Source organism: Myxine glutinosa, chromosome 8, assembly GCF_964187855.1.
Source record: "Myxine glutinosa chromosome 8, kmMyxGlut1.1, whole genome shotgun sequence".
Classification (NCBI taxonomy): domain Eukaryota; kingdom Metazoa; phylum Chordata; class Myxini; order Myxiniformes; family Myxinidae; genus Myxine; species Myxine glutinosa.
Window position 1 is genome coordinate 64609399 of NC_136268.1, and position 70091 is coordinate 64679489.

Genomic DNA, 70091 nt, shown 5'->3' on the forward strand with positions numbered 1-70091 from the left:
AAAAATTGTGGACGGATTTGGATGAAACTTGGTGGATCGGTTGGGTGTCTGACAAGGACAAATAGATTCGATTTTGGTGAAGATCTGAATATGAATTCGGATATGAGGATTACTTAATTTCTATAAGTGAAATCTTCACCATTGGGAGATGGGACCAAAAACTATACATTGCGGGATATCTCAAAACGTTGTGGATGGATTTGGACGAAACTTGGTGGACCGGTTGTGTGTTTGACAAGGAAGAATCGATTAAATTTTGGTGAAGACCTGAATATGGATTCGGATATGAGAGTTATTTAATTTTTTAAGTGATTCTTCACCATTGAGTGATATGGCCAACCAGGCGGAGGTACGCTCTCTACTGAGTGCCGTTCTAGTTCCCTGCTGTCCCATCTATCTCTGGAACTACCTTCCAGAGCCTGTTCTTTCTCACTCTTCACGCTAGGAATTCAAGCAGGCAGTGCCCAACCACCTCGTGTCATCCCCATCCTGACCTTTGATCTTTATTAACCCTTACGAAGTAACGCAACCCACTTATTTGATTATTTCAGTTTTTATTCCCCATACCTTTTCTGTTCATTTATTCCCTCGTCATGGTTGTGCCCAATTTTGCCCCGCTACCCCGCTGACAATTTAACCTTCCTCTTCCATTATCCTTGCTCCTGTTGAGAGAAAAAAGAAGGAGACGAAACCCTTCTACACCAATCACAATGCCCTTCGACATGTCTGGATGTGTCTACTTGGTTTCAGCAGCTTTCAGGTAGCGCGCTCGATCAAATGTGCAGACAACATCATCAATGTTCACTTTTTTCCTGAAGGCCTCGGATCGACGCGATATATCAAACCCTGGACATGCTTGTCGCGGGAGCATCTACTGTTGGCAGCTGTCCAATGCTGCAACTCTGGATCGGTGTATTCACTCTGCGGCTGATATCCAATCTTGTCCAACTCGGCACCACCTGCATGCTAGAGTTACTGAACCGGGCAATCACCCGCACGAGGTCAAGCTTCCTCGATTCTGTTTGTCCACTAGGCTGACTGTCCATGTGCAATTATTCCCGAGCTTACAGGGAGCTTTCCTCTTCTTCATATTGTATGCTTCAGGTTGCAGCACAGTGTGCTTGGAAATGACCTGCATTTCTCCTCAACAACTATTTGTGCTTGTTCATCTCCGGGCTGGGCTTTCAGGCTGCACCACATTTTAACGATTCAACAAGGTGGAACAAGCTGTTCCGTTCAAGCTGTTCATCCGCAGCGTGATGGAATGCTGTTCTCCCCTCTGGGCTGGTGCTCCTGCCTCACACCTAGCTCGGCTTCACGCTGTAGAAACCAAAGCTTTCAGAATCATTGGAATCTCCCGCAATGAAGCTGATTCTGAGGGCCTTTCACTCACTCACCGCAGGCAGGTTCGTGGTCTTTCTGTCCTCTACCGACTCCTCTCCGGCCTTGCTCCCCCAGCTCTCTCTGGGCTCTGTCCCCCAAATACTCCTACAGGTCGCACAAGAGCTGCCTGCAACCCTCTTATGGTTAAACTGCCAAAATCAAGACTCTCTGCTCACCTTCACTCCTTCATTCCTCTTTTCTCCCACCTCTGGAACAAACTCCCTCACTCTCTTCAATCCCACTCCACCCTCCAGGTCTTTAAAACAGCTGTTCGCCACCATCTCTTATCTTCCCCCATCCAAAACCTTGATCTTTTCTACCCCCGTTAATACACCCCAAATCCCTAGTAGTGTTAATTTGTTTTATAGCGTGTACCCTTCCCTCCTCCCCTCCACCCCCCCCCAAGCCCTCTCCCTCCCACAGATCTCCCGACGTCCCTGTTCTCCACTGTTGTGCTTGTGTGCTTCCCTCTCTCCCCCCCATCTCGTCTCCCCCTCCCTTTATTATGTTTTATGTCTCCGTTTATGGTTTTTATGTGCTAATATGTGTTTAATGTGCTAGCTCTTACACGAGCCTCGATGTTGTATACCAAACAAACCCCACAAAAAACAAAGGCACAAATACGATGTATCGTAATTCATATCTTGAAAAAGAGGCGAGACATCACAAGATCTGTGAAATGAGGACGACGTCAAATTAATGTGGATGCGCCGCCATTTTTGTCACGTGGCAATGGGTGAAAGCTACTCATTTTGGACAAGTATTGATCATACCTCCCGAGGCTATCCCTGAGGGAATATCCTATCAATCTACATAGGTATAAGAGAGGATGTGGTCCTTGGGTGATCATTACTCGAACAGGAGGCAGATGGCTGGGAAATTGACTGAAGATTAAGAGGAATGAAGAGTTGGAAGAACGGCAGGAACGATTACTGCCGTTTACTTGAGTTCTATCTGAGTGTTTTTAAAATGTTTTTTTTTTTTAATTCAAACTGTAACTTGAGATGAACGGTATTCCCAGTCCAAAATGTGCTCCACGTGTCTCTCTCTATAAGCACATCCTCGTGGATAACTGTCCGTAAGATTCACAGCTCCTCTGGGACTCGCTCGGCACTCGTTCGGAGTTCCCTGGAATAATTAATACCGGGTTATTATTGTTAGCCAATTCAATGAGTAAATATTGAACGTGGGGTTGAAGCTCCTTTACAATGCATTTGCTTCGTTCGAGGCGTTTATCGAAAATGAGGGCCTTGAAGAAAACTCGATGCAACTGGAAATACCAATTAATGCTCAATGATACAATGACATATACGTGTTAAAGAGTTCAATAAATAACTAGAATGGTACTCGGGAGGGAGAATACCTCCCCCAGGCTGAACAGTTTACCTTTTGTATCCCACTCATTGGCCAGATCTGGATTCGGACTTGAATCAAAATCGAATCATCTTGTTCTTGTTGCCAAGCCAACTCATCCACCAAATTTCGGCCAAATACGTCCACAACTCTTTGAAATATCATGCTATATATCGTTTTTGGCCATATCACTCAATGGTGAAGAATCATTTTTTTAAATGACATATGCAAGAAGACTAAAAATATATTTGTAAGTTCTAGTATCCGGATCTTCCCCGAAATTGAATCAATTCTTTCTTGTCACAAACACAACCTGCCCACCAAATTTCGGGCAAATACGTCCACAACTTTTTGAAATATCATGCTATATATCGTTCTTGGCCCTATCACTCAATGGTGAAGAATCATTAAACAATGACATACGCAGGAAGACTAAAAATATTTTGTAAAGTTCTAGTATCTGGAACTTCACCGAAATTGAATCAATTATTTCTTGTCACAAACACAACCTGCCCAACAAGTTTTGGCATAATCTGTCCACAAGTTTTTGAAATATCATGCTATATATCGTTTTTGGCCATCTATCTATAATTCCAGTAATCTCTGTTTGTACGTTTGTCTGTGACCGCTGTTTCTCGACAACCACGGGTCCGATATACTTTTAACTTGCCAGGTATATTGCTGGGGACCCGAGGATGTGCCTTTTCAAGGTTTCATATTAATCGGACAATTACTTACCGAGCTATGTCCAAAAAACGATTCAACCAATCAGAGAGCAGCGAACTATCGCGTGTGCCGAACGTGGCGGGCACACTCTGCCTCGGATGGCACATTTGAGAGCGTATTCATTTATTTCACGTTTGCAAACTATGTTGGCGTTAAACTATGTTTTAAAACTAATAAAAACGAATTTGCGATTCATTCGCTTTCCTGCGCGTTTGTGCACGCGATGGCGATTTCTTTACCAAACTCCGGAAGCCGTTCGCTTTGGACCAAACCATTTCATGTAAATAGAGGGGGGGGGGGATATAATTTTAGATATAGATATAGTACGGGCAATGCCCTAGTATCACTCAATGGTGAAGAATCATTTAAAAAATGACATACACAAGAAGACTAAAAATATTTTGTAAAGTTCTCGTATCCAGATCTTCACCGCAATTGAATCCATTCTTCCTTGTCACAAACACAACCTGCCCAACAAGTTTTGGCATAATCTGTCCACAAGTTTTTGAAATATCATGCTATATATCGTTTTTGGCAATATCACTCAATGGGGAAGAATCATTAAAAAGAAATGACATACGCAAGAAGACTTAATTTTTTTTTTTAAGTTCTAGTGTCCGGATCTTCACCGAAATTGAATCAATTCTTTCTCGTCACAAACACAACCTGCCCACCAAATTTCGGCCAAATATGTCCACAACTCTTTGAAATATCATGCTATATATTGTTTTTGGCCCTATCACTCAATGGTGAAGAATCATTGAAAAATGACATATGCAAGAAGACTAAAATTATTTTAAAAAGTTCTAGTCGCTGGATCTTCACCGAAATTGAATCCATTCTTCCTTGTCACAAACACAACCTGCCCAACAAGTTTTGGCATAATCTGTCCACACCTTTTTGAAATATCATGCCATATATAGTTTTTGGCCATATCACTCAATGGGGAAGAATCATTAAAAAATGACATACGCAAGAAGACTAAAAATATTTTCTGATGTTCTAGTACCCGGATCTTCAACGAAATGGAATCCATTCTACCTTGTCACAAACACAACCTGCCCACCAAGTTTTGGCATAATCTGTCCACAAGTTTTTGAAATATCATGCTATATATCGTTTTTGGCCATATCACTTAATGGTGAAGAATCATTAAAAAATTACATATGCAAGAAGACTAAAAATATTTTTTTAAGTTCTAGTGTCCGGATCTTCACCGAAATTGAATCAATTCTTTCTTGTCACAAACACAATCTGCCCACCAATTTTCGGCCAAATACGTCCACAACTCTTTGAAATATCATGCTATATATAGTTTTTGGCCATATGACTCAATGGTGAAGAATCATTTAAAAATTACATATGCAAGAAGACTAAAAATATTTTGTGAAGTTCTAGTCGCTGGATCTTCACCGAAATTGAATCCATTCTTCCTTGTCACAAACACAACCTGCCCACCAAGTTTTGGCATAATCTGTCCACAACTTTTTGAAATATCATGCTATATATCGTTTTTGGCCATATCACTTAATGGTGAAGAATCATTAAAAAATTACATATGCAAGAAGACTAAAAATATTTTTTTAAGTTCTAGTGTCCGGATCTTCACCGAAATTGAATCAATTCTTTCTTGTCACAAACACAATCTGCCCACCAATTTTCGGCCAAATACGTCCACAACTCTTTGAAATATCATGCTATATATAGTTTTTGGCCATATGACTCAATGGTGAAGAATCATTTAAAAATTACATATGCAAGAAGACTAAAAATATTTTGTGAAGTTCTAGTCGCTGGATCTTCACCGAAATTGAATCCATTCTTCCTTGTCACAAACACAACCTGCCCACTAAGTTTTGGCATAATCTGTCCACAACGTTTTGAGATATCATGTTACATGTCGTTTTTGGCCCTTTCACTCAATGGTGAAGAATCATTAAAAAATGACATACACAAGAAGACTAAGATATTGTTATGTCGTTCGGATAGAGCAATATCTAGAGTGAGGTAGATCTGAATGGGTAACATGCTTCGTCTGTCGCGATAGGGAATCTACCTTGTAATAAGTTCCATGTGTCGTCCGGTTTGTCGGGCAAGAGTATACCTGTGAACATACCAGGATGTTCGGGTGTTAGATCGTGTAGGGATTAAGATAAACCCCTGTGTGTCAAACCTGGTAGCCAAACCTTTGTCCCTTATGGCAATGCATACCCATATAAACACTTAGACAGGCCCTGTAGTGCACACTGTAATTAAATTCCCTTCCCTGACAATGACTTTGGAAGAAAACGGACAGGAAACCAGGCCAGGACACCGCCGATGATGGCTGCCGCCGGGCACATCACGAACTTGCAAAGCAACATGCCCAGGAGGCCTGTGATTGGAGGGAAGGTGCTGGGAGGTTCGGTGGAAGTCGCTGGTTGGTGGCGCGCCAAGGCTGACGTCATAACCCAGGTTATATAAGGGCGTGCCGAACGACATTTTCCTTCTTGCGCAGCTCGAACCCTTGCGCTCTCTGGCTGTCTCGATAGACGTGCTTGAAACTCTTGCGCTTCTTCTTGGTCTTGAGAGGTCCTGGTGGTCGTTGGCTCGCCATCTGCATGGTGCTTGGAGCGGTGCTCGGTGCTTGTGCTTAGAGTGGTGCATGGACCTCGTGCGGTCGATGAGGAGCCTGGAGTGGGCGTTGGCTCGGGCCTTCGCGGTGCTGTGGTGCTGGAGTGAGGGACCTCGTGGTGTGCAGCGGAGCTTGGAGCCGCGTAGGGACAAGACGACGGACAGATAGCACCGCACACCACTTACACACCATAACGAACGTTTACTTTTCCTTAATTCGTATTCCCTTGTCTCGTATCCGAAATCTGTCGTGTGGGGACGTCCCAATTAGGATATGTATTACCGGCATATCCGGTGCTTTTCCTGTCCTTAAAACTTTAAGGAAAAGTAAGCGTGCTTTTCCTGTCCCACCATCCTTGCGAATAAACCCTTATATTATTTTCTGTATATATATCTGAACGCAGTTTCCGTATGGTTGATTTAATAGGTAAGACCGCAGGGCTCTTGCGCCGCCCCCCTCCATCCTGCGCACTTTGGTGTAGCTTTTTGTTTCCAGAGTCCACCATTGAGTTTTCGCCTCGATGGCTAAGGCCTTCGCAATCGGCTTCCGTGACCGTCTGACTTTAATCAAAGGCGGCCACAGGACAATATTTTTTAAAAGTTCTAGTCGCTGGATCTTCACCGAAATTGAAACAATTCTTTCTTACCACAAACACAACCTGCCCAACAAGTTTTGGCATAATCTGTCCACAAGTTTTTGAAATATCATGCTATATATCGTTTTTGGCCATCTATCTATAATTCCAGTAATCTCTGTTTGTACGTTTGTCTGTGACCGCTGTTTCTCGACAACCACGGGTCCGATATACTTTTAACTTGCCAGGTATATTGCTGGGGACCCGAGGATGTGCCTTTTCAAGGTTTCATATTAATCGGACAATTACTTACCGAGCTATGTCCAAAAAACGATTCAACCAATCAGAGAGCAGCGAACTATCGCGTGTGCCGAACGTGGCGGGCACACTCTGCCTCGGATGGCACATTTGAGAGCGTATTCATTTATTTCACGTTTGCAAACTATGTTGGCGTTAAACTATGTTTTAAAACTAATAAAAACGAATTTGCGATTCATTCGCTTTCCTGCGCGTTTGTGCACGCGATGGCGATTTCTTTACCAAACTCCGGAAGCCGTTCGCTTTGGACCAAACCATTTCATGTAAATAGAGGGGGGGGGGGGATATAATTTTAGATATAGATATAGTACGGGCAATGCCCTAGTATCACTCAATGGTGAAGAATCATTTAAAAAATGACATACACAAGAAGACTAAAAATATTTTGAAAAGTTCTCGTATCCAGATCTTCACCGCAATTGAATCCATTCTTCCTTGTCACAAACACAACCTGCCCAACAAGTTTTGGCATAATCTGTCCACAAGTTTTTGAAATATCATGCTATATATCGTTTTTGGCAATATCACTCAATGGGGAAGAATCATTAAAAAGAAATGACATACGCAAGAAGACTTAATTTTTTTTTTTAAGTTCTAGTGTCCGGATCTTCACCGAAATTGAATCAATTCTTTCTCGTCACAAACACAACCTGCCCACCAAATTTCGGCCAAATATGTCCACAACTCTTTGAAATATCATGCTATATATTGTTTTTGGCCCTATCACTCAATGGTGAAGAATCATTGAAAAATGACATATGCAAGAAGACTAAAATTATTTTAAAAAGTTCTAGTCGCTGGATCTTCACCGAAATTGAATCCATTCTTCCTTGTCACAAACACAACCTGCCCAACAAGTTTTGGCATAATCTGTCCACACCTTTTTGAAATATCATGCCATATATAGTTTTTGGCCATATCACTCAATGGGGAAGAATCATTAAAAAATGACATACGCAAGAAGACTAAAAATATTTTCTGATGTTCTAGTACCCGGATCTTCAACGAAATGGAATCCATTCTACCTTGTCACAAACACAACCTGCCCACCAAGTTTTGGCATAATCTGTCCACAAGTTTTTGAAATATCATGCTATATATCGTTTTTGGCCATATCACTTAATGGTGAAGAATCATTAAAAAATTACATATGCAAGAAGACTAAAAATATTTTTTTAAGTTCTAGTGTCCGGATCTTCACCGAAATTGAATCAATTCTTTCTTGTCACAAACACAATCTGCCCACCAATTTTCGGCCAAATACGTCCACAACTCTTTGAAATATCATGCTATATATAGTTTTTGGCCATATGACTCAATGGTGAAGAATCATTTAAAAATTACATATGCAAGAAGACTAAAAATATTTTGTGAAGTTCTAGTCGCTGGATCTTCACCGAAATTGAATCCATTCTTCCTTGTCACAAACACAACCTGCCCACCAAGTTTTGGCATAATCTGTCCACAACTTTTTGAAATATCATGCTATATATCGTTTTTGGCCATATCACTTAATGGTGAAGAATCATTAAAAAATTACATATGCAAGAAGACTAAAAATATTTTTTTAAGTTCTAGTGTCCGGATCTTCACCGAAATTGAATCAATTCTTTCTTGTCACAAACACAATCTGCCCACCAATTTTCGGCCAAATACGTCCACAACTCTTTGAAATATCATGCTATATATAGTTTTTGGCCATATGACTCAATGGTGAAGAATCATTTAAAAATTACATATGCAAGAAGACTAAAAATATTTTGTGAAGTTCTAGTCGCTGGATCTTCACCGAAATTGAATCCATTCTTCCTTGTCACAAACACAACCTGCCCACTAAGTTTTGGCATAATCTGTCCACAACGTTTTGAGATATCATGTTACATGTCGTTTTTGGCCCTTTCACTCAATGGTGAAGAATCATTAAAAAATGACATACACAAGAAGACTAAGATATTGTTATGTCGTTCGGATAGAGCAATATCTAGAGTGAGGTAGATCTGAATGGGTAACATGCTTCGTCTGTCGCGATAGGGAATCTACCTTGTAATAAGTTCCATGTGTCGTCCGGTTTGTCGGGCAAGAGTATACCTGTGAACATACCAGGATGTTCGGGTGTTAGATCGTGTAGGGATTAAGATAAACCCCTGTGTGTCAAACCTGGTAGCCAAACCTTTGTTCCTTATGGCAATGCATACCCATATAAACACTTAGACAGGCCCTGTAGTGCACACAGTAATTAAATTCCCTTCCCTGACAATGACTTTGGAAGAAAACGGACAGGAAACCAGGCCAGGACACCGCCGATGATGGCTGCCGCCGGGCACATCACGAACTTGCAAAGCAACATGCCCAGGAGGCCTGTGATTGGAGGGAAGGTGCTGGGAGGTTCGGTGGAAGTCGCTGGTTGGTGGCGCGCCAAGGCTGACGTCATAACCCAGGTTATATAAGGGCGTGCCGAACGACATTTTCCTTCTTGCGCAGCTCGAACCCTTGCGCTCTCTGGCTGTCTCGATAGACGTGCTTGAAACTCTTGCGCTTCTTCTTGGTCTTGAGAGGTCCTGGTGGTCGTTGGCTCGCCATCTGCATGGTGCTTGGAGCGGTGCTCGGTGCTTGTGCTTAGAGTGGTGCATGGACCTCGTGCGGTCGATGAGGAGCCTGGAGTGGGCGTTGGCTCGGGCCTTCGCGGTGCTGTGGTGCTGGAGTGAGGGACCTCGTGGTGTGCAGCGGAGCTTGGAGCCGCGTAGGGACAAGACGACGGACAGATAGGACCGCACACCACTTACACACCATAACGAACGTTTACTTTTCCTTAATTCGTATTCCCTTGTCTCGTATCCGAAATCTGTCGTGTGGGGACGTCCCAATTAGGATATGTATTACCGGCATATCCGGTGCTTTTCCTGTCCTTAAAACTTTAAGGAAAAGTAAGCGTGCTTTTCCTGTCCCACCATCCTTGCGAATAAACCCTTATATTATTTTCTGTATATATATCTGAACGCAGTTTCCGTATGGTTGATTTAATAGGTAAGACCGCAGGGCTCTTGCGCCGCCCCCCTCCATCCTGCGCACTTTGGTGTAGCTTTTTGTTTCCAGAGTCCACCATTGAGTTTTCGCCTCGATGGCTAAGGCCTTCGCAATCGGCTTCCGTGACCGTCTGACTTTAATCAAAGGCGGCCACAGGACAATATTTTTTAAAAGTTCTAGTCGCTGGATCTTCACCGAAATTGAAACAATTCTTTCTTATCACAAACACAACCTGCCCACCAAATTTCGGCCAAATACCTCCACAACTCTTTGAAATATCATGCTATATATAGTTTTTGGCCATATCACTCAATGGTGAAGAATCATGAAAAAATGACATACGCAAGAAGACTAAAAATATTTTGTAAAGTTCTAATATCCGGATCTTCACCGAAATTGAACCCATTTTTCCTTGTCACAAACACAACCTGCCCACCAAGTTTTGGTATAATCTATCCACAACTGTTTGAAATATCATGCTATATATCTTTTTTGGCCATATCACTCAATGGTGAAGAATCATGAAAAAATGACATATGCAAGAAGACTAAAAATATTTTTAAAAGTTCTAGTCGCTGGATCTTCACCGAAATTGAATCAATTCTTTCTTGTCACAAACACAACCTGCCCACCAATTTTCGGCCAAATACATCCACAACTTTTTGAAATATCATGCTATATATCTTTTTTGGCCATATCACTCAATGGTGAAAAATCATTAAAAAATGACACGCAAAAAGACAAAAAATATTTTTTTATGTTCCAGTATCTGGATCTTCACCGAAATTGAATCAATTCTTTCTTGTTACAAACACAACCTGCCCAACAAATTTCGGCCAAATACGCCCACAACTCTTTGAAATATCATGCTATATATAGTTTTTGGTCATATCACTCAATGGTGAAGAATCATTAAAAAATGACATACGCAAGAAGACTAAAAATATTTTGGAAAGTTCTAATATCCGGATCTTCACCCAAATTGAATCCATTCTTCCTTGTCACAAACACAACCTGCCCACCAAGTTTTGGTATAATCTGTCCACAACTTTTTGACATATTTTAGCGGTTGCCGAAGACGATAAGAAGAGGCCATTTCGTTGGGTACAAAAGGTTGTTTATTGTACAGAAATCTCCAGCAACTGCTCGCGAACAGAAGTCGTAACGGCTTATATAAAACCAAGAACCCTCTTCGGAGGGCGTGGCTCCAACAGCCGCGCGTGCGTCACGACGACACAACCAAAAGCCCGTGTGCGTGGGTTAGTCCAAACCCATCGTAATGGTAACCCTCACATGCGGATAAGTTAACCGCGACAAGTGAATAAGTTAACCGCGACATGTGAACAAGGTAACCACTACATGCGCCCCCCAGAAGGCACGCCACGGGCGTGTACGTAGTTTGCGGGTGGAACAGAGCCGGGCCGCGGGTGGAACAGAGCCGGGCCGCGGGTGGAACAGAGCCGGGCCGCGGGTGGAACAGAGCCGGCCATGGCTGGAACAGAGCCGGGCCGCGGGTGCTGAGCAGCGGTAGCCGTTGTAGTTGCAGCAGTAGGAATTGCGGGAGCGGCGAGCAGCAGTGCGCGCGAAGGTAACGAGGCGCCAGTGCGCGCGAAGGTAACGAAGCAGCCGTGCGTGCACAAGAGATGAGCAGCGGCAGTAGCTGTAGTTGCAGGAGCATCAGCCTCGGGATCCGCCGTATGAGCAGTAGTAGGAGTGGCGAGCAGCAGTACCCGGCCTGTGTGCGCGGAGGCGACGAAGTAGCAGTACTCGGCCTGTGTGCGCGAAGGCGACGAGCAGCAGTACTCGGCCTGTGTGCGTGGAGGCGACGAAGTAGCTGTGCCGCCAACGCCCCGTAACGGCGTTCCTTCGGAGGGTCCCGGAGCTGGTTCGCCCCTCTAGTCGTAGAGGAGGCACCGAGCGCGATGCGCGAACCACATGGTCGCTCGTCGTTGCTAAAACTCCGGCAGTTCGAGTTTAGGTCTTGTGGAAGAAATTGCAGTCGCAATCCTGCCATGTTCATGTGGCCCCCGAATACGTTCGGGGGCAACGGGGTCACCAGTTTAGCGGTTGCCGAAGACGATAAGAAGAGACCATTTCGTTGGGTACAAAAGGTTGTTTATTGTACAGAAATCTCCAGCAACTGCTCGCGAACGGAAGTCGTAACGGCTTATATAAAACCAAGAACCCTCTTCGGAGGGCGTGGCTCCAACAGCCGCGCGTGCGTCACGATGACACAACCAAAAGCCCGTGTGCGTGGGTTAGTCCAAACCTATCGTAATGGTAACCGTCACATGCGGATAAGTTAACCGCGACAAGTGAATAAGGTAACCGTCACATGTGAATAAGGTAACCACTACAATATCATGCTATGTATAGTTTTTGGCCATATCACTCAATGGTGAAGAATCATTAAAAAATGACATACGCAAGAAGATTAAAAATATTTTTTAAAGTTCTAGTATCCGGATCTTCACCAAAGTTGAATCAATTCTTCCTTGTCACAAACACAACCTGCCCACCACATTTCGGCCAAATACGTCCCCAGCTTTTGGAGATATCGTGCTATACTGTAGCCTATATTGGTTTTAGCCCAATCACTGAATGGTAAATATAATCATCTATCTATAATTCCAGTAATCTCTGTGTGTGTGTGTGTTTGTCTGTGTGTCTGTGACCGCTGTTTCTCGACAACCACGGGTCCGATATACTTGAAACTTGCCAGGTATATTGCTGGGGACCTGAGGATGTGCCTTTTCAAGGTTTCATATTAATCGGAGAAGTAGTTACCGAGCTATGGCGATTTCTTTACCAAACTCCGCAAGCCGTTCGCTTTGGACCAAACCATTTCATGTAAATAGAGGGGGGGGGGGGGGGGGGGATTGTCACCGTACTCGCAAGCCGTTCGCTTTGGACCAAACCATTTCATGTAAATAGAGGGGGGGGATATAATTTTAGATATATATATAGTACGGGCATGCCCTAGTTTAAATAAATTGTAGTATCCGGATTCGGATCTTAATGAAAATGGCATAATTTAGTCTTTGTCACACACACAACCTGCCCACCAAATATCGTCTGAATACGTCCAGAACTTTTTGAGATATCGTGATATATATCGGTTTTTTTTTTGTCCTATCTGGCAATGATGAAGAATCACTTTAAACAAAAATTCGGATCCAGATCGGGATCCGGATCTCCACCAAAATCGAATAATTTCGGCCTTGTCACACACTCAACCTCTCCACCAAATTTCGTCCGAATCCATATGTGCATCCACAACTTTATGAGATATCTTGTCCACAAACAAACAGACAGACAAACAGGAGTAAAAACAACCTCCTCCATCTACCTTTTGTTATGTGCTCCACCCCAAACCCCGGTCACGGTGTACCTCCGAGCCCCGAGAGGAGTCACGGCAGAAAGATGTGTTATTCTGTATGTCAAAGATCAATGGTGAAACCACACCAATTGTTACCAACAAACAAGTATTGTATTAAGTTCACACAAGAATAACAGTACAACAACAATAGTAATCAATTGTATAACCAATATATATTTCCTATGATGGTACCATCAGGTTCGTACAATATAACTCACTGTGCTCCAAGATTTTTTTGTGATAAATGTTAGCTCTTTCACGAGCCTCGATTTAGTATACAAAAAAAAAAATAATAATAATAATTCCCCAATGTCTCTATTCCGGCATCAAGCCAAAGTTGATTCCGGCTTCAAGCCAAAGTCGATCCACTCCAGTGATCGTCCATACGATGTCGTATCGAGACCAGAATCCCGTTCGGATGACAGTCACAGTCCCGCTGCCAAAGCTGCGCAAAGGCGCCCTCAGGCGACTGGGAAATCACACCCTCGGGTGTGGACGTTCCACGGCTCCCACTCGGTGAACCGCAGATTTCCCACTCAAAAGCCACGTTGCACACGTACACCAGATTAACGTCTGAATGTGGTGAAAATGGTTGAAGCGAAGTGAAAAACCTTGAGTGAAGCGCAAATCCTGCGCGAGGTAGAAATGGCCGACGGCCCGTTCTCGTGGCGTAATGGCACTCTGATGATTCTCGTCGGAATCAACCGCAAAACCTGTCACGCAGGTTTATCTGTCACCGTGATAACAACTCTGTCGCAGGAATCCCTTTCCCGGGAAACCCTAAAGTTCACTCGTGACTCTCGTTCGCCAACGTTCGCTCCAGACCTCGAAGCAGCTAGGCTTCTTGTCCGACTCGCTCGCTCCGCCTTCTCTTCCTCCTCTTCCTCTTCGTCGTCGTCCGGTTCCGGTTTCATTTAAAACATTAACCTTTTTACCTTTTGAAAATAGTAATCTCTATTTCCCCCAAACGACAACAATAATAGTACATGGAATCAAAAATGTTTACAGTGGATGAAAACCACAACAACGGAAGTGACGAATCCGTAACACTTTGGTGTCGAAGGCAACAAGTTCTCAGAACAGTCCAAACGCTTATTTTTATTAGTGAACTTTCAAATAAGTAAAATGTCATTGTTAAAGCAAATTTGGACGTGTCTTGGACTATTGTGAGTATATCTCGTTCCGAGGATTTTCTGGACGCCCCTGGTTCCCTGGTAACTACTATACTCACTAGTATATGAGAGAGATCATTGCAGAGAGATCAAGAAATTTCACCATGCATCACCCCCTGCTGGCACACTGCTCAGAACGCGCATCTATCCATTTCGTGGGAGCAAAATCCAGAAATCGATCACAATCGTACTCTCGATGAGTATCGATTCGGCCCACTTTGATTATTCCATTTTAAAATGGCACCTTGCTTGAATTGATTGGAATGAAATATTAGATTATTGTGAAATGATTCCCAAAGATAAATTAATAACATGGCCATAACACCACAGTGGATTTTGGTGCAATACTGATCACAGGTAAGACCTTCCCTGGGTGCGGAGCGTACGAGTTGCTGTGAGATCAGAGCCGCTGCACCCGCGGTTTGCTGCAGAGCCCGAGCGAGTCGTCGTGCATGGATCGGGATCGGGAATGCCGATCGAACACCGCAAAGAGAATCGCTCCCCGAGGACGTGCGGATTCGAACCTTTGGCCCCGACCTCATAAACACGCAGCGCACGTTGTCACTGCAGACGCGTCGACGCTGCGATTCGGGTCCGAAGAGCGGGCTGGGAGGGAGGTGGAAACGAGGCACGGGGCCGCGGTCATCGTGTCTGCAGCAACGCACGAGCGGAGCAGCAGCGAGTGGGAGGTGGTTTTGGGGAGAGCGTGGGGGGCGGAGGAGGTTGCGTGCGTATCTCTCTCCATCATCGATTGGCGGGGTCGGGGGATGTGCCGCAACTCGCCCGCATCATCCCTGCTCACAACACTCGGCTGGCCCGGCTGTACCTCGGTGGATATGTGGCTCAGACCGTCGGTCGAGGACCGTTGGGGGAGTTAGCGCCGCCCGGGGGTCTCACGTCGTCCATCCCTTTCACCTCGAACATAGAGGGCTGCAGGTAAGCATAAGGGATCGGAGCAACCAACGAGATGTTTCATTCCCTTCACCGTGTTCTGTGTATTTATTTTCTGCTTTATTTTGGGGTTAGTTCATTGTTCGCGGGGGGAAACATTATCATGTTCACGTCTGCCGGCCGTGTTGATGATGATGTGTCTTGGGGGCGGGGGTAGGGTAGGGGGAGGGCGTGGGGGAGGTGAACAGGCCCTCGAGACGGAAGGGAGCGGAGTCTCGCGGGCGCGATGTGTGTAGAATCATAATCATAATATGCATCGTCATTCGTTCCCCAACCCACAACAATGACCCCTATTATTCACCCTCTCTTGACTCATCTTCATACAACCTGACTCCATCCCGACGAGTCCACGAAGGATGCAACCAGCGTCCACCAAAGCACGTATTTTGATCAGGTCGGATGTAATAAATAAATCTGGTGAATTTGATCATGACTGATGTAATAAAGTAAATATATAAATCCGGTGAATTTGATCACGAGTGTAATTAAATAAATATATATATCTGGTGAATTTGATCACGACAGATGTCATTAAATAAATCTGGTGAATTTGATCACAAAACATGTAATTAAAGAAATAAATCTGGTGAATTTGATCAGGACAGATGTAATTAAATAAATAAATCTGGTGATTTTGATCAGGAAAGATGTAAATAAAAAAATTAATAAATCTGTTGAATTTGATAACAACACATGTAATTAAATAAATAAATCTGGTGAATTTGATCACGACACATGTAATTAAATAAATAAATCTGGTGAATTTGATCACGACAGATCTGATCACGATCATGACAGATCACGACAGATCTGATCACGACAGATCTTAAATTAATCAGGTGAATTTGATCACGACGGATGCAATAAAATAAATATATATATCTGGTGAATTTGATCACGAGTGTAAGTAAATATATAAATTTGGTGAATTTGATCACAACACATGTAATTAAATAAATAAATCTGGTGAATTTGATCACAACACGTGTAATTAAATAAATAAATCTGGTGAATTTGATCAGGAAAGATGTAAATAAAAGTTAATAAAACATAAATTTGATCACGACAAATGTAAATAAATAAATTAATCTGGTGAATTTGATCACAACACATGTAACTAAATAAATTAATCTGGTGAATTTGATCATGACAGATGTAATTAAATTAAGCTGGTGAATTTGATTACGACGGATGTAATAAAATAAATATATAAATCTGGTGAATTTGATCACGAGTATAATTAAATAAATAAATTTGGTGATTTGATCACAACACATGAAATTAAATAAATAAATCTGGTGAATTTAATCACAACACATGTAATTAAATAAGTAAATCTGGTGAATTTGATCATGACGGATGCAATAAAAGAAATAAATAAATCTGGTGAATTTGATCACAACACGTGCAATTAAATAAATAAATCTGGTGAATTTGATCACAGCACATGTAATTAAATAAATAAATCTGGTGAATTTGATCACAACACATGTAACTAAATAAGTAAATCTGGTGAATTTGATCACAACACATGTAACTAAATAAATAAATCTGGTGAATTTGATCACGAGTGTAATTAAATAAATAAATAAATATGGTGAATTTGATCACGAGTGTAATTAAATAAATAAATAAATCTGGTGAATTTGATCACGAGTGTAATTAAATAAATAAATCTGGTGAATTTGATCACGACAGATGTAATTAAATAAATAAATCTGGTGAATTTGATGACGAGTGTAATAAAATAAATAAATCTGGTGAATTTAATCACAATGGATGTAATTAAATAAATAAATCTGGTGAATTTGATCACGACGGATATAAATTAATCTGGTGAATTTGATCACAATGGATGTAAATAAATAAATAAATAAATAAATCTGGTGAATTTGATCAGGGAAGATGTAAATTAATATATTAATCTGGTGAATTTGATCACAATGGATGTAAATAAATAAATAAATAAATAAATCTGGTGAATTTGATCAGGAAAGATGTAAATAAATATATTAATCTGGTGAATTTTATTGGGAAAGATGTAAATAAATAAATAAATCTATTGAATTTGATCACAATGGATGTAGATAAATAAATAAATCTGGTGAATTTGATCATGACGGACATAAAGAAATAAATACATAAATAAATCTTGTGATTTTGATCAGGAAAGATGTAAATAAAAAAATTAATAAAACTGTTGAATTTGATCATGACAGATGTAAATGAATTAATTAATCTGGTGAATTTGATCGCAATGGATGTAGATAAATAAATAAATCTGGTGAATTTGATCACGACGGACATAAATAAATAAATAAATACATCAATAAATCTGGTGATTTTGATCAGGGAAGATGTAAATAAAAGAATTTTAAAAACCTGTTGAATTTGATCACGACAGATGTAAATAAATTAATTAATCTGGTGCATCCTAAACGACTAACACTGCTCTCATTTAATACATCTCCATATTGCATTTCCTATACTGTACTGTATTTCCTTTTCGGTACTTGGCTTTCCCCGGCTACAGTAAAATGTCATCACATGAGCAGTTAACCAGTTATGATATGACGTAAAGCCATAAACAATGACGTTTTCATATTGTACAAGCAAGACAGATGTTGTGTGCATGCCTGGCATATCAATCAAGCCATCGTGCTGATGAGATGAGAGCTCGATCTCGATGTATGTCAGCTCAGCTCAGAGACAATCGTGTAACATTGTTCATTAATCCCTTAATGTCCTACATAACCATAAAAATACTCTTATGGGGTGTCTGTTCAGAGTTATAGCAGAATCAGATCTTTTAAACTCATTATCAAATTATCACTGTTGCAGATTGTTCATCTTTTGTGCCATTTGCCATGTTCGAGTATCTATAAGGTGGATAAGAGAGATCTACAGCAGGGACGGATCAGGAGGGGGGGGGGGGGGGGTTCACTGGGTCTCTTGTTTGTGTGCAGGATATCTCAAAAAGTTATTGACGGATTTAAATGAAAACTGGTGGGCAGGCTGAGTGTGACATGGACGATTTCATTTGAATCTGGTGAAAATCCGAATCCAGTTACGAGAATTATTAATTTTTTAAAGTGATTCTTCGCCATTGAGAGATAGGGCAACAACGATATATCGTACGATATTTCAAAAGTTGTGGATGGATTCGGCCAAAACTTGGTGTGCAGGTTCAGTGTGTGACAAGGAAGAATTGATTCGATTTTGGTGAAGATCCGAATACGGATCCAGATATGAGATTTTAAAAAATTCATTATTCAGCATGGAGCGCAATTGGTCTAAAAACGACAAATAGAATGTTATTTCAAAAAGTTGTGTACGGAGTCGGATGAAACCTAGTGGCCAGGTTGGGTTTGTGAAAGGACAAATCGATTCGATTTTGGTGAAGATCAGGATCAGGATCCAGATGCGATAATTATTCAATTTTATAATTGATATTAGTTGATTAATTGATTATTAAATATAATTGATATTTAATTTTATATATTGATATACGGCAATTTTAGAATTGATTATTCAGTTGGTTAGGCGACAATAAGAAGCCGATTAGATTTTGGTTCACGTCCGAATCCAGATCCGGTTTATCAGTGGGATACAAAACGTAAACTGTTCAACCTGGCAGAGGTATGCTCTCTACCGAGTGCCCCTCTAGTCTGTCACATGATCATTGTGCGAGATATCATTGGACAATGGACAATCGCACACATCTTTTTCTTTCACGTAGCAATTAATCCAAGCTACGTTACTTTTCTCCTCTAGCTCTGTGTTAATTTCTCATACGCAGTGTTTAGATTTGTTGCAAAATATTGTCATTTTACATCTTTTAGCTAAATTTTGTCAAGTGAAAAAAAGAAGAAGATGAATACATTGACTTGAATAAGGCTTGGTGGTAGATAATGCGATTTGTGAGTATTTTAACCTAAAATGAACCCCCCCCCCCCCCTAAAATTTCTGGATCCGCCCCTGTATAGGGTATGCTATTTTTCTCTACAACAATGAAGATTCATGGTAGAAGCTTGAACTTGAATTAGGTCAAAGGCAAACACATTGTACCATGATGATTGTGCATATGGGTTAGGACTCAGAAGGTTGTGCAAGAGTAAGGTGACAGGTGACGGGAGGATGACATGATGATGGTGGGTTGGGTGCGGAAACAACCAGATACAAACAAGTAGATGGATGAATGAGAAGAGAAGAGAAGAGGAGAGAAGGAAAGATAGTATAACCCATCGGTACGAGGGGTGGGTTAAAGAGGGTAGAAAAGATCATGGGTAGGGAGTAAAGATTGTCTGACATGCCGGTGTACCTGTTATGTTGAAGCTTTGGAGGGAAGTGGCATCAGATTGACTCGGGAAGGTGGTTCGATAAACGCAACAGAAAATATGAACAAAGTGGTGGGAGTGAGCATAAGCCTGGGTTTTTAAAGGTCAACATGAAGGTTTAACCAGACTAGTCAGCGTAATAGGTTAGAGCGTCCGCTATGAGTCCGGGAGGTCGGTGGTTCAAAGCCAGATCGAGTCATACCAAAGACTTTAAAATGGTGCGTGCTGCTTCCTCGCTCGATGCGCAGCATATGAAAAGGATAGAGGATGGACAAACAACCATAGATTGGTAATAATAGCGCATGCTTTGATGGGACTAATGGCCTCATCCTGCGTAAAACGTTCCTTGTAAGGGAACTCACATTTAGAGGGTTACAGGATGAACGTGCGGATCCTGGAGAGATGGGAAGGGCTGTATGAACTGTAAGAGCAAAGGTAGAAAGACCATACCAGAGGTAGTCGAAAACTGAGAGGCCACTAACCTGTCTACGGCGAGAGAGTGACAGGCTCATTGCTTCTACTTCTAACTAGGAGATGCCAATGATATTGAAAGTTGTGGATTCCACAACAACCAAGAGTGAGAGGTATGAAGTGGCAACCCCAGCCAATAGGGAAAATTATTACTCGATTGAGCTTTAAAAAACAACTAATAGTGTACATCATTTAGGCTCATGGAAAAGCGAGATGACAAAGGCCTTGTAGACCATGAGAAGCTTCAGATGTATGGAAGAGTGACTTAGCATGATGGAGGATTCCTTGTGTGCAGCTTTTGTTTGGAGGCCAGATTTGACCCTCAAAAGTGGTCATTACCGATGGTGAGGTCCAGAATCTGTTAAGGAAGCATGTAGACGGTAAATAATTCTGCCAGGGAGATTAGGTCAGAATGTGAAAATTCTCTGGATTAACTTATATGCGACCGTACCTATATCGAACCAACATTTGATCTTTTCCAGGTCTTCTGAGAGGGACACGGCTGTTGGTTGTTTGTTGTCAGGATCAGATGTCATACGGCATGATGGAAATGAAAAACGGAACAGAGCTCAAGACCATATGCCTTATAGTTAGGCAGTTAAGAGGAAGCATCGTTCATTTTTTCAGGAAAGCACAAAATTTGGCACAGATGTAGTATGGACCTATACAATTGTTTTCCTGAGGGGCGCCCAAAAATTCAGAAAATTCAAAAAATCCCAAAAAATGTCCTAGATGCCGTGAAAAAGGGGAGAAAACGGGTATTGATTCGAACTGTAGATTCTGATATTGTGGTCTTGGCAATAGCACACTACTTTACCTACCAGTCACTTGGTGTGGAGGAACTCTGGATTGCCATTGGCACTGGTAAAAGCTACCGCTACCTTGCCATCCATAAAATTGCCACCGGCCTTGGCTGCAGGAAGTCCGAGTCTAGAAAGATATGTTGCCATCCTCTATGACCGGACTACCGAGATAAAGACAGTGAATGACATGCGCCGACACTTGTTCACGAAGAAGGCAAGAACAATTGATCACATTCCCACAACAGCAGATGCCTTTGAACAACACCTAAAACGTGCATGTTTTCAGGCTGGACACGTATGGAGTCAGGCACTTGTGCCCTACCCAGAACTTCCATCACCAGCTGATTGGGGCTGGATGAAAACAGGGACTTCTTGGACACAAATTTGGACCACAATACCACTGATACAGGAGGCATGTTCAGAGCTTACAAGCTGCCATTGTAAGTCGGCCTGTAAAGGCAACTTTAAATGCTCCAGGGCAAATCTGCCCTGCACATCACTGTGTGACTGCGATGGACAGTGCTTGTAGTACTACGCGTCTGTGCGAGAGCCTCCACCTTTCAAGTGCCCACAATATTTTAAGTTAAAACTGCAACTGTGTGTAACTTTGATTAATTAATACCATTCCATTGTTATCAGAGACCAATAAAACAATGTGTATCACTTGGAATTGAAATTTTACCTAAAATACTATGAGAGATTCAAGGAAAATGGAAACACCATGGTTATTGGTGGCCATCTTGAAATTAAAGATGATGGATACCAATCTTTATGCAATTGATCCCATTGGATTCAGAGACCATGAAAATATGGGGTAAGACACTGGAACTGTGGTGTTATCGCTCATCGTATAGAAGTTATTGAGGGAAATAGGTCACAGAGGGTGGTCATGTTGAAATTCAATATGGCGGCCACCAGGGGTTCTGAATTTTTGGGCGCCCCTCAGGAAAACAATTGTATAGGTCCATACTACATCTGTGCCAAATTTGGTGCTTTCCTGAAAAAATGAACGATACGCCCTATTTTTCGGTCTTAACTGCCTAAGTATTAGACCTTACGGCATTGCGGGCCGCATTGAGACAGAGGGGATGAAAGGATACCATTGAGAGCAATGTAATTATTGTGGAGGAACTCGAGGAGCCAGTAACGAAGATGGCCCTGGAGACCAGCTTGGCGAGCATAGCAGTGCGCCAGATAACATCAAAGACCCATTATTTGGTCCTAGATACAGCCCTGACATCTGGTTCAGGGCCTTCATCCATTGTTGAGAGTAAAACAGCAACAGGCCCGAGGTTGAATGACTGGGATAAAATCAAAACCGATGAGCACAGATCAGGTCATTCAAGAAGAGGAAAGACGATGTAAGCAACAATGATGGATTCCATCACTTTGCTTGCAAATGTAAGTGTTTTTGCACCTTTCTCATGAATTGGACAGATATTGGTTGACTTCCTAGCACATAGAAAGCAAACTAATGTAACAAATAATTTCAAGATGGAGGAGAAGTGAGGGCAGCAGAACAAGATTTGAGAACACAGGCGTTGATACCATTTGGACCTGCTGCAGAGGTGTTGAAGTTGGTCAGAATTTACTCTACCTTCTTGGATGGAAACTTCTGTATCCAGGAAGCAGTGGGAGCAGGGTGGGGTGGAGGATGATGCGGGCACAGAGTGAGATGGGGAGTGTGCACGAGCTTTGGAGGCAAATGCTCAATTCAGCCATTCTGCCAATCATGAGCAGAGCTTGCAATGAAGACGTTTGTGAAGGCATGGCCTGGAGAGGATAGAGTAGACATCTCCTCTTTAAGGAAGAAAACAGGTTTAAAATCTCGGCCCTATGATTAGCCTGATGTTTCCTGGTTTGGCCAAGGGTGGACACACTAAGCACAAGACTTGCTCAGGTTCACCCCCCATTTTGAGAAACAAGTGCTTGATATCAACTTGCTATCAGCGCCAAGAGGATGTATAGCGTAGCTGCATGTGAGATGGAATAGATTAACGAAATTGAAGCCTGAGTGAAAGAAGTACTTGAGTCACATTTTTGGGCAAAGTGAGTTAGAACCAGGAACTCCATCTACAGTATGGTAACAATCCATGTCTGTAATAATTTTACATAGTTCTTTTGCGACTGAAGTACTTCTTACACTTGGGTCTTTAATTCCAAATAAGGTTCTTTATAAACAAACTCAAGCTTCTTGCACTCCTTCCGTGGGAGCAGGATATGCTTATTGTTGATAGTTGCTTAACTTTTTGGAAATCTTGTGCACATGATTTTGTTTCTCTTTTATTTCTTTTTATTGTTTTGTTGTCTGTAATCCTGTGTCATTGTCCCTTCTTTCCGTATTTTTCCTTTTTTTCTTTGCTGAAACCACGTTTGTCATCTCCACTTAAATTTCTTTAAAGGTTGCCAATTATGGAGAAACACATTACAAATGCCTTCTTGGTTGTTTGCGCTGCACTTTATTCCACATGCTCGATGTTCTCCTCGGCTGTCGAGAGGACAAACACAAGACAAGCTCCATAATGCCGGATAAATAATGCACACAAAAAGTGATATTCCTCAGTTTTGGATCGCCGAATGATCTTTCCTTTTCCTATAACTAATATCTTTCCTTCTTGTATTGCCAGTTGACACAGGAACAGCCTGAAGGTCATGGAGGATGAATTGTGAAAGATGCGACTCCATTTTTGACTGCAACTAGAAATGACCGTTTGAGAAGCGACCAAGCGCATCTGGCTGCTCTTGAACCATGGCGCATCTTCAGGTGGGGCTCCGGCCAGAGACGGTCGAGAAAGCACGCCTCGAACTGAGCGAATCTCCCGAAACCATTCACCAGGCAATTCAGGAGGTGCGGGACCTTATCATCACACGACCAGACGTGGGGTTCCTGCGTACCGACGATGTGTTCATCCTGCGCTTTCTTCGTGCTCGAAAATCTCAACCGGCCGCCGCGTTCCGCCTCCTGGCTCAGTATTTTGACTTTCGGCAGCAGAACCTCGAAATGTTTAAGAACTTCAAAGCGACAGACCATGGCATCAAACAGGCTTTACGGGATGGCTTTCCCGGCGTCTTGTCTCAACTCGACCACCATGGTCGCAAGGTCTTGGTCTTATTTGCTGCCAATTGGGATCAGAGCAGGTACTCTTTAAAAACACGTTTTCTCCCCGATTCTTCTTGGGAATACACAGTGGACTCACACACAGAACGATTACAATAGCCCCTCCCATCCCTTGGAAATTTGTCAGGCTAATTATGTGTGCTAACTTTGCGAAAGATCCAGATTTGATTTAATTTCAAGCTTGTTGATTTATTTTACAACCATATGTGGAATAACACAAGGTTACAGTTGCAATGAGAAAACAATAGGATGATTTGTAAAGGACAGGTCAAATGGTCAGTGGGAATACAAGTGACATGGGAAGAATGAGAAATGGAATTTCCATCAAAGAAAAATAAAGTCGGTACAGCAAGCAAACCCATAAATGCCTTTTGTTATGTGACATCCAAAATGAAGAAGTTTCTTGGCAAGGGTTTTACTGGGTGGTTTTCCATTGCCTTTCCAGCAGTAGTTATGTATGGCAGGAATTTGTAATTTGTTCATGGTGCCGGTGATAGCTATTTAACATTGACTAAGTTCTAATGCCGGCAGACGGGACGTCCAGTTTAAAGTTCATCCAAGCTTGTTGATTGTTACAAGGCCTCTTGACGGCCTCTTGACGCATTGTTGAATCGCTGTTCCTGTGAAACACCGGAATGACGGTTTATAGCTGAGTTGGGATTCAAATCCAGGCTGGACAGCTTGGAGGCGTGTGTGGATACCTCTAGGCCATACTGCCAGCCTCAAGTAATATTACGAGAAGACTAATTCGTATCTCGTCTATTTTTTCTTTTTCAATATACGGAATGTTCAAAAATATCTCGCAGCGAGACAAGAGCATCCAAGACACACCAATGTTTATTTTTCAATAATATAACTACATTATATATAATTAGTAACGCTGGTGTTGTTGGCTTAGCGGTTAGGGTGCCGGATTGGGATCCTAGGATCCTGGGTTCGAATCCCGGTCGATCGCTGAATTAACGCCAGGGGGGTTGACTCAGCCTGTCATCCTTCCGAGGTCGGCAAATTGAGTACCAGCTTGCTGGGATGAATGATCACGGTGTGTACCCCGATTTAGAATAGGTACACCGTATCCCTGCACATCGTAAAAGGCGACCAAGGGTTGGCGTCAGGAAGGGTATTCGGCCATAAAAACATTGCCTCAAACAGGGAACCATAATTGTCATGGGGCCCGCAAGGCTAACCCCCGCTCTAGCGGGGAAAATGGCCTTAAAACGATCATTCATTCATTCATTCATTATATATAATTAGTCGAAAAACAATCGCTGACTAATTTCGATACTTATATTGTACTAAGGCATATTGGAGAAGAAAACAAAAACCTTGGTGCATCTTAATATTGGACTAGTCAGAGTATCTCGCTCGGAACCTTTTGAACACCCTTTCAGTACCTGGGACAGCTATTGCGGAAAGAAAACAGAACAAAGAGAGGACACTTGATCCAAATTTAGATTAAAAAATACTTTCGTCATGTTCGGCTAAATCATCGATGGATTAACAATGGCAAAATACAAATGATGTCAACAAATTTAATATAACACAATTCTTTCTGCCAATTCATCAAGACAAATGGCTTGGAGATCCATGGCAACTAAGCTCCTGGATGAAAATGACACCTGCCCTGATTAATCGAGAAAGCCCCCACGATGACGTCATTGTTAAAAGAGCTGTGCTTTTCATCAATCCTGAAGCTTTTATTGAAAGATCATCATAATTATTTTATCCAAAGATTCTGGAAGATGATATTGGGCCTATTATGCCTGTGTCATCGACACTGCAATGAATCATGACCACAGGTAGGCCGTATCTTTACCTTAAACAAAATTATGATGGGAACCCAAAGCACTCCACACTTTTATCCTTTTATTAATGTTCAATGTGAGGAGAATGCTTCGTTTCCAAATAAAAGTCATGCCAAAGGTACGACAATTGCGCAAATTTAATGAATTAAAAGGCACAGTTTGTTGTGTAGGGTGGGAATGATGAGTTCCGGATACCTATGTACAGAAGTCACGGAAGTGAGAGGCAAAATAGGGGGCGGAGGGGGGCAGGGACGGTGGAGATTAGGAACTAGTAAAGGGTAGGAGAGTGCTGTGATTAACAAGATTCAAGACCTTTTGAGTTACTCATTATCATGCTTCAAACCAATTCATGGTTTTGAACACATGTTTGAGTGTGGTTCGAAAGCCGGAAAGGGTGGAAATGCGAATGGTTCGACGGATGTGCGGAGTATCGTTGAGAGAGAGGAAGACAAATGATGAATTGCGAAAGATGATGGGAATAGAGCCTGTGATGGATGCTGTGAAGAGGAACAGGTTGAGATGGTTTGGTCATGTGTTGAGGAAGGATGAAAGTGACTGGTTGAGAAGAGTGATGGAAATGAATGTAGAAGGAAGTCGAGGACAGGGAAGACCGAGAAAGACTTGGCTAAAGATGGTGGAAGAAGAAATGCGGGCAAGGGGGTTAACAAGGAGAGATGCAAAAAATAGGGCAAAATGGAGAAGATTGTCATGGGGACCGCAAGGCTAACCCCCGCTCTAGCAGGGAAAATGGCCTTAAAATGCCTGTTGTAAACCAATTCATGGTGTGTCGGTCACAACATTGTCAAATTCTCATGTACATTAATTTTCTGATTTATCAACGTAACATTATATGACTAAACCGTTAAGGGACAGAACAAAATTGTGGATATGCGAGGTATATTTCCAGTTTTGAAAACTTAAATAAGGCAATAGGGTTCCTCTCACAGGTGATTTACAGGAGAAGTTAAGTCAATCTAACATCAGACATACAGCTATCAAGGAAAACCCAAGAAATCCGCTATAGTACCCATATCATCATAGTAGCTTCCAATAACGTTTCTGCATCCCTATAAATTTCCTAATCCAGTTGATGTTGGTGGAGATTTGTTAATGAAATATTTTAACTGTTAATTTGCTCTGATGACCTAATTCCATTCGCACAGACATTTCCGAATTGCATCCAAGACTGATCTGAATTGTCTTGGGCAAAATGACGTGTTCCTGCTGATGTCAGAGTCACCAATGATGTCATGCTACAATAACCGATCTCCCATTAGGCCTCGTGCCAAAAACCAATGGCTTAAAGCTTTATTACATGGAAACGTCGATGTATTTCTGGGGAAAAGATGTCTTCTGTTATGCTTAGTGCATTAAAAGGAACTGATGGAACTTGTTTAAAATGCAAGGCAAAGGCATATATTTGTGTATAGTATATATTCAATGTGTGTTTATGAGTGGCTTAGTTTGGTCACAAATAAACGATCAGCAGTATGTTGTTCTGATGAGCCCATAATGAGGGCGAAATCTCCATCGACATCTCTGCCTTTGTCTATTTGTGACCATAGAGCTTTAATCTCAGTCTGCAAAGACTTGAGTACCACGCGGATGCCTCCCAGTTTGGAGATGATGTGTTGGTATAATTTATACACATGACATCAGCGTCATGTCATAGGGTCAGTGTGCTTCTTTGGCTTAATTTAATATTCCTGATGGCAAACCTCCTAACTGGTGATGAGCAGGGCAGAGACAATGTATTTGCATGGCAGGCGACAGTTGTTGATAACATGTCGTGCAGCAATTGCTGGGGTGAGAATCGATCTGTGCCTTGCTTCCTGGTCAAGTAAGGGGGTTCAACATATTATATGTATGTATACCCTGTACAACTGAGCTGCCCTCATTGCCTTTACCATCTCTGCAGGTACACCTTTGTGGACATCCTCAGAGCCATTTTGCTATCTCTCGAGATGATGATTGAAGACCCGGAGCTACAGGTCAATGGTTTTGTGCTTATTATCGATTGGAGCAACTTTTCTTTCAAACAGGCATCCCGGTTGAGTCCTAGCATGCTGCGTCTTGCCATCGAAGGATTGCAGGTCTTATTGCACTCACACACTACAACATCACATGGCAAAGGCCCACTCAGTGCATTGGTTTAATTCTTATGTCATCGATTTTGATCTGATCGTCTGTTGGTGTCTTGCCATTCAATAAACCTTATCGGGTTAGTATAGTGGTTCCAAACCAGGAAGGCTTCTAATGAAGTAAAGTGGGACAATGACATGTTCCACACAGAAAAGGAATTTGTAATGTGACCAGAATGCTGGGCCAAAGGTCTAATTCTAAACATAACTCTTGGAATCTTAACATCATTGTGGTGGTGGGTCGGCATAGGGCAGAGAGAGAGGGAAGGGGTAGGGATTAGCCAAATTAATATTTCTTGTAAAAAACGATGCACTTGCTGCACAATGCAATGCACTTTGTTTGGTCGGTGAATGTGAAATAACTCAAAGATTTTTCATTCTTAGGCAACTTACCACACTTAAATGGTCTTTCTTTTGGATTTGAAACACAAAACCCTTCAAGCATAAAAATATCAGTTGATGTGGTTTCAGCAATTGTGATATTTCTGTCCTGGACTACTTGGTGCTCCAAATCTGAGCCCACAGCTAGTGATGCTGGAATCCTAAGCTCAAATCTCATAAACTGTGTTGATTTATCAATTCCTGATGAATTTTTTTTTCAATTCCTTTTTTTCAATTTATCAATTCCTGATGAATATTCTTATAATTCAGGTAAAAGTACACTGATGTCTTCTAATGTCCCTGTCCTGAATGTGATATACAGTATGTACAATCTCCTCCATGAACTTAAGATGTAGCAAAAAAAAGAATGATTGTTGTGTGTGTGTGTGTGTGTGTGTGTGTGTGTGTGTTTTTTGTATGTATGTATGTGTATGTATATGTATGTGTATGTATATGTATGTGTATGTATATATATATATATATATATATATATATATATATATATATAATGGAGTATGGCAGTATACTTCATATGTCGGGATGGCATGGGAAAAAATGGCCGCCCCAGAAAATGTGTACAAAATTATGCATAATTTACGAAGGAAAAGGGCCCAGAATGTTATGCTGATGCTTTCATTGAGATTTACATGGGGTTGTACCAGTCATCGGAAAGAGCATTTTATATTCACCTTTCCATATACCGTATGCGTATTATTGTTCAAGCAAATCATGCAGTACCTCCTCCTTAAGTAAATAGATGGGATAATTTGACCCCTTTATAAGGCATCTATTTATTACATGTACACAGTGTTTGGGAGGTAGTGGTGGAGATGGAGGAAATAGTTAATGCCAACATTGAGAAAAGGAACAGAAGGGAAGAGGATAGTAGTGGAGGTATCTCATTATTGTGTACTAGCAAAGGTACCTGGCATTGTCGGTCAATGCTGGGTCCCTCCTCCCTCTGATTCTCCTCCCTCCTACCACCCTCTACCCTGCCACCTCGCAACCCACCCTCATCCCTTCAGATTCCCATCCTTCCCTGCGACAGATGGTGGCTCGTGTATTGCGAAATGTGAGAAAATGACAGTTTAAAACTCCTTGTAAGGCACATTGTGGTAAAAAAAAAAGTGATCCTATAAAGTTTTGTCGCAATTAACCTTGGGAGATCAGAGGAGTAGCATCACAAACAAACAAACAAACAGCATTTAAATCACTTTTAATATTGAAGATAACATCGTTCCAAGCTCCTAATGAAACTAGATGGTATTCATAGAATACTTACCCTGCTCAGTCAACTTGTTGAGAGCCAACTCTTCTGTTTTTTAACAATTTTTTTCTTTGATCCAATATGGTTGCCAGACCACGTGAGTGATGACATCACACATTTATATTCTCTAATATAATTGTTGCATAGATCATGCTCAACACATTTCAAACTGATCAAACTAAGCGTTGTCCTTGTCGAATTATGACATCATAATTATGGCACCAATGACGTCATCGTTAACAACACCTATTCCCCATATGGAATTCTTTTCAATGAGCCATGTTTCAATTTTTTCCATTCAGTGGTTTTGGAGATATAGAGGTGCAACATTTTTCGGTTTTTCCAAGATGGCGCCTGTACCAAATGACCGATGACGTCATGATTATCATTCAAATATTCTAAAGGAAGAGGCGCTCCTATGGTGAAAATGTTGTGTCCATCAGACCAACAGTTGCTGAATTTTTTAAAATAATGATTGGATGGTTAAGTGTTGTATTTGTCGAATTATGACGTCATAACGAAGGCACCGATGACGTCATCATTGACATATCTTATTCCACATGGGGAGTAGTTGACAATGAGCCAGGTCTCAATTTTTTCCATTGAGTGGTTTCAGAGATATGGAGGTGCGAAGTTTTTCCAAGATGGCACCTGTACCACGTGACGTATGACGTCATAATAATCATTAAAATATTCTACAGGGAGAGGCCCTCCTATGGTGAAAATTTCATGTCAATCGGACCAACGGTTGCCGGGAAAATGAATTTTTAAAATGCAGACGCAGCACACGGCACACGTATGCAATGAATGCTTAACCCTGCTTTTCGCTTCGCGAGCGCATGGTAATGAAGTAATATCCTAAATGAAAGCAGATCACACAAAAAGGTAAAAAATACGATCTTGCATTAAAAAAATAGATTTTAATCTAGCAAATATGTCCTGTTCCACCCGGCCCGAAAAATCACTGTGTCGCCGAAAAAAAGGACTGTTGTTGATTGTATTGCTTGCAAACGAAGAAACATCAAAGTATAGCACTCAAAGCTGAGCACCAAAGTCATTACAAATATTTAAGCAAAAAGACAAATAAAGCAAATGGAAAGGTAAGAGAATGGTGAAACAGCGACGTGTTATATTACCAAACAGATTGTAGCGTGTTCGCCAAGCAAATTCAGCACTCAAGCAAGCACTCCAACGAAACGGTTGAAAAGGAACAGTTGGCCTGGCAAGCAATTAGCAATTCTAGTTATGAAGATCAGGAATTCAATGTATTCAGTATAGGTATGATGATCAGGCACTCGATGATGAGCACTTTATCGTACAGAAACCGTTGCGGTCTGTTCCAAGGCAAGGCATCGTTGAGCAGGCCAAAATAAATGGTGGCTTAAGACCCCTGTGAGGGAGAGCGATCTGACCATGGATAAGCCTGTTTGTTTTTTCATCATGATATGAGTTAATTATCTTTAAAAGGGGTAACTTAATTTACCCAAACACCCATTCATGCACTCCCTTGGAGTTCCGTTCGTATGCATGCAAGGTTATGGGCAACTCGGTTTCATGGTTTTGGAGTAATGAAGAAGACACACTGACACACACACACACACACACACACACACACACACACACACACACACACACACACACACACACACACACACACACACACACACACACACACATTATTATCGATGTATCGGTATGGGGTAAATTGAGGAAAAGAAGATAATCCAAGAAAGTAGTAGAAGAAAAGGAGGTGAGCAGAGTCTGGGAGAAAGGGGAAGGAAGATTGGGAGGATATAGGAGTATGGGGATAGAATAGAAGGGAAGGAGCAGAGAAAGGAGAGAGGGTAAATAAAAATTCTTCCATGTTGGCCTGCAAAATAAATAGATGACCCCCAAAATTGAAGGAAACATGGTAGCATAATATCTGAGTAGAGACAAGGCATGGGAATATTGGATGGGATATTAAGAGAACTGGAGAAGGGACTTGGATGAGATATGAGACTTGACTAACATTGACTTCCTTGTAAATTATTTGTTCTACTATACATTGTGTTCCAATAATCGTTAAAATTAAATGTAAATCTGGACTGTGACAGCCTCACTATTGGTATCCATAATGGGATACTAAACCTTCACTGGACCAGGTTGGTGAAATAAATCAGTTTTAAAATATACAAGTACTTATTTATTCTGTCAGTTGGCCTTGAAAAAGTCACGACCAAGAGATCTTTCAAAGTCATGGTGGCTTCAAAGCACGGAGGGCTTTGTGGAAATCTTTAAATATCGACTGACCCTGGGGACCAGTAAAAGTGTGGCATTTAAAATTCTTAAAACGACATAAAAAAACTGTACCAGTACCAGACTCCCTTTAAAGAGCGTTGGTGCTGCCGAAGCAGTTTCTTTGCGAGGGTTATACTGGGTGGACTGCCACTGTTTTCAGTGTTGTTTGTCCATGCTCTATCCTTTTAAAATCCTTTGCATGAAGCAAGGAAGCAGAGCGTACATTTTTGGAAAAAAAAAAGTATTTTGTATAGCTCAGTGGGGGTTTGAACCACTGAGCTCTCAGATTTCAAGGAGACACGTTAACCATTACACCACCAAGTCTGGTGAAGAGCAACCTCCTCAAGAAAAGGTTAAGGCTGCTGTATACCTCTTCAGCGGTCTTTACAAATCATACTAATATATGCAATTTGGTATCTGTCTGCATGTCTCTCGGCATGTCTATGAAACCTCCCCGAACGGCATGTCCCATTTGGAGGTGTTCCATAGGTGGGGCTGATGCAAATTCTCTATGCAAATGTGAATCATGTAGTGCCGCTCCCGGTGGTGGTATTACAAGTGACACTTCAGAGGCCTGAATTGTATCACTATCAGATGCCTTCACCTTATTTTTGCACTTACTTGGCCTATGTTGCTTTGGATTTGTCTGCAAAAATTCCAGATGAATTCTGATTCGTTATTGCCTTTTTCTGCTTTGGAAAACACCATGTTAAGGTGTAAACATAGCAGCTTGAGCGTCGTTCCACCTTATTGGGATGTTTTTTCCAAGGCTTTTTACAATAACAAAAGCAATAACAACAACCACAATTATTATTACCACAATTATTTAGTATGCAGCCTGTAGCTGCTGGTCGCATCATTGCTGGGAGCATGGCTGTGTAGCTGTTGCAGTGCCTCCTGTTTCCAGGAAGCTGCTACTCATTTTACCGAACTCAAAAGTGAACCCACCTGGTGTTATTTAACATTTCAACAGGGGCTCAAACTCAAGACCCTAAGATCTTGAGCCAGCGACCTTAACCATTAAGCCAACACCTGGCTTTTTAGCAACCACAATGATATTAGCATAACAATAATAATAATCGTAATAATAATTGACAATAATAATAATAAGGATAATAACACAACCCCCACCCTTGGCCACTCCCTTAGGGAACAGGTGTTAATCCTACTATATTAATTTACAATATTGGTCACCAGCTTTGAACCAATGCAAATTTTTATTGCGTACCTGAGGCACCAAAAAGCTACATACAGTCACGTGAAAAAGTAAGTACACCCCATATAAAGTTTTGACTTTTTCAACATATTTCAACATACAGCTATTTAATCTTCATTTCAACAATATTGATAGATAAAGGTGATATAATATAACAAATATCATGAAACATTTACATTTTGTAGTCCATTGTATAATTTAAATAAACATAAATGCAAATTTTGCATGTGGAAAAAGTAAGTACACCCCTGGCTCTAATAGGTGGTATGGTATGCCCCCTTTGTCTAATAGGTGGTATGCCCCCTTTGGCAGAAACAACCTCAAGTAGGCGTTTCTTATAACTGTCTACCAGTCTCTGACATCGACTGGGAGAAATTTTTGCCCACTCCTCCATGCAGAATTCTTTCAGCTGTGCGATGTTTGAGGGGTTTCTTGCATGCACAGCTCGTTTCAAATCCCCCCACAACATCTCGATGGGATTTAGATCCGGGCTTTGACTTGGCCATTCCAGGACCCTCCATTTCTTTCTCTTCAGCCATTCCTTGGTGGATTTACTGGTATGTTACAAGGTCCACCTTCGCTTGAGCTTCAACTTTCCGACAGATGGCCTCACATTATCCTCAAGCACCCTCTGGTGCAATGAAGAATTCATAGTGGATTATATGATGGTGAGCTGCCCAGGCCCTGATGCAGCAAAGCTGCCCCAAACCATAATATTTCCACCACCATGCTTTACAGTTGGTATCAGGTTCTTGTGGTCAAATGCTGTCTTTGGTTTTCGCCAAACATGTCTTCTGGTACTGTGGCCAAATAGCTCTACCTTTGACTCATCTGTCCAGAGCACATTGTTCCAGAAGTGCTGGTCTTTGCGTAGGTGTTCATTGGCAAATATTAGTCTTGCCCTAATGTTCTTTCTGGACAGCAAAGGTTTCCTCCTGGCACACCTCCCATGTAGATCAAATTTGTGCAGCCTCTTTCTAATGGTAGACTCGTGCACTTTGACATCAACAGTGGCAAGAGCTACCTGTAGGTCCCGTGATGACATTCTGGGGTTCTTAGAGACTTCTTTCAACATCTTGCGGTCTGCTCTCGGGCTGAACTTGCTGGGGCGGCGTGGCCTGAACAAGTTGGCAGTTGTTTGGAATCTACTCCACTTGTAGATGATCTTCCGGACAGTCGAATTGATTTGAAATTGTTTGGAGATCTTTTTAAATCCCTTCCCAGACTTGTAGGCATCTATAACCTTCTTTCTGAAGGCCTCAGAGAGCTCTTTTGATCTAGGCATGGTGATGCCGCACACTTCAACAACAAAGAGCAAACCAAACTAAATGTCTGAGGTTTAAATAAGACAGGTTCCTCCAAGATCCTCTCTAACGATGTTCTAATCATTTGCACCTGAGCTGGTGCACCTGATTCTAATTTTAGGTATTTGAAGTAGTGATAAATGTTGCGGTGTACTTACTTTTTCCACATGGGAAATTTGCATTTATGTTTATTTAAATTATACAAAGGACTACAAAATGTAAATGTTTCATGATATTTGTTATATTATATCACCTTTATCTTTCAATATTGTTGAAATGAAGATCAAATAGCTGTATGTTGAAATATGTTTAAAAAGTCAAAACTTTACATGGGGTGTACTTACTTTTTCACGTGACTGTATATCAAACAAACAGTTTCAAATGGAGCACCTCGCCACCATTGGAGCATTTCATTCTAAATTGTATCAGATGTGCCAATAAATATGAATTTGTGCTCCCAGCTTGCCGGCTCAATGATAAAAGACGCCATTTGTATTTTTGCCTCCCCCCCATCCCTACACCATTTATAAAAGAAGGATGCTTACAAAAAAAACAATTACAACAAAAAACAAATGCGATAAAATTCTGTTCACAAATAGCACGTAAGCATTATCGTATTTGAAGTATTTGTAAAGACTGCTGTGAACACACACAGCGGCTCTAACCGTTGTGCTCTTTTAAATTTATTTATTTTTTAGTATACATTGTCAAGGCTCGTGGAAGAGCTAGAGCCGGATGGAAGGGATCAAAATGGAAATCAGGAAGCACCAATAGCAGAGTAGATGTTAGAGTTAGTGAGATCAAGGGGAGGGGATTAAGGACGCATGTGGGTGAACATATTGGACATAAACTGAATGAAACTTGTGTCTTGTCTTTATGTTGTTGTGTCTTGTCTTGTTGTATCCAGTGCAATATTTAATGTGAATTCGTTTGTTGTTTTGCTTTTTGTTTCATTTCATTTCATATTGTTCAAGGCCTGACAAGGTTTGACCTCAGATAGAAAGTGTGAAATTCTTTGTTTCCATGTTCCTTGTTTTGTTTCCTTCTTCCTGGTATCCTACCTCCTCAACATTATTCTATTTTTTTCTTCGATTCAAATCGTCATAATTTTTTAACATTTCATTTCACTTCAGTAACGAAATAAAAACTTCTTTCGCTCAAAAATCGTCAGACAGGCAGCCAGACAGACACCGAATTGTGTATTTTAGTATGATCAGGCCAGGAAGATGACATTTGTATTATAAAACAAACGGACATTAAATAATAAACTTTTACGCATTTCATTTCAGTAACCTCAAACGCATTACGCATTGTTGTCTTTGTCATGGCCACAATTAATCCCACATTCTCATAAAAAGTTTGGCCCAAGTCTTTCACGAACTTTTTAAGTGATAAATTGAAATTGACTTTTTTTTTTTCTTTACAGTATGTGAGGCTCATAATTCAGCTGCTACACACATATCACACACATGGACATACAGACGAATAAACGACAAACAACACAGGACTGATAAATAAGACAAGCCAGCCACTGAGTTTGCGGTGGGTGCCATCACTTCCCGGAGTACTCTGGGTACCAGTGACGCCACAACAATGACACCGTTTTCCTCACTGCACTCAGCATTTCCTCAGGAGGATTTCCTCCTCTCCACGGATACCAAATTATGGAGATTGTCAGTGCTGTTGTCCTTTCAAGTGTTGAGCATCAAGCAAGGAAGCAGCACCTAACATTTTAAATTCTTTGGTATGGCTCGACTGGGGTTCAAACTGCCGACCTCCCGACTTAGAGCACACGCTCTAACCGTTACACCACCGAGTCTGGTGAAGAAATTATTTAAATTATTTTATAAATCAATAATAATAAGACTATGTAAATAAATGACAACTTTTTACATAAAAGTCTGTTATAAATGTTGAATCATTTTTGTTTTCACCTGTTTTAATGTTCCTTCATGTGTATGTAAATCTTGTAATCATAAGTTGCTGCACCAATTGATGTTGCTTGCTGTGCAGGACAGCTTTCCTGCACGTTTCGGGGGTGTGCACTTCGTTAACCAGCCGTGGTACATCCACGCCCTCTACACAATGATTCGTCCATTCCTAAAGGAGAAGACGAGAAAACGGGTGAGGATTCACGGAGATGATTGGAAACTTTCCTGCTGGACACGGGTCTGCATACAATTACTTTTGTTTATATACATTATATATATATACTGTATGTATATATATATATATATATGTATATATATGTATATATATGTATATATATATATATATATATATATATATATATATATATATGTATATATATATATATATATATATATATATATATATATATATATATATATATATATATATATATATATATATATATATATATATATATATATATATATATATATATATAGTATAGGGGGCTAGAGGTTGCCCCCCAAAATAGGTATTTTGTTTGTTTGTTTGTTTTAAGTCTTGTGATTATGTTAGTATGATTCTACATGCTGCCCTGTCTTCCAGCAAGCATTCAAGTTGGTTTAAAATACCTTTAGTCAGTGTAGTATACTGTTCATTCCACCAGGTGAGCACCAGGGGTATTGCCCCTATGTTTATTTAACCTCTCTCCTTTATATAATTGGCAATCAAATGAAAGGAAAGGTGAAGAAAGATTTACATTTCATTTATTTTAAAAGCTTTAGCTTATGAAATAAATTAGCATTTTCATTTATTACCGTACGATTTTGTTTTAAGGTTGTCTATTTACAAGGTATACAAATATGGCAGAAATTTTGAACCCACACCCTTTCCCCCTCAATCCTGTATGCTCCATTTACATATCTGGTGTGCTCTGTGCATATACGTATTATCTAGCTTCCATAGGCGTAGTTTGACTTCTCTATTTGGTGGGGGGGGGGGGGGGGGGGGAGGTGGGGGGCAAGGGCATGATATTAATAATGGGTAGCTAGATCTGACTTCCAAAATTACCGTTTGTTAGTGTGGTTACAGTGTACGTGAAATCACAAATACAGTTTACGTTCATTATTGTTACTCACGTTTAAATACGGGATGTTTTTATCTTAATTGTAAACTACTGAAAAAAATTCAAAAGCTCGACGCCCATCCCTGCTCCCTCCTCCAACTTCGCCGGTGCCAGCTCCATTCCCTCCCTTTACTTCTAACTCTCCCTTCTCTTTCCACTCCCTCTAACTCCTAAGCTTCTTCTCAATCTGATTATCCTACCTTCTCTTACCTTTCTTAATTTAGCATCACCCCTCACTTCAATGCGTATGTATTAAATAGATGGCCCTTATGGTATTATTATGGTCATCTCCAACTAGTTCTAGAAGTACATACTGTACACACATTTTTGTTCTTTGTATCCTTGTACTTTTCAGATATTCCTGCATGGGAACAATTTGATGAGTTTACATCAACTCATTCAGCCTGAGATCCTGCCGTCCGAGTTTGGAGGTCTCGAGCCACCCTACGACATGGGTACCTGGGCCCGGGCCCTGCTCGGTCCTGACTATGATGATGATACCGACGGTCGCTACGGCGGAGGTTTCTTTGATGGGCGTCGAGCTTCAGAGCGACTGGTGCCTACTTCAACCACTCCTAATGACTCCTGCTCGGTGACTCACCGCGCAACTGTGTGCGGAGGTCGGTCCCTGCTGAGAATCTTCTTTAATCACTTTAATAGCAATGATGAAAGTTTAGATGATGTGTTTGACTTGGAACCCAAACTGACATACTGACAAACAGATTTCTACATTGTTGCCTCTTCTACTGAAGGTGGACAGTGGTTATATTTTCATCCCTGTCTTGTTACCTCCACGACTGAAGGTGGACGGAGGTTCTGTTTTCACCCTTGTTTGTTTGTCTACCTGTGAGCAGGATATCTCAAAAAGTTCTGAACGGATTCAGACGAACTTTGGTGGACAGGTTGGGTGTGTGACAACGAAACAATTGATTAGATTTTGGTCATGATCCGGATCTGGATATGATAATTTGACAAGTGATTCTTCACCATTGAGAGATGGGCCCAAAAACTATATATAGCACGATATCTCAAAAACTTATGGATGACTTTGGACGAAACTTGATGGACGAGTTGGGTGTGTGACAAGGTTGAATTACTTCGATTTTGGTGAAGATCAGATCTGGATACGAGAATTGTTTCATTTTCAAGTGATTCTTCACCATTGAGAGATGGGACCAAAAACGATATATAGTAAGATATTTCAAAAAGTTGTGGACGGTTTCAGACAAAACTTGGTGGATGAATAGGGTGGGTGGCAAGAACAAGCCGATTCAATTTTGGTAAAGGTCCAGATGCAGATGTGGCCTATCAGTGAGATACAAAACATAAACTGTTTTGCCTGGTTGTACCAAGTATGCACATAGTGGCAATAGTTAGTGTTTGTAACAACATTTATCGTGTCGTAGAAATATTATGTGTAGGTTCATTTTTGTTTTTGCAGAAGATGTCTCGCATCACCATCACATCTCTCCTTTCATTTCACGTCTGTAAATGCTTATATGAGCATTCGAGCTAGGCCTTACTTGTCAATTACAGAAACAGCTTGAAACCCGAGTCGCACAGTTCTTGAGCACAGATATGTTCTGTACCATCTTCTAGGTCCTTTTCTGTGGTGGAACCCGGAGTTCTGCAACATGTGGACAGAGAGGATGAAAACACACAACCTCTGCTTTCCCTGGACTGACCGTCACTCCCACGGCTCTGCAGCATAGCATCCGCTTTTCAAGGAAATGGAGAGTTGAACTGGACCATTCGGTTTGCCACATGACATGCCAACGGCAAACCCCACCTTTTACATTTCATGTCCTGCAGGGCTATCGTCGTACGTTGAACGATTATTTCCCGTTGTTGCCTCAAAATGTCCCACTTTCACTGTTAAATTGCGTTCATCCAAAGGAGTGTATTATCGCTCAAGAGGAGAAGCTTGTGCACAGAAAAACAAAATGGAGTCTCCAAAGTTGTCTTAACTTCATATAGTGGTCTTCTGTTACAACACTTTCATACGCTTCATGATTTGGAGACTCAGTGTGGTATAAATTTGGAGGAATTTCTTTTTTAAAGTTAACTTTTCTCCCCCTTCAGATAAATAGACTGCCTACCAATCAAAATTCACTCTTACCCACCAATCAGAAAAATACACTCAAATAACTATAAAGTCATTGTGAGCACACCTCTGCTTGCTTTTGTGCAAAACTTTTGATTACGAGTTTTTAAAATAGCAATCGGAAGGCATAACTAGCAGTTATATTCAACGCGTGTCACTCGATTATTTTGGAGTGTAACGACACACTTCATAATCCAACTTGATCACAATCAAGCAAAGCAAAAGAGACAAAATTGAGAAAGCAATTTAGCATGAAATTTCAAACATGGTACAATGTTTTATCAAGGCTTGGTTGACCTTTCTTACAAGAAGCATTTTTATAAATAATAATATTTGTCTATACTTCATGTTATGACTTTTCACTTCTTTTTTACATGACAAAATGGAGGTTACAAACTCGAACAGGCTGAAATGTTTAGTCATCACCAGGCATATACTCTTGTTGCGTGTGTTTGTACATTGTTTATATATATATATATATATATATATATATATATATATATATATATATATATATATATATATATATATATATATATATATATATATATATATATATATATATATATATATACAAATTGCCCTCCATAAGTATTGGAACAGTGAAGTCAAATTTGTTATTACTAGTGCACCTGCAGACTCCGGAAGGGCCAGGAAGGGTCATTCCTCTTTGGGGTATATAGATTACAGTCGATCTATCGTCGGGTCTCAAGAACATTGGGTGTGTTCATTTATCAAGTTTCTTGTGGAGAGATCGCCAAGTGGTTTAAGCATTCGAACAAGCACTCCATTCAAACCGTTAAGGAACGGCTGGCCTGGCAAGCGCTAGCTAGAAGCTTGGTAAATGAGCACACTCCGGGCTTCCTCCCTTTCAGTTTCGTTTTAAACAGAAGGAGCGAGTTTCAAAAGTTCACTGCGAAAAACGCCACTTTAGGGGCAGGAAGGGTCATGTCATTACCCCAACTCTTATGGGGTACCTAGAGTACAGTAGATCTTTGCTCAGTTCTGTAAGTAAAACTTACCTCACACATGTCGGGATTCCTCCAAATTTCTTCATTTAGTGTTATAAACAGCATTAGCGACTGTTTTAAAAGCTAATCGTATGTGTTTGTGGTTTATAATATTTTTACCGCTGGTGGAGGCTGTTGGGCCGTTGCTCCCACAGAAACGCCATGATAAGGTATTTTTATTTATAAACGTTGATTCGGTGTTTGTTCAAGGAGGAAAACCACGTTGGGGAGGTGGGATATTAATGGTATTATTATTGTTTTGTAATAACATTAATATTATGCTATTATCTTTAGTTTTGTTATTCGAAGCGGCCGTGGAAAAACGCCACGATAAAGCTAACTTAATATGGCTATACACCTCAACACGCAAGCCGTTGATGGCAATGGCGGGGAAAACCCGCTCGGGGGAGAAAACCCCCTTGGGGAGGGGGGTAAATTAATGCACTACAACCTTCATTATGTAACCCTTGGTCATCCTGTCAAGTTTGGTTGAGATTCGATAAGTAAGGACAGAATGTATTGGCGTCAAAAATTCATCAGACACACACAAATGGCGTATTTTAGTATGATTACTATATACTCAAGAAATTTGGATTTGAGATCAAGAGATGAATATGAGGCAAGAGTCAGAATGTCAGCTTTTATTTCTTGGTATTTATATGTAAACATGTTTTACCATTGTAGAACAATAGCACTTTTCATGCTCCATCCCCCCCACTTTAGGTAAGCACAAGTATTGGAACAGATTAACTTTAAGTAAATTAAAGTAGAATAATAGTTTGTATTTGGCTCCATAACCCTTTCATGCAAAAACCACATCGAGCCTGTGACCCATCGACATCACAAACTCTTGGTATCCGCCTTTGAGATGCTTTGCCAAGTGTTTACTGCAGCCATTTACAGTTGTTGTTTGTTTTGGGGGGTTTCTGACTTTAGTCTCCTCTTCAACAAGTGAAGTACATGCTCCATTGGAATTAAATGAGGAGATTGACATGGCGAGTCTAAAACCTTCCACTTATTCCCCTGATGAACTCCTTAGTTGTGTTGGCAGGGTGTTTTGGGTCCTTGTCTTGCTGCATGGTGAAGCGCCGCCCAATTAGTTTGGAGGCATTTTCTTGTACATAGGCAGACAAAATGTTTCTGTACACTTCTGAATTCATTCTGCTGCTGCCATCATTAGTTACATCATCAGTGAAACTGAGTGAGCCAATTCCAGAGATAGCCATGCAAGCCCAATCCATGACACGACATCTACCATGCTTCAAAGATGAGGTAGTTTGCTTTGGATCATATGCAGTTCCTTTCTTTCTACACACATTCATCTTTCCAACACTTTAGTAAAGGTTTATCTTGGTCTCATCTGTCCACAGAACTTTGTTCCAGAACTCATCCAGCCCACCTCTGTACTTCTTGGCAAATTCTAATCTGGCAGTTCTGTTTTTGGTGCTGATGAGAGGTTTGCTTGTTAAGGTGTAGCCTTTGTAATTCCCCTGTCAAACTCTTCTGTGAACAGGGGATATGTTTTTTCATATAAATTTGACTTCACCCTGATTTGATAATTGCATATAAATTTATAATTTCATATAAATTTGACTTCACCCTGATTTGATAATTGCATATAAATTTATAATTTCATATAAATTTGACTTTTTTTATAAAAAAAAATTGACTTCACCATGCATTGTGATACTTTCACCCCTGCATGCTGGAGGTTGTTGGTGATGTCACTGACAGTCATTTCAGGATTTTTCTTCACAGCTCTGATGATTTTTCTCTCATCACTGTAGTTGTTTTCCTTGGCCGACCTGGCCATTGTCTATTGCTCAATACACAAGTGGTTTCTTTCTTTTTCAAGGTATTCCAAATTGTTGCATTACATTTGCCCAATTTTGTGCTCTGGTTCTAATTGAAATCTTCTGTTCTTTCAGCTTCCAAATTGCTTGCTTTTCTTTCATAGACAGTTCTCTGGTCTGCATGTTGTTTTATGCATACTGACTCCCAAGGCAAAAGCAAAGGCTAAAACAAAGACTAAACAATCACAGCTCTTTTATGTGTTAATGATCAATGCAACAAGAAACATCTGTCAGTCATCTGTTACAATACTTATGCTCACCTAAAATTGGGGGGACTGAACATAAAAAGTGCTATTGTTCTACGATGGTAAAACATATATGCATAGAAATACCAAGAAATAAAAGATGACCTGTACTTTTGCCTCATATTCATCTTTTGATCTCAAATCCAAATTCCTTGAGTATATAGCAACAATAAAAAAATTTGAATTCATTGTTCCAATACTTATGGAGGGCACTGTGTGTGTATAGACACACACACACACACACACACACACACACACACACACACACACACACACACACACACACACACACACACACACACACACACACATATATATATATATATATATATATATATATATACTGTATATATATATATATATATATATATATATATATATATATATATATATATATATACTGTATATATATATATATATATATATTTGACAGGCTGGGAGGTATATACATACATATATGACATTAATTAACAAGTAAAAGACACATATCCCTGAAAAGTCCCTTTTAAGTACATAGAACTCTCGAAAACAAAACGCAGTGCCCACTGTGCATTTGTTTTTAAGGTGTCGCATCCACAAATTTTTGGTGGTGGAGGTTATGTTTTCACCCCTGTCTGTTTGTCTGTCCGTTTGTTTGTGAACAAAATATCTCAAAAAGTTGTGGACGGATTCGGCCGAAATTTGGCAGAGATGTAGCAGATGTGACAGGGACGAAAGTATTCGATTTTGGTGAAGATCCGGATTCGGATCCGGTTACTAGAATTTTTAAAGTGATTCTTCACCATTGGGAGATCGGGCCAAAAACGATCCATAGCAGGATATCTCAAAAAGTTGTGGACGGATTTGGACGAAACTTGGTGGACCCGTTGGGTGTCTGACAAGGACGATTCGATTCGATTTTGGTGAAGATCAGAATATGGATTCAGATATGAGAATTATTTATCTTTTAAGTGATTGTTCACCATTGGGTGATAGGGCCAAACACGATACATAGCAGGATATCTCAAAAAGTTATGGATGGATTTGGACGAATCTTGTTGGACCTGTTGTGTGTGTGACAAGGAAGAATCGATTCAATTTTGGTGAAGATCCGGATCCAGCTAGTAGAATTTTTAAAGTGATTCTTCACCATTGAGTGATATGGCCAACCAGGCGGAGGTATGCACTCTACTGAGTGCCGTTCTAGTTTGAGCATGTTTCTCATAAAGACAACAGAATGGCTTGAGCAACAAATGTCAGAAGTGCCAAAACATGCTTTTGGGCCAATTCTTTAGTTTACAAATATTTTTGCCATGCCATCTTTGGCCATTAGTTGAAGCAAATATGGATTATTTTGCAACAAACTACTTCTGGAATTCTATGCCAAACAGCCTGAAAGTATTCTTGTGGTTGGCATTGCCTGGAATTAATGTCATCCTTTTTCCCTCTTTTTGGAACTTTGTAATTCCCTTTACAAGGTTCAAGGTTTTGTGATTGCAGATGGTACTGGAATTGTGCAGCAAGAAGTCTTGGACAAAAGAACATGTTTGCTTAGATGTGATGTGATGGAAGTTGTCTCTGGATATATACTCCCCTGGTCTCCCTTCTACCTTTCAAGCTTCTGCCCTTATAGAAATGTCTCATGCATGTCTCAAATCAATTCACTATGAGCCCAATATTTATGACTATTATCTTAACACTAGGAAATGTTCTCCATGTGTATAAAAAGTACAGGTTATTATAAAACAACACAACGTTCCATTCATTATCTGCAATATTTGGACAAACGTTTAACACCAAAATAGACGATTGCTAGTCATCAGTGTCCAAATAAGTCATTTATTTTTTACCTCGGCCACAGTAGGTGGATGGAGGTTATGTTATCACCCCCGTCTGTTTGTCTGTCTGTGACCAGGATATCTCAAAAAGTTGTGGTCAGATTTGGGCGAAATTTGGTGGAGCGGTTGGGTGTGTGACAAGGACGAAATGATTCGATTTTGGTGAAGTCCGGATCTGGATCTTGATCTGAGAATTTTAAAAGTGATTCTTCATCAGTGAGTGATGGGTAAAAAACTTATATATAGCATGATATTTCAAAAGGTTATGGACGGATTCGGACGAAACTTGGTGGACTGGTTGTGTCTGTGTGACGAGGACGAATCGATTAGATTTTGGTGAAGATACGAGAATTTTTATTTTAATTTTAAGTGAATCTTCACCATTGAGTAATGGGGCCAAAAACGATATATAACATGATATTTCAAAAAGTTGTGGATGACATGACAAACCTTGGTGAATGAGTTGGTTAGGTGACAACAACAAGCCGATTCGATTTTGGTTCAGGTCCGAATCCAGATCTGGCCTATCAGTGGGATACAAGACGTAAACTGTTCAGCCTGGCGGAAGTATACTCTCTACTGAGTGCTGTTCTACTTTATTCTGTACAAATGAGAAAAGGGGAAATTACGGTGGAGGTGGTGGTGGGAGAAGGGCAGGTGAAGGGTAGGGGGGGGGGGGGGGAGGGGTGAAGGGAGAAAGTTTCTGATACTTGGAAAGTTATGACATTTCGTTTAAGCCCTTACTAATGGTGCAAAAAAAACAAAAACTTTTGAGTGGTTGTGAAAAGTAGTTGGAGTAAAATTAGTTGGATCTTTAATATTTACCAACCATGGACATTGTACTTCTGGAACAATTAAGGAACCCCTCCTCCACCTCCACGTTTACACTCACACTTCCATCTCCACCTCCACATTCATCTCCACCGTCCTCTACATCTACTTACATTTTCACCTCTGCACCCACCTCCATCTCCACACACAACTCCACCTCCATCTCTATACCCACCTCCACCTCTATGCTCCGATCCACCTCCACACCCACCTCAACCTCTACACCACCCACACCTCTCCACCTCCACACCCACACCTCTCCACCTCCACACCCACCTATACACCCGCCTATACACCCATCTCTATACCTACCCCTTCACTTACACCTCTACACCCACCTCCATCTCCATCTCTACCTCCACACCAATCTCCATCTTCACACCCACCTCCATCTCCATCTCCACACCAATCTCCATCTTCACACCCACCTCCATCTCCATCTCTACCTCCACACCAATCTCCATCTTCACACCCACCTCCATCTCCATCTCTACCTCCACACCAATCTCCATCTTCACACCCACCTCCATCTCCATCTCTACCTCCACATCCACACCAATCTCCATCTTCACACCCACCTCCATCTCCATCTCTACCTCCACACCAATCTCCATCTACACACCCACCTCCATCTCCATCTCTACCTCCACACCAATCTCCATCTTCACACCCACCTCCATCTCCATCTCTACCTCCACACCAATCTCCATCTTCACACCCACCTCCATCTCCATCTCTACCTCCACACCAATCTCCATCTTCACACCCACCTCCATCTCCATCTCTACCTCCACACCAATCTCCATCTTCACACCCACCTCCATCTCCATCTCTACCTCCACACCAATCTCCATCTACACACCCGTCTCATAAATCTCACCCTCGCCCCAACCATACTTTTATAACAAGCTTCAATAAAACTTTTGGAAGCATGAAAAAAAAAAATCAAGCACCTTGAGGTCTTTCTTTTTCATATAAAAGCAAGACATTTAGGTTTTGCTTTTAGATAAAAAAAAATATCGATATAAGAAATGGATTGATTGGTTGATTGATCAATAATTATAATCGAATCAAATCAAATGAATCAAAACTCCTGTTTTTACCGAAATGTTATTATGTTTGTTAAATTATGTTTTTCCCTAAATAAAGGTATAAAAATAAAAACATAATATCTAAATGTTCACTCTATTAGCATAAAAACCATACATTACATATCAAGGTGTAGCTAACTTTTGACCAATCTTAACAAGCGCTTATCAGCAAGATAATAGAAATGTGTAAAGTTTCAAACTGATCGGTGACTTTAGCGAAATTCCTCAAATTGAGGTTCAGAAGGTAATATCATTCATTTTGTAATGCCACCATGAAAGCACACCTACATAACATCCGTAATGTCAATGGTCATTCGTATAAATGATACCGCCATGGTGAATTGGCTTGAGACACGCATGAGATCCTTTAACGGTGAAATGATATATTTTGTTAGGTTTTCCAGTTTCCTTTGCACGATAAATGTTCTTAAGAGGAGCATTTTAAGGGTAAAACTTTCCGCTGTTTCTAATATCTCATTTGCATTGATTGTTTTACATTGTTATACACAACTGTACTTGTATATGAAGGATGCACTAAGTTAAATTAATAGATTGTTTATTTAACTTTTAAGGTGGAGTTTAACTCTTTTTTTTTTTACATTTAATATCTACTACTGAGAGGAAGGTTTATGTTTCCTTCAGGGTACAAACCATGGTTGTTTGCAGTTTTCACAAGGCCAATGTCAGATTCTGAAAAAGGAAACTTGCATTAGCCAAGATGCTTTTAGATCAGATTCCAATGGAGGATTAACCTGGAATTTTGTGTTTGCTTCTTTAGCAAATGGATGGGAAATTGAGGAGGAGGTGGAGGTGAGACAGGGGGGGCTGGGAAGTGGAGGGAGGGGGTGGGAAATGGAAAAGGGGGAGGAGGGGAGAAGACAGAGGAGGGGGAGAAGGAGTTATTGAACAAAACAGGATCGATGGAGTTAATAAAGTGAAAGAGTCTCTTTTCAAAGACAGAATTACTTGATCTGATTATAATCAGTTTTTTTACTTTAAATCATTACAAGAAATAGAATGGCACATTAAACAGCAAATGCAACTTCAGTGAATGCAAGAGTGATTTTTGTGGAGACCACCATGTTGCTGATTGGCTCGTCACCCTTGGGAGGCAGCACATGGCTGTGGGTTAACATCAGTTCTTGCAGTTCTTGCATCAGTTCAGCATCAGTTCTGATACAGTGTCCCCTGTAGGTTAGAACACAAATTTATAATCCGTTCATGTTGCATGATCAAACCAATCCATGATCGGATGAGAAATGTGACTTCACATGCATTTTGGTTAATCGTGGGAAACTCACGGAAGTTGCTTTTGCAATTTAAGGAGGATTCCTTTTGATACCCAAGGGTGTGAAGTGAATAATTTAACAATGCTCATATCGAGTAATTCTCAGCTTTTTATGGAAAGTTTTGTACGTCACTTTAAGATAGCCCAAAGGAACGTCTCACCCACTCAGCAAGCACTGGGCAGCTTCTGTTGGATTGAATTGCCTCATGTGCCAAATTGGACAGTGTTATTTGTTTTTTCAACTAGTGGCCTCACAAACATGGTCTTTAGTCAGGGACAATGTCATATTATCCTTGTGGAGAACTATTTGTGTTTCAAATTGCAGGTGCAAACAAGAAATTGGCTCGAACATAAATGTATTGCAGATGGTTCAGATGTGTGCCAACATAATTGAGAGTTCGTTCGTATAATTGCTGTTGAGACTTTAGAAATTGCTAACATTCATTTCTGCACTTCAGTTGTACAGGCTTAAATTATTAAACCAAATTCTGGATACTTGTGTTGTTCTGCTTTTTCCACAGAGAACATGCAAACTTTGCTCACATCAATGGATTCTTGCATACTTACGCAGAACTTTGTTGTATACAATGTCGAGGCTCATAGAGGAGCTTGAACACAGAAGAGATCAGGATGTGACAGAACAAAAGGAACAGTAGAAGAGTGGGGGGAAACACCAGCAGCAGGATTGATGGACAAAATAGAGGGAGACTTGGAGATATAAGGGATGTGGGGAAGAATGAAGGGTAGCCGAGGAAACAGGGCGTCAAAAATATGGATGCAGTTGCAAACTCTCAGGAACTAAAAAAATGGAAACTTGGAAAGGGTTAAGAAGGAATTAACGGGGATAGAAAAGATCATGGTTGTGGATGGGGGATGATCTGGGATGGTGGTGAGCAGCTGTGTTGAAGCCCTGGAGGAAAGAATGAGATGGGAGAGTTACGTGCTCCTCCCCAAACCCCGGTCACGGTGTACCTCCGAGCCCCGAAAGGAGTCACGGCAGAAAGATGTGTTATTATGTGTGTCAATGACCAATGGTGAAACCACACCAACCAATTGTTACCAAAAAACAAGTATTGTATTAATGTCACACAAGAATAACAGCACAAGTACAATATTCTTTCAATTGCACAACCAAAATACCATATAATTCCTATGATGGTACCATCAGTTTCTTACTCAATAACTCACTGTGCTCCAAGTGAGCGAAAAGAACATTCCCCAAAGTCTCTGTCCCGGCACCAAGCCAAAGTCGATCCACGCTCCGGTGATCGCAAGAAAAAGGTCGTATCGAGACCAGAATCCAGGTCAGCTGACAGTCAACGCTGCCAAAGAGGCGAAAAGGTGCACTCAAAAGGTGACTGGGATCATCAATCACACCTTCGGGTATGAACGTTCAACGGCTCCCAAACGGAGAACCACAAATTCCCACTCGAAATCCACGTAACACACGCAAGCCAGGCTAACGGCTGGGTGCGGTGAAATGGCTGGAGCGAGGTGAAAAAGCTGGAGCGATGCGAAATGGCGGGAGCGATGTGAAATGGCGGGCGGGCCCGTAATGGGGGTGTACCTGCTCTCCCACAACGATTCTCTCCGGAATCAACCGCAAAACCCGACACGCAGGTTTATCTGTCCCTGCGATCACGACTCTGTCACAGGAATCCCTTTCCCGGGAAAACCAAAGTTCGCTCGTGACCCACGTTCGCCAGCGTCTCCTCGAGACCTCAAAGCAGCTCAGCTTTTTCTTCCCGACCTCTCTTTTCTCCGCTTTTTGCTTCCTCCTCTTCTTCTTCCGGTTTCTCCCAATCCGGTTTCCGGTTTCTTTTAAAACACTAATTTTTCACCTTTTGAAAACAGTTATCTCCATTTCACTTAAACGATAACAATAATAGTACATGGAACCAAAATTGCTTACAGTGGATGAAAACCACAACGACGGAAGTGACGAATCCATAACAAGAGACAGAAGAAGAAGTTGCTTCCACAGGTAGGAAAAAATTGGAATGAATGAGGGGAGGTGAGCAGTCATCCTGGAATTTGGGAGTTTCACCAGAAGGGAGATGCTGGTGGACCGTGTGCCCCTAGTGGAAACCTTAGGGAGAAAGGGCAGGGGGGCATAAAGCAGGCAAAGAGCAAGACAAGACAGGAGGTGGTGTAAAACAGAGAGACCACCGACCTGTCTGCAATCGGAAAGTGATAGACTCAGCTTCATCGCTAGAGATTCCAATAACATGAAGGCCTTGGTTTCCATGGCATCAAGCTGAGGAAGATACGAGGCAGGGATGCCAGCTCAGAGGGGAAAGCAGTACTCCATTAAGCTGCGGATGAAGGCTTTGTAGGTAGATAAACGTTCAGGTGTGCCAAGGAATGACTTTGTTCAACGGAGGATGTCCAGTCAGTGACTGAATTTGTGAAGGCCAACTTAGAAATGTTGCTTGTCCAAGAAAGATCATGGCTGATAGTGGAACCCAGGAGTTTGAGTGACTGAACTTTCAAGAAGATTAACCTTGGAGAATAATGTGGAAAAATCATCCCAGGAGTATCTAACTGTTACAAGCTGTTCTCCAGGCCAGGGTTTATCTTTGATATTTACACATCACAACCAGACTGGGTGACACTTTATTAGCCCCCGTTGGACTTAGTCTGAAATGGTGGTTTATGGATTGGATCTCGTCTGTCCGTCCGTCTGCAACCAATCTCGGAGATGTATCGACCGATTTTGTTCTTAGATGCAAGATAGGCCATATCTCTTTGAAATTCAGAAGAAAATTTGAAATCTAAAAATTTCGAAGATAGGCCGCAAAAAAAATTATGACTTCTCAGGTGCAAAATACAGAGTTCAGTGATGCCATTTGAAGAGAGGAAATGGATGGAGGAGGAACACACACCAGAGACAAACTAAATAAGGCACCACCAAGTTTTTAGGGAGATAAGCTGGAAAGTTCAATCTTGAGGTTAGCCAGCTTATTTTTCTGCCTCTCCTGAGAGTGGACACACTTGTGGAGGGCTTTTTCAAATGTAGAGTGATCAAAGATTGCCTTCAGTCAGATTGTTTTCAATTCCATCTCTGATCTGATCTTTTATCTACCTTTGCTTCTTTCAGGACCTTCTCTATGTTGTCATTTTGCAATTCTTGTTGTTTGTTCTTGCTATGTGCCCAGTCCAGTTCTTCTTTAACAGCCCTAATTATTCCCACTGGCTTAACGTCCATCCAAAGAGTGGCACACAAGTTGATGCCTCAACCTGCCTACAGAACTCCAGGTCAAGATTCGAGCCCAGGTTAGACAGCTTGGAGGTAAGTGCGCTGCCTTTGCATCCATCATGTTGAACCTGGCCAGCACGTGTACTATATAACCACAGTATATGTGTTCTAAAGATATATACAAATCACACGCTTTCCTCACCTCATGCTTTCTTACCTCGTCTTTCCTACTGGTCCCTGCTCGTCTATATAATAATACGCTTGTTCCTCCATCCGTCTGTCTGTGTGTAACATTCCATTCCACCCATTGGTTGGACAGCTTGCCTGACTCCACCCACAATTTCAACCTGATGAAAAATCATACAGCCAACATTTTGGTGATATGCAAAGCCAAATACATCTTCGAGTCTTGGAGCTGTCATATTCACAATTAGCCCTCCTTGTAAGTTTTCCCTTTAATATCGAATGACAAAAGCGACAGTTAAAACGATTTTGACCCGATAGGCATCACCGGCCTTGTGAAGATAGGTCTCAGCGATTGAGGCAGCAGTCTGTTGTCTATACACCGCTCAAATAACAACTGACTTTTCTCGTAAACGGCTCGATCAGGGCAGGGGCGGATCGGGGGTGCAGGGGGTGCGCACCCTCCCCTTCGATCCAGGATGAGGGTGCAGGCGGTGCGAATCTGCTGAACTGTTGGACCAGGGAAGAACACAAGGAACTGCAGAAACTTCCAAGAACGCACGATGTGTCATTCCTGACGATCGATTTTTAAAAGTTTCCTGGGGGAGGACCCCCGGACCCCCCTTTATCCCACCCCAGCGCTATAGTTTCATGCACCCCCCCCCCCCCGTCTTGAAATTCCTGGATCCGCCCCTGCAGGGACCATAAAACCCATGTCTTTGTCCGAGAACTTCTGGGAATCTCATGCCATTGGAAAGAAAACATCCATCAATATTTACTTATAACGATGTGTAGGCCTATATATTCATAGGGACAGTACATAGGGACAGTCACTAATAGAAAAAAAAATAAATCAAGAAATAGGGACAGTTTGGAGAGACTTTTTATCCCATATTTTTTTTCATTGGCACCGTGGTTTATACTATGGGTGCATATTATGTGCATCCAGCTGAGCTATCAATTTAGCAATAAGTTGGAAACTCAGGATTGTTTCTTGATTATTATTTTTTTGTATTAGTGACTGTCCCTATTCACCCGTAAAACGGGATGAATAGGGACAGCCATAAAAATCCTATTTATTCCTATTTAACCCATATATGGGGTTAATAGGGACTATAAGTTGCTTTTTTTTTTAAAAACTAGAGAACACTTTCAACCCAAATATCAACAAATCAGTATGGTTATCAATTTTCAACGAAAAAAGTTTCTGAACTTTTTTTCAGTTTGTGTCCCTATTCACCTTGCTGTCCCTATTCACCCCATTTCACGGTACTAAGATAATTGGTTTCAGGTCGTTTATTGGCACAATTCACCTGCATATGGTCACATGAGAGTTTCAATGCTACAGGATTTCTGCACATCTAGTGGGATTGTGAATTGGACAGGTGATGGTGATGAATTTCGGTGAACTTGTTGATACCTAAAATGGGATGACTGAACATAAAAAGTGCTATTGTTCTGCAATGGTAAAACATATATGAATAGAAATACCAAGATATAAAAGCGCGTCTTCTGAATCTTGCCTCATATTCATCTTCTGATCTCAAATACAAATTTAATGAGTATATAGCAATATAATCAATTTAACTTGACTGTTCCAATACTGGAGGGCACTGGATGTAAATAATATGGCAGAATATGTATGATTATTATTATTATAATAAAAAACTTACAAAATGATAATTAATTTTGTTTGGGGGAGGGAGCAGGGGGCAGTGAACACAGTTGTAGGGAAGGGAATGAACAAACACAGACATTTCATTCACCTTTTTATGAGATTCTCTCACAGACGCAACACAGTCATGACACAGGTACACTGTACAATCACTGATTCATACCTCAGTTACCAATCATTCCTGCCAATATCCATGCACTCCGCCATCACAAATGCTTCTAGCAACTGATCTAATTCTAATTTGAACCTATCGACTGTTTGTGCTGTCACTTCCCTTTCCATGGAGACCATTCCATGCATTAACTACTCTCTGAGTGAAGGACCCTCACCTTACTAACTTCCATAACTTTTCCGTCGCAGACAGGTCGATGGTCTCTTTGTCTTGTACCACCTCCTTTCTGACCTTGCACCCCCGGCTCTTTCTGTGCTTTGTCCCCCCCAATCACCAGGTGCACATACAGTCCACCACCACCATCAACCCCCTTCTAGTGAAACTCCCCAAATTTACAATCACGTTGCTCATCTCCACTCATTTGTTGCTCTTTTTCCCGGCTGTAGAACCAACTTCCACATTCTGTTCAATCTCATTCTTTCCTCAAGTGCTTAAAGACAGCTGTTCACCACCATCTCAGATCATCCCCGATCCAAAACCACGATATTTTATACCATCGCTAACCCCCCACCAAGCCTTCCTCCTTCCAAGTTTCCAGTTTTTCCTTCCTGAGAGTTTGCCTCTGTAACATGTCTTTTCCCCCCCAGTATCCACTCCCATCCCTCATTGTTCCCCACATCCCTTACTTGTCTCACTCGATTTTCTCCCCACTCCCCTTCCTTCGCCTACTGTTCCTTTTGTTCTGTTACGTCCTGACCCGTTCTATGTTGTAGCTCCTCCACAATACAAAAAACGTTGTATACAAAAACAAGACAGACAGTCTAACAGCGGCGTAGCCGGGCTTGTTTGATACTTTAGTTGAAGATAGACATAATGACGCAGCGTGACGGCCGGACACAAAACTGCCGCTACTTTAATATATAGATGATGATATATTTTAACCTCCAGTAACTTTGCAGTCACTACAAAGGGATTAGTGTTACGATTAGATTTACTATAGTATCATTATTAGGAAAATGATATTACTATTAAAAAAACCGAGGCTAATTCCTTACTTCTGCGGTTACACAGATTTATCATTGATTCATGAACCATACAGTATGTATGTATTTATGTATGTATGTCCGCTCTTCACCCATTGGTTGGACAGCTGACCTGATGCCACCCACAATTGTAACCTGAACTACTTGACCTTGACAAACCCTTAAAGACCCTTAAAGTACCCTTAAAGACCCTTAAAAGACTTTAAAGTCCTTAAAGATCTTAAAAGACCTTTAAAGTCCTTAAAGATCTTAAAGACTTTCTTTCTTTAAAGACCTTTAAAGACCTTAAACTTTTAAGGTTTTAGAGAGGTTTAGAGGAGAGATTAGACTTTAGAGGATTAAAGGTTTAGAGGAGGTTAGAGAGGTTTAAGGGAGAGAGGTGTTTTAGAGAGGTTTTTAGAGGTTTTAAAGACCTTAAAAGACCTTTAAAGTCCTTAAAGACTTTAAAGTACCCTTAAAGACCTGAAAGACTTGTACCCTTAAAGACCCAAAAGACCCCGAGGAACCAAAAGACCCCAAAGACCCAAAATACGCCAAAGACCCCAAATACCGCAAAGACCCTTAAAGACCCCAAAGAGCAGGGAGGAGGGTTTGGGATAGACGTGGCTATTGTTGACCCACATGACACAAAAGACACCGAGGACACAAAATACCCCGAGGACCCAACAATTCGTCAGGCTTCGGCTTGAGACTTTGGCATTCTCACGATGCTGTACCGTCGAATAAACTGCTCCAACACGTCATTTTTGACGGGGTTTTCGACTAGTAATAATTAAAAACGTTCATAATAATATAGTAAATATAATCATAACTGCAATTCCTTTGTCGTGACTGCAGAGTTACTAGATTGTAGTGGTGTATGGTTCATTGTTGACTCTAAACAACAATGAGATATTGTGCTACCTTTGGAGATATCGTGCGATATATCGGTTTAAGCCATATCACTACATGTTGAAGAATCACTTTAAAATTATCGGATCTGGATTCAAATCTTCACCAAAATTTAATTCGTTCTTCCGTCTCCCACACCAAACCTGTCCACCAAGTTTCGTCGGTATCCATCCTTAATTTTGGGATATCCTGTTCACAAACAGACAGGGATGAAAACATAACCTCCATCCACCTTCGGTGGCAGAGGTAGAAACGGAAATTAGAAATGAAGCAACAATATCAATCTCATGATCGAGAAGTGTAAAGTTAACCTCCACAACAATTTTCACTTGACCTGGAATTGTTGATTACATGGATTACAAGTTTAACGTCATGCAAATGATCCACTTACAAATGAATAACGTAATGTACACTCAATCTGACAGCGACAGACTCAAATTATGACGTCAAACAGCAACAGCGCAGATTCCCTGGGGTGTACATTTCGTCATAGATCCGGGGCCTGTCAGTGCTGAGATGCCATGCACTCTATCCCTGTTATTCTGACAGCTGGAATCTCTCAGGGACAAGATCCTCTTTGTCAGGCATGTCTCATTTGAGCTTTCTGAAAGCGCCACAGCAATCATGTCGACCTCTATTGACGAATTGTGTGTTGGACTATGAAGGACTGCTGAAACCTTTACAACAGCCTTCCATATGGCAGCACGTTGTGAAAAGGGAAGATAATGGCGTATTAAAATAAAAAATAGCATGTTGGGCATCTACATAACAAAGACCCATATCCCACAGGCTGGTGCGGACTCACTTTTGAGCTGTCCCATCTGTGTTAGATTCGCAACCTGACTATAAACGGTCATCCTGGTGTTTGATCACATGCAGGGCAATTCATGAATGTATGGAGTCCGTGAAGTTAGCACCCTTTAGGTAGTTAGTTACCCGATTCAAAGTGTGGAGTGTAGCATTACAAATAACAACTGCACTCTTCGACGTCGCAAAGTCGACCGATATGCCTCCTCCCACATTATTCCATCATTACACGTACTAGTACCAAGTTTGAATGAAATCCCTTCAGCTGTTCTCAAGTATCACATTTCTACCTAACATGACCTCCGACCTTTGACCGCTTAATGCAGATGTGTAATCAGTTAATATTTCCATCATAATATATACCTGTACCAAGTTTTGTCAAAATCCCATCACTGGTTCACAAGTTAGAGAGATAACAGGATTTTTACCTAATGGGACCACTGACCTTTGACCTCTTCACCCCATAATCTAATAAGTTAATCTTTGCGTCATTACACACACTTGCACCAAGTTTGATGTATGTCCCTTCAGCCTTCCTTAAGTTATCGCGGTAACGAAAGACTCTGAGCTTTGACCTTTTGACCCCAGAATCAAATCAGATCATTCAATAGTAATACGTACTTTCACCAACTTTGGTCAAAATCCCATCACTGGTTCGCAAGTTATCACGGTAACAGGATTTTTACCTAACATGACCGCTGACCTTTGACCTCATGACCGCTGACCTTTGACCTCATGACCCCAAAATCTAATCAGTTTATCTTTACATCATTGCACATACCTGTAACAAATTTGACATGGATCCCTTCAGCAGTTATCAAGTTATCGCGGTAACGAAAACCTATCATGGACACACGGACGGATGCATGGAAAGACAGACGAAAAGTTCGTCATACCTGAAACAGACAACCTGAAAACATAATGCTTCCAGCGACTTCGTCGGCAGAGACATAAAAAAGGGGGAGTTTTTTTGTATACAAGATCGAGGCTCGTGTTCGAGCCAACATTGATCACAAAAAGACAGAAATAATATATATAATATATATGATAAAGGGATAAAGGGAGCGGGAGACAAGATGGGGAGCGAGAGAGAAGCACACAGGTACAACATTTGAGAGCAGGGAAATCGGGAGATCTGTGGGAGGGAGGGGGCTTGGAGGGAGGAGGCATGGGAAGGGGGGGGGGGAGAGGTATAAAACATATGGACACTGCTAGACTTCCAGGTAAGAAGTCGGTACTTCAAAAAATTGGATCTGGGGTGAATTAACTGGGGTAGAAAAGATCAAGGTTTTGGATGGGGGAAGATAAGAGATGGTGGTGAACAGCTGTTTTAAAGACCTGGAGGGAGGAGTGGGATTGAAGAGAGTGAGGGAGTTGGTTCCAGAGGTGGGAGTAAAGAGGAATGAAAGAGTGAAGGTGAGCAGAGAGTCTTGATTTTGGCAGTTTAACCATAAGAGGGTTGCAGGCAGACCTGTAGGAATATTTGGGGGACATAGCACAGACAGAGCTGGGGGAGCAAGGCCAGAGAGGAGTCGGTAGAAGACAGAAAGACCACCAACCTACCTGCGGTGAGTCAGTGAAAGGCCCTCGGAGTTAGCTTCATCGCGGGAGATTCCAATGATTCTGAAAGCTTTGGTTTTAACAGCGTGAAGCCGAGCTAGGTGTGAGGCAGGAGCACCGGCCCAGAGGGGAGAACAGTATTACATTGAGCTGCGGATGAAAGCCTTGTATGTGATGAGGAGCTCAGGTGTGCCAAGGAAGGACTTCGCACGACGGAGGATGCCCAGTTGACGACTGGCTTTGGAGGCCAGCTTGGAAATGTGGTTTTCCCAGGAAAGATCATGGCAGATAGTGAGACCCAAAAGCTTGAGTGACAGAACTTTTGGAGAGGATTGTTGAGAAAGTAGATGGGAGGGTTATCTTGAAATTGAAAGACATGTTCCACTTCAGGATTGAAAGACATGTTCCACTTGATTGACCAGTCTGTGATTTTGTCCAGGTCTGCAGCAGACTGCCGATCTTAGGGATGAGGAATGGAGCGGCAGAGAGTGGAGTCATCAGCAAAGAGATAGAGAGGATTTTTCAGAGATCTGAGAGATCATTGATGAAGACCAGAAAAAGCACAGGGCGCAGAACACTGCCTTGGGGAACTCCAGCCTGAACAGGAAGGGGAGATGAGAGAAAACCACTGAGGGCCACACGTTGATGACGACCAGAGAGGAAGTTCACAAACCATGCGTGGAGATTTCCATGGATACCATAGGAGGAGAGTTTGGTGAGCAGAGCTGAGTGCCAGACCTTATCGAAGGCACGTGATATGTCAAGTGAGACAGCTCTGATTTCCTGTTTGGCATTGAGGACCTCCATCCATTGTTGAGACAGCAGAAGCAACATGTCCAGAGTAGAATGACCTGGTCTGAATCCAAATTGATGATCAGAGATCAAGCCATTGGAGAAGAGGAAGGATTTTATGTCAGAAGCGATGATCGATTCCATGACATTGCTGATTATTGGGAGTATGCTTTGGGAGCATTGAGAGCAGAGCATTGAACAGAGCATTGGAAGCAGGGAGCAACTGGGAGTTGTGAATTGTATCATTACAAACAGGAGGGTGAATAGTGTAACGGATTGAATTCGGTAGAATTCTATCTGCCGGCGTTAGAATTCCTACATTCGGTAGGAATTCAATCCCCCCCCCCCCTTCCCATGCCTCCCCCCCCCAAGCCCTTTCCCTCCCACAGATCTCCCGATGTCTCCCTGTTCTCTGCTGTTGTACTTGTGTGCTTCCCTCTCTCTCCCCATCTTGTATCCTGCTGCCTTTATTGTATGTTTTTTTATGTATCCGTTTGTTTTTTGTGATTGACGTTAGCTCTTACACGAGCCTCGATCTTGTATACAAAAAAAAAAACTCTCCCTTTTTTGTCATGGTACAATCCACTGACCACATTTTGAATCAGGTAAAGGGGGATAAACTTAACAGACATGAATGTATACCTCGGACGGACATTAACCTGGGAGTCACATCTGCCGGCGTTAGTTGATGGACGTTGAGGATCCCACAGTGTATTTTGGGGAAAGTAGGCGAGTCATCTCCAGCACCATAATCCAATTAAAAATTCCTTCTTAAATCATATTCAGTCTTGGGCAGCCGGTTCATGAAAGACTGAGGCCAAAAACCTTCCCTGGCCGACCGACCCTTCAAGAAGGTGGAAGTAATTGGGGCCGTTAACGAAGTAATGGTGGAGATGTTAACGAGGTAATGTGGACACGTTAATGAAGTTATGGTCAGACCCAGGAGAGGGCTCAAAAGCAATGGCGCTACCCCTGAGTAATCTTAAACTGGTATGGTGAACCACATGTCCGAATTTGCTTAGAAATGATATCCCACAGCATCGTTCGGAAAGGTAGGCAGTAGGCCATTGCATTCAGGTGCAGTTCTTGAATACAAGCTTTGAGTGGTTACTGTGCAGCATCTCTGGTTCCCTGGACATTTGTACAAAAGAGAGCTGATGAGGAACATCGCTTTGTGGACGAAACCGCACACTTCACTAAAAATGTTCAGAACATAATCATGTTTTTTAAAGCATTAAAACAATCAGTTAATTACCTCCACCACCAAAGGTGAAGGGAGTATGTCTTACACCACTGTAAGTCTGTTTATGAAAAGGATATCTCAAAAAGTTGTGGACGGATTTGAACGAATTTTTGTGGAGATGCTGGGTATGTCACAAGGAATAATTGATTCAATTTTGGGAAGATCCAAATCTGGATCTGAGAAAATTTTAAGTGATTCTTCACCATTGAGAGGCAGGGCAAAAACCGATAAAAACACGATATCTCAAAAAGTTGTGGACGGATTTGAACGAAACTTGGTGGACAGGTTGGGTGCCTGACAAGGACGAATTGATTAAATTTTCGTGAAGATTCGGATCCGGATACAATTTAAAAAAAAAAGTGATTCTTCATATTTGCGCGATAGGACCAAAACAATTTCGCACGATATTTTAAAAAGTTTTGGACGGGTTATGACAAAACTTGGTGGATAAGTTGGTTAGTCGCTAAGAACAAGGCGATTAGATTTTGGTTCAGGTCCGAATCTAGATCCGACCTCTTAGTGGGATACAAAACATAAACCGTTCAGCCGAGTTTTCGCTCTTTCACGAGCCTCGATCTTGTATACAAAAAACAAAAAAAAAAAAAAAAAAACCGTTCAGCCTGGCGGAGGTGTGCGCTATACCGAGTGGTGTTCTAGTTCAATTTTCAGTGACTTGTTTTGTCTCTGTACCGGTCTGGACTATATCCCAAAATGGATAAATCCGCTACTAGTTGATCTGGTATTTTTGTGGAGCCACAATGATGTCAAGATGGACATGATCGCTTATTTCCTCTTCAACAGTCTCAGATGGGGTCAATCCCTGAGCACTTGCCACTCAGTACAGCAAGCCCAACGGTAAAGGAAAATTCCTTCAATAAATCTCGATTATGTTTTCATTTTTGATGCTTCTACTTTCAATAATAATTATTCTTCCTCAGTTTAATCAGGAAGTCCCAGGTGGTTTTGGATTGAACTGGTAATTAAAGAATGTCAATGTTTAACAGCACAAGGATCCTCCCATTAAGAATAATTCAGGGATATTTGTTATTCTAATTACTACCAAATTAATTATTTAAAATATACATTGTAATATTTATGCAAAAAGATGGAGAATTAAACACGTTGTAAGTATTAAATATGACATGAATACTCAGTGGCTTATTAAAATCAACAACATCACTCAGCTTGCATACTCAATTGTAAACAAGAAAATAACACTTAACGAAGCAAAGTCTCAGCGGAGCATCTAATTCACTTAAACACACACACACACACACACACACACACACACACACACACACACACACACACACACACACACACACACACACACACACACACACACACACACACACACACATATACAGTGCATTCAGAAAGTATTCAGACCCCTTCACTTTTTTCACATTTTGTTATGTTGCAGCCTTATGCTGAAATCGTTTAAATTCATTTTTTCCCTCATCAATCTACACTCAATACCCCATAATGACAAAGAGAAAACAGGATTTTAGAAAGTTTTTTGTAAATTTATTAAAAAGAAAAAACTGAAATATCACATTGACATAAGTATTCAGACCCTTTGGTATGACAATTTAAATTTAGCTCAAGTGCCTCCCATTTCTCTTGATCATCTTTGAGATGTTTCTACACCTTGATTGGAGTCCACCTGTGGTAAATTCAATTGATTGGACATGATTTGGAAAGGCACACACCTGTCTATATAAGGTCTCACAGCTGACAATGCATATCAGAGCAAAAACCAAGCCACGAGGTCGAAGGAACTGCCCTCAGAGCTCAGAGACAGGATTGTGTCGAGGCACAGATCTGGGGAAGCCTACAAAAAAATCTCTGCTGCATTGAAGGTTCCCAAGAGCACAGTGGCCTCCATAATTCTTAAATGGAAGAAGTTTGGAACAACCAGGACTCTTCCTCGAGCTGGCCGCCCGGCCAAACTGAGCAATCGGGGGAGGAGCGCCTTGGTAAGAGAGGTGACCAAGACCCCGATGGTCACTGGCTGAGCTCCAGAGATCCTGTGTGGAGATGGGAGAAACTTCCAGAAGGACAACCATCACTGCAACACTCCACCGATCTGGGTTTATGACAGAGTGGCCAGACGGAAGCCTCTCCTCAATGTAAGACACACGAAAGCCTGCTTGGAGTTTGCAAAAAAGCACCTAAGGGACTCTTAGACTGTAAGAAACACGATTATGTGGTCTGATGAAATCAAGATTGAACTGTTGGGCCTCCTACAACTAATCCTACATCTAACTAATAAACATATCTCGTACATATAATTGTTTAGTTGAGGGCATCTAAACAGCTGATTACCGTAGCCGATGAAACATCACACATATCTCGTACATATAATTGAAATGATGCACCTACACAGTTGCGTAGACTCAAAGCACCACATATAATAATTGTTGGAGGGGATTCAGTGCATTGTTCCTCATCTCATCGTAGGTTGATCCAGGTCATCTTACACATTAGGTTCAGCAGCCAATGAAATGATCCCTTCGAGAGTCTGTAACTCCAGACAAATTTGATATTGTCATAATTACCCAGAGGATTGCATCTATCCTCAAAGATTCTCAATGCACAGCGGTGAACTGCTCCATCCCTAACCTCTTCTGCCTCCTCTTGAGCTAATTCAAGCACTCCTAATGCATCCATATTCACCATCCCATGTAAACTACCAATTATAATCCGGGCAATGCTTTGCTTCAAGCTCTTAAACATGTCCTCACCGACGTGTAAAAGTCTCTTTGTTATTTAAACGTTTGTGATTAAGTTTTGTTCACGCATTAGATAATCACTCTTCAGCGATAGGCGATTAACTTTGAACGGGTGATCATCGCACGATTTGGGATTCTACACGCGTATAACTCTTAACCACCCTTCGTGAAATTCAGCCCTACATGTCTAGGGTGAGTTCAGTAAACACCTGAGAAACACCTTCACTCCTTCATTCCTCTTTTCTCCCGCCTCTGGAACAAACTCCCTCACTCTCTTCAATCCCACTCCTCCCTCCAGATCTTTAAAACAGCTGTTCACCACCATCTCTTATCTTCCCCCATCCAAAACCTTGATCTTTTCTACCCCCGTTAATTCATCCCAGATCCACTTTTTTGAAATACCAACTTCTTTTCTGGAAGTCCTAACTGTGTCCATGTGTTTTTTTTAAACCTCTCCAACGCCTCCTACCCCCAAGCCCTCTCCCTCCCAAAAATCTCCCGATGTCCCTGCTTTCAAATGTCGTACTTGTGTGCTTCCCCCTCTGTCCCCATCTTGTCTCCCGCTCCCTTTATTTTGTCTTCTATGTCCGTTTGTTTTTTTTGTCATTAATGTTAGCTCTTACACGAGCCTCGATCTTGTGTACAAAAAAGAAAAAGAAAAAAAGAAAGTGAAAATATTGGTCTCTGTGCGGCCTTTTCATGATGGCAAGAAAGCAGCAAATGTGTCCAACCCATGACCATTCCCCATTTTCCCACCTTCCACCAATTTCACTCTTCTCACAGTCTTTGCCATTCCCTCTTTGCACCAGGACATCAAAATGATTTACAGTAAAGTAGACATCACAAATGCACTCTATGAATAAATTTAACCGTTTTTAACCCATAATACATTTGTATAATGAAGGAACTAGTCTTTCTCGTGAAGGCTGTTAGTGTCGCTCTGTCCTGCCACTAATCCATATGGGTAACAGCTTCTCCGTAATACATATGGTCTGTTTGGTGTTCTTTTGTAAAGACCATGGTTCAGGATGCTGGGATCCCAGGATCAAATCCCACATGCCCTCTCGTGCTCCAATGAAAGCCTAATGTCCAAAATGTCGCCTTCGCTTTACCCGCCACGGCGGTTTGCACACATTTCTCAACCTCCAGTTGATAAAGTCTATAGTTTGAGTGGGGTCTCTGAACACAAATCAAATTCCAGATGTCATTGCAATTTATGTCTAATTTCACGAATATCTCATGCTTTTGCATGCAATTCATGTACAACCTCCAGCCCACAATAACTGCCTGACATCTGCAAGCCCCACTAGTACATCTACAGTGTGTCTCAATAAAATATATCTAGTTATCTACAGGGCTGAGTCATAAGTCCCAGGAGTAATAACACATTACAGTAATACATAATAACAGGAGTAATAACATCATATTACAGTAACACAACGATTGCAATACCTCCTTTGACATCACGTGCATCCGTATGATGTCCGCCATTGTCCCAAGCTGTCAACCTGTTTCATCATTGCATCTGACAATTCACAAATGACAGGTGGTTTAAATGGTTCATGTGAAGATCTTTCATTGTTCGACGAATACAAAACACCCAACTCTGCAGAACGTTTCCGTGATGATTGTTTAAGAGATCTGTGAACGGATGTTTTAATGTTTTGAATTGCCAAATCACGAATTTGTGCTCATCCCAGGGGCGGATCCAGGAATTTCAAGACGGGGGGGGGGGGGGGCATGAAACTATAGCGCTGGGGGGGGGGGGGTGGGTGGGGTAAAGGGGGGTCTGGGGGTCCTATCCCAGGAATTAAAAAAAAAAAAGATCGTCAGAAACGGCATTTCGTGCGTTCTTGGAAGTTTCTGCAGTTCCTTGTGTTCTTCCCTGGTCCAACAGTTCAGCAGATTCGCACCGCCTGCACCCTCATCCTGGATCGAAGAGGGGGGGGGGGGGGGGGGGTGCGCACCCCTGCACCCCCCCTGGATCCGCCACTGCGTCCGCTGTGCTTTCTGTCGAGTAAAATTCCAGTCTGAAATGCCTTTTCCCCCAAAGATGAAGATTTCATTTTGATGTTGCTGGATTTCCAAAACGCTCCTCGAAGTCACCTTGCACCTGTTTCATCGTCTTGTTTGTGTTTCTCCTCTCGTGGTACCAAACCACTGCTGCCAGCCTCTCATCCATTGCAAATGGACTGGTGTCTCTGCCATCTTGATTTAATGTATTTGTATTATCTGAAACAAAACCCAGTATAATTACATGGTACAAACAAATCTTGTATAAGCAACGAAAACCCGTGGCCTGGCCTCCTGGGAGTTATGACTCGCCCTGTAGTTCAAGTCCTCTCCAACTTCTGGTGACATTCATGATCAGATTTCCCCAAACATCCCTATCCTGCACTACTTTCCGAAGCTCTGGAAGAGACTGCCTGGTTGCAGCCTTTACCCATCCATCTAGCATTCCTGCACATATACAAGGTCTGCCTCTTCCTCAACCATACCCAGCACAGTTGATTTCTCCAGACTTTCGTTTGGTGCACACACGATGTGTCCAAAGTTTGACAGTTTCTTTGTTAGCATCAGCACTTCTCATGTACGCACATGGTTGTCGAAATTCTTCAAGCACAGATTTGTTGCACTTGTATTAGTGTGGAAAAACACTTTTCGCACTTGTGTTAGTGTTGAAAAACCACTTTTCGCACTTGTGTTAGTGTTGAAAAACTACTTTTTGCACTTGTGTTAGTGTTAAAAAACCACTTTTCGCACTTGTGTTGGTGCAGGAAAACCACTTTTGCACTTGTATTAGTGTGGAAAAAACACTTTTTGCACTTGTGATAGTGTTGAAAAACCACTTTTCGCACTTGTGTTAGTGTTGAAAAACCACTTTTCGCACTTGTGTTGGTGCAGGAAACCACTTTTGCACTTGTATTAGTGTGGAAAACCACTTTTCGCACTTGTGTTAGTGTTGAAAACCCACTTTTCGCACTTGTGCTAGTGTTGAAAAACAACTTTTCGCACTTGTGTTAGTGTTGAAAAACCACTTTTCGCACTTGTGTTGGTGCAGGAAACCACTTTTGCACTTGTATTAGTGTGGAAAAAACACTTTTTGCACTTGTGATAGTGTTGAAAAACCACTTTTCGCACTTGTGTTAGTGTTGAAAAACCACTTTTCGCACTTGTGTTAGTGTTGAAAAACCACTTTTCGCACTTGTGTTGGTGCAGGAAACCACTTTTGCACTTGTATTAGTGTGGAAAAACCACTTTTCGCACTTGTGTTAGTGTTGAAAAACCACTTTTCGCACTTGTGTTAGTGTTGAAAAACCACTTTTCGCACTTGTGTTTGTGCAGGAAACCACTTTTGCACTTGTATTAGTGTGGAAAAAACACTTTTTGCACTTGTGATAGTGTTGAAAAACCACTTTTCGCACTTGTTTTAGTGTTGAAAAACCACTTTTCGCACTTGTGTTGGTTCAGGAAACCACTTTTGCACTTGTATTAGTGTGGAAAAACCACTTTTTGCACTTGTGTTAGTGTTGAAAAACCACTTTTCGCACTTGTGTTAGTGTTGAAAAACCACTTTTCGCACTTGTGTTAGTGTTGAAAAACTACTTTTCGCACTTGTGTTGGTGCAGGAAACGACTTTTGCACTTGTATTAGTGTGGAAGAAACACTTTTCGCACTTGTGTTAGTGTTGAAAAACCACTTTTCGCACTTGTGTTAGTGTTGAAAAACCTCTTTTCGCACTTGTGTTGGTGCAGGAAACCACTTTTGCACTTGTATTAGTGTGGAAAAACCACTTTTTGCACTTGTGTTAGTGTTGAAAAACCACTTTTCACACTTGTTAGTGTTGAAAAACCACTTTTCGCACTTGTGTTGGTGCAGGAAACCACTTTTGCACTTGTATTAGTGTGGAAAAAACACTTTTTGCACTTGTGATAGTTTTGAAAAACCACTTTTCGCACTTGTGTTAGTGTTGAAAAACCACTTTTTGCACTTGTGTTGGTGCAGGAAACCACTTTTGCACTTGTGTTAGTGTGGAAAAAACACTTTTTGCACTTGTGATAGTGTTGAAAAACCACTTTTCGCACTTGTATTAGTGTGGAAAAAACACTTTTTGCACTTGTATTAGTGTAGAAAAAACACTTTTTGCACTTGTATTAGTGTGGAAAAAACACTTTTCGCACTTGTGATAGTGTTGAAAAACCACTTTTCGCACTTGTGTTAGTGTTGAAAAACCACTTTTCGCACTTGTGTTGGTGCAGGAAACCACTTTTGCACTTGTATTAGTGTGGAAAACCACTTTTCGCACTTGTGTTAGTGTTGAAAACCCACTTTTCGCACTTGTGCTAGTGTTGAAAAACAACTTTTCGCACTTGTGTTAGTGTTGAAAAACCACTTTTCGCACTTGTGTTGGTGCAGGAAACCACTTTTGCACTTGTATTAGTGTGGAAAAAACACTTTTTGCACTTGTGATAGTGTTGAAAAACCACTTTTCGCACTTGTGTTAGTGTTGAAAAACCACTTTTCGCACTTGTGTTAGTGTTGAAAAACCACTTTTCGCACTTGTGTTGGTGCAGGAAACCACTTTTGCACTTGTATTAGTGTGGAAAACCACTTTTCGCACTTGTGTTAGTGTTGAAAAACCACTTTTCGCACTTGTGTTAGTGTTGAAAAACCACTTTTCGCACTTGTGTTTGTGCAGGAAACCACTTTTGCACTTGTATTAGTGTGGAAAAAACACTTTTTGCACTTGTGATAGTGTTGAAAAACCACTTTTCGCACTTGTTTTAGTGTTGAAAAACCACTTTTCGCACTTGTGTTGGTTCAGGAAACCACTTTTGCACTTGTATTAGTGTGGAAAAACCACTTTTTGCACTTGTGTTAGTGTTGAAAAACCACTTTTCGCACTTGTGTTAGTGTTGAAAAACCACTTTTCGCACTTGTGTTAGTGTTGAAAAACCACTTTTCGCACTTGTGTTAGTGTTGAAAAACTACTTTTCGCACTTGTGTTGGTGCAGGAAACGACTTTTGCACTTGTATTAGTGTGGAAGAAACACTTTTCGCACTTGTGTTAGTGTTGAAAAACCACTTTTCGCACTTGTGTTAGTGTTGAAAAACCTCTTTTCGCACTTGTGTTGGTGCAGGAAACCACTTTTGCACTTGTATTAGTGTGGAAAAACCACTTTTTGCACTTGTGTTAGTGTTGAAAAACCACTTTTCACACTTGTGTTAGTGTTGAAAAACCACTTTTCGCACTTGTGTTGGTGCAGGAAACCACTTTTGCACTTGTATTAGTGTGGAAAAAACACTTTTTGCACTTGTGATAGTTTTGAAAAACCACTTTTCGCACTTGTGTTAGTGTTGAAAAACCACTTTTTGCACTTGTGTTGGTGCAGGAAACCACTTTTGCACTTGTGTTAGTGTGGAAAAAACACTTTTTGCACTTGTGATAGTGTTGAAAAACCACTTTTCGCACTTGTATTAGTGTGGAAAAAACACTTTTTGCACTTGTATTAGTGTAGAAAAAACACTTTTTGCACTTGTGATAGTGTTGAAAAACCACTTTTCGCACTTGTGTTAGTGTTGAAAAACCACTTTTCGCACTTGTGTTGGTGTTGAAAAACCACTTTTCGCACTTGTGTTAGTGTTGAAAAATCACTTTTCGCACTTGTGTTGGTGCAGTAAACCACTTTTGCACTTGTATTAGTGTGGAAAAAACACTTTTTGCTCTTGTGATAGTGTTGAAAAACCACTTTTCGCACTTGTGTTAGTGTTGAAAAACCACTTTTCGCACTTGTGTTGGTGCAGTAAACCACTTTTGCACTTGTATTAGTGTGGAAAAACCTCTTTTCGCACTTGTGTTAGTGTTGAAAAACCACTTTTCGCTGTTGTGTTGGTGCAGGAAACCACTTTTGCACTTGTATTAGTGTGGAAAAAACACTTTTTGCACTTGTGATAGTGTTGAAAAACCACTTTTCGCACTTGTGTTGGTGCAGGAAACCACATTTGCACTTGTATTAGTGTGGAAAAAACACTTTTTGCACTTGTGTTAGTGTTGAAAAACCACTTTTCGCACTTGTGTTGGTGCAGGAAACCACTTTTGCACTTGTATTAGTATGGAAAAAACACTTTTTGCACTTGTGAGTGTTGAAAAACCACTTTTCGCACTTGTATTAGTGTGGAAAAAACACTTTTTGCTCTTGTGATAGTGTTGAAAAACCACTTTTCGCACTTGTGTTGGTGCAGGAAACCACTTTTGCACTTGTATTAGTGTGGAAAAAACACTTTTTGCTCTTGTGATAGTGTTGAAAAACCACTTTTCGCACTTGTGTTAGTGTTGAAAAACCACTTTTCGCACTTGTGTTAGTGCAGGAAACCACTTTTGCACTTGTATTAGTGTGGAAAAACCACTTTTCGCACTTGTGTTAGTGTTGAAAAACCACTTTTCACACTTGTGTTGGTGCAGGAAACCACTTTTGCACTTGTATTAGTGTGGAAAAAACACTTTTTGCACTTGTGATAGTGTTGAAAAACCACTTTTCGCACTTGTGTTAGTGTTGAAAAACCACTTTTCGCACTTGTGTTAGTGTTGAAAAACCACTTTTCGCACTTGTGTTGGTGCAGGAAACCACTTTTGCACTTGTATTAGTGTGGAAAAAACACTTTTCGCACTTGTGTTAGTGTTGAAAAACCACTTTTCGCACTTGTGTTAGTGTTGAAAATCCACTTTTCGCACTTGTGTTAGTGTTGAAAAACCACTTTCCGCACTTGTGTTGGTGCAGGAAACCACTTTTGCACTTGTATTAGTGTGGAAAAAACACTTTTTGCACTTGTATTAGTGTGGAAAAAACACTTTTCGCACTTGTGTTAGTGTTGAAAAACCACTTTTCGCACTTGTGTTAGTGTTGAAAATCCACTTTTCGCACTTGTGTTAGTGTTGAAAAACCACTTTCCGCACTTGTGTTGGTGCAGGAAACCACTTTTGCACTTGTATTAGTGTGGAAAAAACACTTTTTGCACTTGTTGTAGTGTTGAAAAACCACTTTTCGCACTTGTGTTAGTGTTGAAAAACCACTTTTCGCACTTGTGTTAGTGTTGAAAAACCACTTTTCACACTTGTGTTGGTGCAGGAAACCACTTTTGCACTTGTATTAGTGTGGAAAAAACACTTTTCTCACTTGTATTAGTGTGGAAAAACCACTTTTCGCACTTGTGTTAGTGTTGAAAAACCACTTTTTGCACTTGTGTTGGTGCAGGAAACCACTTTTGCACTTGTATTAGTGTGGAAAAAACACTTTTTGCACTTGTGATAGTGTTGAAAAACCACTTTTCGCACTTGTGTTAGTGTTGAAAAACCACTTTTCGCACTTGTGTTGGTGCAGGAAACCCCTTTTGCACTTGTATAAGTGTGGAAAAACCACTTTTCGCACTTGTGTTAATGTTGAAAAACCACTTTTCGCACTTGTGTTAGTGTTGAAAAACCACTTTTTGCACTTGTGTTGGTGCAGGCAACCACTTTTGCACTTGTATTAGTGTGGAAAAAACACTTTTTGCACGTGTGATAGTGTTGAAAAACCACTTTTCGCACTTGTGTTAGTGTTGGAAAACCACTTTTCGCACTTGTGTTAGTGTTGAAAAACCACTTTTCGCACTTGTGTTGGTGCAGGAAACCACTTTTGCACTTGTATTAGTGTGGAAAAAACACTTTTTGCACTTGTGATAGTGTTGAAAAACCACTTTTCGCACTTGTGTTAGTGTTGAAAAACCACTTTTCGCACTTGTGTTGGTGCAGGAAACCACTTTTGCACTTGTATTAGTGTGGAAAAAACACTTTTTGCACTTGTGGTAGTGTTGAAAAACATCTTTTCGCACTTGTATTAGTGTGGAGAAAACACTTTTTGCACTTGTATTAGTGTAGAAAAAACACTTTTTGCACTTGTGATAGTGTTGAAAAACCACTT

General features: G+C 41.2%; 1 protein-coding gene across 1 annotated transcript; it reads left to right on the plus strand.

Moving 5' to 3' along the window:
* The first annotated feature begins 15128 nt into the window (after window positions 1–15128).
* On the plus strand, window positions 15129–39459 carry LOC137432557 (clavesin-2-like). Its single transcript, XM_068124591.2, is given in 7 exon segments — window positions 15129–15479; window positions 23733–24243; window positions 27947–28121; window positions 36631–36741; window positions 38010–38238; window positions 38241–38274; window positions 39254–39459. Coding segments are annotated over 6 exon segments (1023 nt in total). The 5' UTR covers window positions 15129–15479; window positions 23733–23854; the 3' UTR covers window positions 39339–39459.
* The last annotated feature ends 30632 nt before the right edge of the window (window positions 39460–70091 follow it).